This window comes from Pseudopodoces humilis, chromosome 8 (genome assembly GCF_049639895.1).
Source record: "Pseudopodoces humilis isolate 2021_Gansu_Grassland_sample_001 chromosome 8, ASM4963989v1, whole genome shotgun sequence".
In the NCBI taxonomy this organism is placed as follows: Eukaryota; Metazoa; Chordata; class Aves; order Passeriformes; family Paridae; genus Pseudopodoces; species Pseudopodoces humilis.
Genome location: NC_142207.1, coordinates 15,695,893 through 15,760,006, shown reverse-complemented (window position 1 = coordinate 15,760,006; position 64,114 = coordinate 15,695,893). Strand labels below are relative to the sequence as shown.

Genomic DNA, 64,114 nt, shown 5'->3' with positions numbered 1-64,114 from the left:
CCACACGTAGCAGTTACGTTCCCAGCTGGAGTCTCCTTTCCCCTCACTGACAAGTCTCTCTTTCTGTCCCCTTCAGCCCCTTCCCCTGTCCCAGCAGTGCCAAGCAGCCAGGGGCTTGAGGGGCTGGAGGTGATGGCAAGCTCTCTGATGGAAACAGCCCTGCCATGGGACAGTGAGTGAGGGAATCCTCACTCTCTGCTGGTAGCACTCCCAAAGTGTTGGGGCTCATGAGGTGCTGGGGGAAGCTCGTGGATAAGGGGCTCACGATGGCACAGCTCACCCTGGTGTCAGGCCAGCCAAGCTGCCCCATAAGAAAAACACAAAATCCATGAGACTACTCAGACCTCTCAGTGGGTGTGATGAACAAAGCACAGTGATTCAGGGGCCAAGCAGAGAGATCTATGTTTGTGCGGCATCAGCAGATTTCCTCACAGCCCCCACTTTTGGGGCAACAGAGGAAGCTATTAAATGAGGCGCATCCACAGTGGTCCCAGCAGGATCCTCTCTCCTGCATGCTATCTCCTCTCTCCCTGCAGCCTGGCTTCTTCCCACACCAGCCCCTTTCCAGCTCCTTGCACTGGTGCTAATCCCCTAATCTGTGCAAAGCAATAATTTTCTGCATGGCACAGTGGCTGCTTTTAGATCTGCATCCCTCCTCCTCCAGCAGCCAGCTCTCTTATCAGCAGCAGGTATCAGGTGAGCCAGGCACCATCTACTTCTGATAAACCCGTGTTTTATTTTGCCCTATTTCCATTTATCTCCAAGCTTGTAATTATCCCTCATCTCGCAACGCATTGTGCTGCCTTGCGTGCCGAGGTGGAGGAGACGCGTGCTTTGCAGGGCAGCCCTGACCCAGAGCCTCCTGCCAGCAGGGTGCAAGAACCCGGTGGGACGATACAGAGTGATGGCTCCTGCCCACCACGCTGGCTGCAGAGCCCTGCTTCCCTTTCTCCACACCCGAGCCGCGTTCCCTTTAATCTCGCACAGCGGTGGAGATGGATTTTCTCCCTGTGAGCCAGATGTGTTGCACGGAGCATAAACACCCGCGACAGTTGTTGTGCTCCTCGGTGCGAAGGCATCAGATGTCTGCATTAAAACAAAGCTCTCCACTTAATTACTCAGGCTGATAATTCAGCGCGTGGAGGCGGCTCTGGCTGAGAGCAGAGGGCTGGATCACAGCTGGGACTGGAGAGCCTTGGAGTGCACATTAATCCTGGCTCTTGCAGCCCTGATTAACGGTGCTGGAAACCTGCCCGCCCCATTCATTCCCAGGGGAAGGGTCTCTTACTGCCCCACCAGAGGGGGCCCAGAGTGGTGCCCAGGAGGCCCTGCTGACCCCTCGCTGGGCCAAGACACCGCCTTCCCGGTGTCTTCAGGGTGGGGTGCTTGAGGATATGAGGCACCATTTGCTCTGAGGGTGCTGTGCTGCCCTGGGAACACCCATGCACTGCATCTGAAGGCCACAGGAGCTGCGTCCAGTACAGTGAAGTTCAGACAGGACCCAAGGATCACCTCGTGCAGGGACCTATTGCCAGAGCAAAGCTGGAGAGAGCTGGAGACAGATCATGACTGGGCTTAGAGAAAGACCAGGCAGACCACCCAAGGCTTTCTCTTTGGGGCCAAGGCTGCTTGCTCCTGCTAACTTAAATTTCTCCTTCCAGGACCAGCAAACATCTTCTGCAAATTATCTTTGTTCCCTTCAAGGATCACCAGGGCCTAGGGGAACTCCTGGGGGAGTGCCTTTGGCCATGTGCCTTTGGCCCTTGGACCTTTGCCAGTCTGTCTGGATGTGATGCTCCCTTGGACCTCTCTTCCCTGCTCTCTCCCACCTGTCTGTTCCCCAACCCAGCCCCACCCTCCTTCCCTCTCATCATCTCTCTCTTTCAGTGCCCGGGCATCCCTGGATCTGGGGCATCCCTCTCCCAGCAGAGCCCCAACCCCAGAGCACCCCGCAGATCTGCCTGTGGGGTCCTGTCTGTCCAGGGAGACTGATTTCTTCCAGCTCAGCTCCAGCCCTCTTATCTCTCCTCCCTGGTCTGCACACTTTGCTCTGTGGCTGGGGTGAGTGGGAGTGACAGACCGCATCCTGCCTGGGCTGAGCACCCACGCTGGTGCTGGGCAAGCAGGGCAGAGGGGCCCAAAGCAGGCAGCAGGCAGCTGCAGGCAGCATATCCCAGCGGGGCCCCAAGAGTTAAATTATCATGTATTCAGGGCCACGCGCTGGCCAGGAATTACACTTTTATCGGCATGCGGTGCTGCTGCCACTTGAATTGGGACTGGGAACTCTATTTCCGAGCTCACCCAAATTATTCTCGAAGAGATAAAGCGCGGTGCAGAGCAGCACCGGCGCTTCATTAACATTCCCCAGCCCATTCAGCTTTAAACGAAGATTGCCTGCCTCGGAAAATGATAAAATTGAACATGTGAAGCAGGGCATTATGTTCCATCAGCCGATATTATTTCCCACGCAGGGGCCGAGTGGAGACACAAACAGCTATTTATGCAGTACCTGGCCAAGCCAGGGTGGCTTGGGAGAGGGGAGCAGGCAGCGGCAGGGACACAGGATTGGTGGCAAGTGCCCCCACCCATCCCTGGGCACAGGAGGGGCTGCCTGCGTGTTGCCCAGGCCACTCTGCCCTCCTGGGAGTTCCCAGGCTTGTGCCCAGGGTGCAAGGTGGGTCCAGGACCGCAGATCTGCGCCATGCACTGGGTATGGAAAGGAACTCAGGGCTATGTGTGTCCCCATGGGCAGCACTGGCGAGGCTGGGGCATCTCCATCTGCTGCCCTGCTCCAGGAATGCATGTCCCTTGCTAGGACTGAGCAAGTGGGATGCTGGCTCCATATGCAGGATGGGGTCTCACCTGCAGTGGATGGTGATTGAGGAGCATCCACAGAGAGGGAGCATGTGCCTCCCCAGAGGCAGGCGGGGAGGGCTGAGCAGGCAGGCCCCCAGGGCTGCAATTGGATTTTGCTTGGCCGTGCTGAGCCTATCGATCCAGTAGTAATTAAAGTCGCTCCAAAACCTGACTCATATTCAACCTTGGGAGGAAGGAGCTTCACTGAGAAACACCCTCTGTTCCCCACGGTCTGGCACAGAATGGAGCAAAGCCTTGCCAGGGTGCTTCCAGCCTGTCCCAGCCCTCGATGGTCTCTGTCTCACAGGGGGACTGTGCCTTGGCACTGCCTGGGGCCCAGGAAGCAGCACCCATCAGGCAGTGTCCTAGCCAGTGTCCCCTGTACCACACAACCTCGGGCACAAATGCTGATTAGGTTCAGCCCTTGGAGTGACACGACCTCTATAGCTATTTTACAGATCCTGGCTATTTTCTTACCAAGCGCCTGAGATGCATCCCTGGCACGTAGCAGGACTCTCTCATACCCCTTTCTTGTCGCTGTCTAGGCTCTGATTGAGTGACTGGCACATGTAGAGGAGCCTGTTGAGCCCCCCACAGCTACTCCCAAGAGTCACCGAGGTGTTGGGATGGACCTGGTGCTGTGTGTCCACAGGGTGCAAGACCTCCTCTCCAGGTCATTGTCAGCCGGGGAGGTGTGAAGGCCCGTGAGGATTCCGCGAGCTGTTCGTGTGTATTTGTACATGTGTGTGTGTGTGTGTGTGTGTGTGTGTGTGTGTGTGTGTGCAGGGACCTGCACGCCCAGCCCTGCCGCCAGCTCCGCTGCTATTCCCGGTATTTGTAGCAGGTCGGGACAGGCACCGGGGAGGGGGAGCTGCATTTCACCGGCGCTCCCCGCACCCTGCCCGGACCCTCCCGCAGGAAAGCAGGGTCGCCAGGGCCCGGGAGCAGCGGCAGGGAGGGGGCACGGGGCCGCGGGCAGCCCAGGGGACCCCCCGGGCAAGGGACCCGGGGGCAGAGTACGGACAACGCTGGCAGCGACGGGGCTTTGCGGCGGGGAGGTGGCTCCATCTGCAGGACACGTTCCAGGCCGGGAGACCGGGTGCGGGGGATCCCCGCCGCCCCCGCCCGCCGCTCGGTATGCGGGACACAGCGCTGGGGGACAGCGGACAAGGACATCGGCTCCTCCGGCTCCAGCCGCGCTGTTCCCGGGATGCGGGCGTGGGAAAGCGGTGCTCCCTCCAGCATCCCTGCACTCCCAGCGCCTCCCACGCCCGGTGGTCCCCCCGATGGCTCTGCACGCCCCGAGCACCCCGCGCCCACTGCCCCTGCACCCCTTAAGTGCTCTCATCAGGTACACCCAGTGCCTGGGCATCCCCCGCCCCCAAAGGCAGCTCTCACCCTGCTCCGCAACCCTGCAGCCAGCGCTGCCACCCGCACCCCGGGGCATCCTACGCCCTAAGATCCCGGGAATGCTGCACAGCGCCGGCAGCCGCTGGGGCGGCGGGTCGGACCCCGGTGGCGGCGGGAGGCGGAGGCGGGGCCGGGACGGGCTCCACCCCGGCCCCCGGCCCACATAGGCCGGCCGGGAGGGCCCCTCGCCCCCGAGCCTGCGCCGTCCCGAGGCCCCACGGAGCATCCCGGCGGTCGGAGGAAAGCGTGGGGCAGGAGCTGAGGGTGGATAAGCGGAAAGGGGGTGCCTGGCTGCGGGGGCCCGGCCCCGTCCCGTCCCGGGCGGCGGGATGCTGCGGCAGCGCTGCGGGCGGCTCCTGGCCCGGCTGGAGCAGGGGCTGCAGCTCCTGGAGCTCAGCGGCAGCGTGGAGGAAGGTGGGTGTGTGTAACCCTTCGGCCCTGGGCACACCGGCACTCTCGTGTCTGCCGTCGGCGTGGTTCGGGGGAGCTGGGGGCTGCCCCCCGTCCCGGCTGGCCACCCACCGCTGTCCCCAGATTACATCCGGATCGCTCGGTGCTTTGAGGCGACGCGCCAGAGATGCTGCCGGCTGGAGCAGGACGGGCGTCGTGCCCGCGAGCAGCTGGCCCGTGTGGAGGCCGAGCGGGCAGCGCTGGAAGTGAAGCTCAAGCACGCCCGAAACCAGGTGGAGGTGGAGATGAAGAAGCGGCACCGGGCAGAGGCTGAGCTGGAGAAGCAGGTCAGGGGGCTGGCCGCACGGGTACCCTGTGGGGCCGGCTGCGGGGCCCTCAGCCTGCCCACTACCACCCTGTTTCACTCGCAGGAGCGCAAACTTCAGCTGGTCCTTGAGTTGCTGATGCAGGAGCCATGGGGCAACGAGGCACTGAGCAGGGAGCAGTGCTCTGTTCTCAGCGCCCTGGCTGGCCGGCGCCTTGGGGCAGCCTTGGCACCCGTCAGGAGGTGAGCAGGGGTGGCGGTCCTCACCACAACCCCTCGGGCAGCCCTGGGGTCGGCTGTGCCCCTCTCCTCCTTATCACTGCTGGGTTTGAGGTGCTGGCTGTGCAAGGAGGTGCTTGGGCTCTGCAGAGGCATCAGTTGTGGGCTCCCAGGAGTACCTACACAAGTAGGTGCTGGCTGACGGGGGAATTGCTCCAGCTGAGCTCACTCTGCAGGTCATCTGCAGCGGATGAGTCGTGCCAGTCCCTCCTGTCCCACTCGGATATCAGCTATGACCGCACTGAGGATGATGTGGTAAGTGTTCGGCTGTGAGTCTCAGGGCCCACCTCAGTAGTGAGGGGCTAGTTTTTCCCCACTTCTGCAGTGCCACAGCCCCTTTGTATATCTGTGGTTAGGGGTGGGCTGTTATCAGAGCTGGAGATGAATGTTGGGGATGCCCCTGGCTTGATGCAGCCCCAGCCTCCCTGCTGCTTTTCAGGATGTTGACATGACGGTGGTGCGGACCCTGAAGCGCAAAGTTCCAGGCAGGCAGGTATGAGGAAATGCTGGGATGTGGCAGTTTTGGAAGCTGGTGTTGAGGTGGTGTCTGTGCCCCTGTGTGAGTGAGGATCCCTCAACTCTGATCACACTCCTTCAATGTGCCCTTTGGGTCCCTCTGGCCACCCAGGTCTCAGTGTGCATCCCAGGCTGGGGTGCTAGTCCTGTGCCATGCAAGGTGAGGACACCCATATACTTCTCCACCCCAGCACAGGAGGCTTCAAGGAGCCTGGCAGGGAATTTAATTTATTGATGCTGGGCTGGGAGCGTCGTCTCTCGGCAAAGCTCCCACAATCAATAGAAACTCCATTACGCTCCACCGTGGCCCAGCTGGGCTCCTCAATAATTCATTGCCATGTGCGGGCATCCTGCACCCCACTCTGCTTGCACCTCTGCATTGCAGGCCTGACCTGGCTTCCCCCAGCCCCAGGGCTGGCTCTGACCCGGTGGGGAAGCCTGGTCCCTGGTGTGGGGCAGGGAGTGCTGAGGAAGTAGGGCAAGATTGGGACTTTTTGTTGGGTTGAGGCCACTTGTCTTGGGTGCTCTGGGGTGTGGGGAAAAGTCAGGGAGGGGGGTCTCTGCCGGCTCTTCATGCTATCTTCTGTTTCCAGCGTGTGTCCCTGGCACCTCAGGTTGGCCCTGTGGTGATGGCAAAGCGGCACCGTTCTTCTGCAGTACCCCATAACGTTGTGAGTAGAGACCCCAGTGTGCCCTGGGCAGGGACGGGGTGCATGGGCTTTCCCAGTGCCAGAAGGCAATGCTGCAGCCCTCAGTCCTGTGGATGCTGTGGGGACAGTGCTCAGCTGTTTCCTCTGGGTGCCTGTGTCCTTCAGGCTGTATCACCTTCTCCCAGTGGGGACAGCATCCCTGGCTGTGCTAGACCACTGCCCTGAAGCCTGCATCCCCCCTGTACCCAAGGTGGGAGCATCCCTGGCTGTGCAGGACCACAAGGATGGAGATTAGGTGGAACAGAGATCATGTGGGAGGTATTGGAGAACTGTGGAACTGCAGTCACATATTTTATTGGTCTCACACTTTGACAGGTGAGTGTCCCCTCTGTGTCTCCTCCTGCTGAGGTTCCAGGCCCTGCAGACAGCCTCCTGCCTGCTGTTCTGGTGCCTCGACGCCACTCTCGCCAGGGACACCGTGTCTCCACATGTGCAGGTCACAGAAAGGGCTGAGAAAGGGGGTTGATGGGTGGTATGGGACCAGCCTGAAGGTGCTGGTGTCACAGAGGTGGGAGAGGATCTGTTGGGGGTTACTTGTCCTCACCATGGAGGTACTGGGGCCCTCTGGACATGCCAAATGCCACTGTTTCATGCAGACACTCCCTGGGAGGTGAGTGGGAGGTGAGAAGCCTCCCCACATCCTACCTGATAGATGGAGTGGCTTGCCTTTTAGGTCTCCCTCCACTGCCTCCTCCCTCTGCAGAGCTGACCACGGTGTGCGGCACCAGTGAAGATCTGGGCTGCCATGCTGTGGGGCAGGAGAGCCACACTGAGGGCAGCTCAGTGGGACAGCCAGCACCAGCCCACTTCCCCTCACCTCCACAGAGTCTCCCACCAGTCCAGCACAAGTTCACCTCCAAAACGGTGCGTGACCCAGCATCTCTCTTCTCTGGGGAGGTGGGCAGGGGAGAGAGTTATGGGGTCGGGGGCAAGGCTGTCCTTCATTCCCCAGTCCCTTAGCTCTGCCTGCAAGGGGAACGCATGGAGACAGTGGGACCTGGCTGGGAGAAGATTGAGTGGTACTGGGTATCTGCAAGAAGGGGGGCCCCTGAATCCGGTTCCCCCTCTCCAGGTGATTCGCCCTGAGCCATGTCACGTTTGTGGTTCCCGCATCCGCTTTGGGAAGACTGCCATCAAGTGCTGCCAGTGCCAGCTGCTGCTACACACCAAGTGTCGGGAGCAGTGTCCCAGCCTCTGCTCACCCAGGCCTCACCACCACACCTGGCCCCGTGAGGTGAGGGGGGCACAGCAGTGTCCCAGTGAGGCTTCAGGGATGCTGGGCCCCTGCCCACCCTGGCTGCAGGGCTGGGCAGCGGGCTCAGCATAGGTTGGCATTGTTCTCCCCAGGGTGTGCTGGCTGACTTCGCTCCCTCCACGCCGCCCCTGGTGCCCACACTGGTGGTGCAGTGTGTGACCGAGGTGGAGACACGAGGCTTGACAGAGGTAGGGGCCAGGATGGTGAAGGTGGCAATGCTGTGGTTCTCACAGGGCTGAGCCCCTTTCCCTGTGCCCCAGACAGGGCTGTACCGGGTGCCAGGCTCAGAGCAGCTGGTGCGGGAGTGGAAGCGGAAGCTGCTGCGGGCTGGGGGTGCGCTGCCCGCCCTCAGCAGCGTGGCTGACATCCATGTGGTGTGTGGGGTGCTCAAGGACTTTCTGCGGGGGCTCAAGGAACCACTGGTCACCTTCAGCCTCCACCCTGCCTTCCTGAGGGCTGCCGGTGAGCAGGGGGTGCTAAGGTGAGGGAGGGGGAAGGGGCTGCTTCTCCCCTAACATGGCTCCTTGGCACTGCCACAGACATCCCCGATGATGCTGCCAGTGACACAGCCCTACGCCATGTGGTGAGCAAGCTGCCCCCAGCCAACAGGGATACCCTGGCCTTTCTCATGCTGCACCTGCTCAAGTGAGTGGCTCATCCTGGCACAGGTCTGTCCCCATCTCCTGGTTCTCTACCCCTTACCCAAGCTTTGTGCCCTAGAATGGGGAAGCTGTGGATGAGGAGCCCCTGGGCTGGGCAGCATGCTCATGCCCTCTGTCCTCCCTTGCAGGGTGTCACACAGCCCTGACTGTAAGATGGATGTGCTCAACCTGTCCCGTGTGTTTGGCCCTACGCTGGTGGGACACAGCTCAACCAACCCCACACCGCTCGTCATCATGGAGGACACGCCTCGGCAGTCCAAGGTGAGGGGTCCCTGAGGCGCGGGGTGTACCCTGGGCACTGCCAGTGTCCCCATCCTACACCTCTCTCTGCCCAGGTGGTGGCACGTCTCCTTTCGCTGGCACCCAGCTTCTGGAGAGGCTTTGTGGAGACAGAGCAGGAGAACCTGGTGCCAGTGCCAACCCCGAGCCATGAATGTGGTGAGCACAGGAGCCCCAGCCCCCACCCACCCTGGCCTTCAGTTCCTTTGAAGGGTCCCGGTTGTCCACAGCTGGGTTGAGATAGCTGTCCCCACTCTGCCCTACAGAACCATTCTTCCAGCCCATTGCCTCTCCGGAGCCCAAGCCAGGCCAGCTGAGCCCAGCTGGTACCTGCTGCCTCCCCAGCACCCTGCGGAGCTGCGTGGGCACCGTCACCCGGCCCCCGTGAGTGCTGTGGGGCGTGGGTGGGAGCCCAGGGGAGCTCGCTTTGTACCCCTGACTCATCTCTCCCCACGCAGGCAGGGGCCGGCCCCGAGGAAGGTGGGCCGGTTCTTCCCTTCTCCTGTGTAGCCTGCAGCAGTGGCTCCCTCGGGACATAAAGCTGGCACTGGAGGAGGAGCAAAGACTGCGGGACCAGGCAGCTGGCTGTGGGGTGACAGTGCAGAGCTCCAAGCTCTGCTCTGCTTCCGTGGGGATTGGAGAGCAGAGCTGGCTCTGTCCAGCTATGGTGGCAGGGACACTACCCTAGTGCTGTACTTTGAATCAGGTTTGTATTAAATGTTTGCAGCAAAACGCACCTGGCTGCGGCTGCTGTCTGTCCTGCTCTGCTGCTGCCAGGGGTTGGGGCTCACTGGAGCCTGGTTGGGCAGCAGACAAGGGCTGAGCAATGCTCTGCAGAACCTCAGCTTTGGGAGGGCAGGCAGAGCCCCGTCCCACCCAAACTGAAGCCCTATTCTTCTGTTCTGCAGCCTGGGATGTGGGAGGGCCCCTCTTTGAGCCCAGATGTTGGCCTCAAGTAATTGGAGCTGTTGCTGCTCAGGGCAGGACAACCTTAAAGTGTTTCCAGACTTCCTGGCACCTCAGTGGAGGCCTCTTTAACTCCTTCCTCCCCTCCAGCCTGGGCAGTGCTAGAGGTGCACAAAGCCCAAGCAGGGCTGAGAGGTACAGCTCTTTCCCTCCAAGAGGGGGAAGCAGGATCATGCTGTAATGGAGCAATGTCCCAGGAAGGGCTTGTCCGCCAGATAACTCTGCAGAAGGGGCAACCAGCACAGAGGGAGTTTAGGGAAAAGAAGCATTACACAACAGGGATAAGAACTGCCCCTGTGCCACATCAAGCAGCCAATAAACCTTTGTCCCTACTAAAACCCAGACCAGATGGGACACATGAGAGAAAATGCATGTGCAATCCTGGAAGTGAGGACTTTGGCTCAGTTTTCCTCAGTGCAGGAGTGTACACCAGAGGGCAAGGAAATTAACACATCCAAGGCAGAGGCAAAACTGAAGGAGTTTAATGTGCTTAAAGCCAGGGAACAGCTAATCCCTGCCCAGGACCACAGGAGAACTGGCACAGGAAGGCACAGGGCTGGGAGCAAGGATTTACTCCAAATCCATCGAACTGGGATGGTACTGGATGGATGGAGAATACCTAATACAGTGCCTTGCTGAAAATGAGAGGCATGATGGGGCCCTTGGTGAAGCGCAGGGCTTTAGCACAGAGTTCAAACCAGGGAAGTAAAAGGATAAAGGGCAGCATTGGTTACTGTAGACAATCTATGACAGGCTAAGGAGGAAACTGCCTTCCATAGTCAGGTTTTTGAGGCAAAGTGAGGTGCTGAATCTCCGACACTCGCACACACGTAAGTTGATTGCTCTGGTGCCCAGTGGATGTGGCTGGTAACAGGGGGAAATATGCAGTAAGCCCACCCCCTCAAGCTCCAGCCATGCTGGTGTAAAAGAGGCTGTTGGCCCACCAGGGTAGCAGGGGCTTGCTGCCCTCACTCTGAGCCCTGCCTAGGCAGCAGGCACAGGTCTCAACCTGACAGGAGCAGGCTTGGTAGGGCTGCCAACTCTCCTGGCTTGCACTGAGCCCAGGGGACAAGTGGTACTGGGGCAAGGGCTGTTCTTGCAGCTCCCTCCAGGACCAGCAGGCTGCTAGTCCGACCCAGCCCTCATGTGTGTGCCAGTGCCCTTAGGACAGCCTAGCACTGCTGTTTTCCCAGCAGTAGGCAAGAGCCCAGCTCACGCTCTTGCAATCATGATGAAATAAAGAGCCTCAATCTGCTTCTGTGGGGTAAGCTGCCTACACATGACAGGCACATTCAAAGCTCCCAGGTCTTGGAGGTGGGCCAAGACCTTCCAGGGAGTTGCAGACAGCAAATGGAGCAGGGAGAGCCTGGTGAGGAGTAGCAAGTTGGTGCTGGTAGTGCCCTTTGGTGGAGAAACACTCGAAGTTGGACCCAAGACACTGCAGGCAGCAAGTGTTCCCTGCATATGCACGAAGGCTGTTACCAGGGCCAAGTACTGTCCCCAAAGCCTTCACCCTGGCTCGGGGCTGGTCCCTGGGCTGCAAGAGAAGCAGCATGCAAGGCTGATGCTAATCAGCTTTAATGTCTGTCTGGAGCAGTAGTCAGGCACTTGCAGGGCTCTTGGCCTGCACCCACCCTCTGGGGGTGCTGAGGGCTTCCCAGGATGTGAAGTTTCAGTGCAGGCTCTTGTTGTGGGGCACAGCAGGGAGCAGGTGGCTGGTGCTGCCCGTGACTCACAGGATAATCTGGTTTTTGTAGCTTCGACTCAGCTCCTTGTGAGGAAGGACAATGGAGTTGAGAATAACGACCTCAGCAGGAATGGTGACACTGCAGCCTGGTGGGAGAATGCAGAGGGCTTAGCTGGAGGGGAGAAGTTGCTTCAGTGAGCAGGGCCAGGGTTTCCATACAGCAGTGACGTACCCAGGATTGTGATGGATGGTGTGAGGCGCCCATCCCGGAAAAGGGTCTCGCTGTCGATCTTGGCATAGGGATCGTTTGGGTTGGGGTCGCTGGGCGTTCCTTCCACCCGGGCCCAGCGCCCAATCGTGCTGTCCCAGCCCACAATGGTATTGAGGACACAGGTGTGGTCCTGGGGTGAAGGAGGTGGGAATGCAGGGTGCTGCTGCCTCCCTGCAAGGGGTGGGGGTTGACACCTACTCCCTCAGGCAAATCCCACTTACATGGAGTGAGGCGCCGTGCAGGACAATGGACTCTCGCACACGTACACCAGCTCCCACTGTCACACCCTCTCCAATGGAGACATTGGGGCCCAGCTGTGAGGACAGAGGGAGATGATGAGGACAAGGACAGTGATGCCCTGATGCCCTCGGCACCCCTGAGCACGTCCCTGCCCCAGGGCCCCCCCAGCCTGCACTCACCACTGCAGTGCTGTTGATGGAGGCTGTCGGGTGGATGTACACATTCCCTGCAACATAAGGCAGTGGATTCAGGGGAGGCAACTCACAGGAACACCTGCCTCTAAGATAAGGGGAGGTCCCACTCGTGGGTCCCACTGCCTCCCTAGGCAGCCCCAAAAGCACTAGGGTGTCAGAATGGTACCTCGGATGACAGGGCCTCCAGGTTTGTTCTGGGCCAGTCTCTCTGGGTGGCTTTTGCTGTACTGGTTCAGGTAAAGGCGGCTGGCATAGATAGCAGAGCTGGAGGAGGAAAAGCAGATTGTTATTGTCACTCTGGTACTACCAGGGCAGAGGAGGATCCAAAATCAGCATTGCCCACACACCCCCAAGGCCCTGCCTGAGCACCCTCCACTCCCAGCCATGACACAGATCACTTGATTCTCCAGCTACACCAACTCTAGCTCCAGCACTCACCCAGCTGACTTGATCTGGCTCCAGAAGCCATCAGTTTTGTAGACATACAGTTTGCCACTCCCAGCCAGGGCTGTGAAAACATCCTGCTCTAGCCGGATCACTTCTGCACGCTGCCAGCCATTGGAGCTTTCCTCTCTGCAAGCAAGAGACCTGTTAGACACCCACCCCAGTCATGGCCTCAGCTGAGGATGCCAGCAGACCTACCCTCCCCAAATTCAGGGACTCTGACAATTCCAGATTCCTACCTAGCCATGCACTTCTCCCCAAAAGTGGGGACAGCGCCAGCTGTCAGGCTAGGTTGGGACAGCCCCACTGAGCCCCAGAGCAGCAGAGAAACAGCCAAAATAAGCTCTGAGACAGAAACTGATGGTGCAAGAGCCCCACCTAGTCCAGGTGGGTGTATGATCCTGTCCCCAGTCCAGAGCCTGCACAGCTGGATTTTAGCTTGGGTGGTGGCAGAGATGTGAGGTGACAGGCTGGCTGGTGCAAAGAGCTGGAGAGGGGAGGAGAGCATTCCCAGCTGAAAGGTTTGCTCAGCCTCTTGTCCAGAGCTGAATGAGAATGGGGTGGGAAGAGAGGAAGGGAGAGGAAAAGTCTCAAGCTGACCAGGAGCAGAGCAGAGGAAACAGCAGCCTGGAGAAGGGAGGGAAAGCATGCATTATTACTAGGATCAATCCAGCCCAGAGAGCAGCAAGTGCAGACACAGAGGGAGACTTACCCAAGGTAAGGACAGCTGGTGCAGGACCAGGAAACAAGTGAGTGATGGCAGAGGAGAAGAAAAGATAGAGAAAGAATGGAGGATGAGCGTGCTGCTGCAGCCCCAGGAAGCAGGGGGGTGGGAGGGACACAGAGCAGAGTGAGGCACTCACAGTGCTAATTCCTGTTGGTTCCTCTGGAAGACCTCGCCAATGTGCTGGAAGATGGCAGGTGTGAAGAGGTAGATGCCACAGTTAATGATCTCACTGACAAACGTGCTGGGCTTCTCCACGTAGTGCTGAACCTGGAGGTGAGGGAAAAGGCATGAATTCCAGGGTGCAGCCCCTCCACCCAGAGCTGCACCCTCTGTGGCACACTGGGACCACAGACCCACACAGGAAACATAGCACTTGCTGCCTACACTGTGCTCGACTCCCCAAGGCCCTCCAGTACCTCCTGTGTGTCCGCATTTGCCACGATACAGCCATAATTCAGTGCCTGCGTCCTGTTGGCCTAAGAAACAAGGACGGTATTAGCAGTGGGGGAGCAGTAGGAGCAAGGAGGCAGAGCAGATGAAACACAGACCTCACAGTCTGGGACCCACCCACCACAGCAGCTGCTGGCTTCTAAGCCCACGGCAGAGCACTGCAGCTCTTCTGCTCCCCAGCACTGCCACTCACTGTGGTACCCAGAATGACAAAGCTGTGCATGTCCCCATGCTGCTGCCGAAACTCCAGCATCTCCTGTAAGGGAAACTCTGAGCACACATCTGCGTTGAGGACAAAGAAGGCCTCAGCACCACCTGACAGGATCTGGTCTCGGAAGTGATAGATGCCACCACCCGTGCCCAGGGCTGCGTACTCCTGAAGATACCTAGAAGACAAGCAGGAAAAAGGGAGGACTTAGGAAAGCAGGTGTCTAGTAGCACCAACTGGCAACAGGACTGGGAAGAACTGGAAAGACATAATCCTGCCTTTCAGTTATGGGTTTCATGCAGGCATTGCACAGGAGGTTGTGATAGCTTAGAGCTATTCTAGACAGGCATCTCTGGAGCAAGAACCATCGAGGGCAGGGCCCAAGGCAAAGGAAAGGTGGTGGGACTAATGGGGGAACCAGGCTGTGCCCTCCCACCGTGGGACAGAGCCCACCTGCCCAGTGTCAGAGTGCTGACGGGGGGCTGCTAGCCTGGGGCAGGCAGGTGAGGGGCTGAGCCAGGCTGTGCCACTTTGTGTGCCCCAGGAGTGAGAGAGCTCCTGCCCACCTGATGGGAACCTTGAACTCCTGCTGCGCCGATACCAGAAAGCGGCTGAGGGCCTCGTTGGGCTGGTAGAAACCCATCAGCAGGATCTCCTTCATGCCCGGCACCTGGGGAGGGACGGAGGAAGGGATCAGAAAGGAAAGGAATGGCTCCCTTGGCTCCACGGCCCCAGCCCCCCGGCCTCCCGTACCTTGGCGCAGGCCTCGATGTGGTGCTGCACCATGGGCACGCCGGCCACGGGGAAGAGCGGCTTAGGCACCTCGAAGGACAGCGGCCGGAACCGGGTCCCTGTAGAGCAGAGCGGGGTCGGCGGGGTACTGCGCCGGCAGGACACCCAGCGGGCCCGGCGCACTTACCCTTCTGCGGGCCCCCGATGAGGATGACGGCCTTGAGCGGCATCGCGGCTCGGCTCCGCTCCGTCGGTTCCGCACCCGAGCCCCGCAGCCCAGCCCAGCCCAGCCCGGCCCGGCCCGGCCCGGCCCCGCCGCCACTTCCGCGCACGTGGCTGGGACACGTCAGCGCCGCGCAGGGCCCGCTGCCGGCCGCGCCCGCCCGCCGCCAGGGGGCGCCCGCGGGAGCCGTGAGGCCCTAGGGGCCTGCGGGGTGAGGTGGGCAGTGGTGGGGTGAGGTGGGCAGTGGTGGGGTGAGGTGGGCAGTGGTGGGGTGAGGTGGGCAGTGCGGGGTGAGGTGGGCAGTGGTGGGGTGAGGTGGGCAGGGGTGAGGTGGGCAGTGCGGGGTGAGGTGGGCAGTACGGGGGTGAGGTGGGCAGTGTGGAGGTGCGATTGTCCATTCGGGTGTGCGGAAAGCGGCTGTGGCCGTGTGTGACTGCGCAGGGGAGTTGCTGTTGCTGTGTGTGTGCCCCAGCGCTGCGGTGCGCCGTGCGGGGACACCATGGGCTCTGACACGCCCTTGGACACACGGGGGTGCGGCAGGCACAGGTCTGTGACCACGTGTGTGTCGGGAAGCGTGTGACTGCCCGCAGGCACCAGGCTGAACGCGTGTGCCCCTCCCTGCCCACAGCGGCGGGCACAGCACCGAGGGCTGGGGGGGCCGCGGGCTGAAACCGGAGCAGTCCCTGCCGGCACGGCCTGGCCTCATATGGGTAGCGGATATTTATAGCCAGGCATCAGGTCCCTCACCGGCACCTGCCGGTGCCCACAGCAGAAGCCCTACCCTGCTGTCCCGCTGTCCTAGCCGCCATCGGGCCCTTTGGCACTCATTATTTTCACTCCATGACGTGAGGGCCATGTGAGTCAGCCCCGTTGTGCTCGCCCCAGTGCTTCACAGCTTCTCTGACGTTTTCACCAGGTTTCCAGCATGGAAGCTCAGCCTCATACGGAATCCTTTCTGGACTCGGGTCCCTAGGTTTTGGGGCAAGGACTCTCCCATGATACCAGAGGCTGCACTTCACACTCGCACAACCCCCTCCCAGCAAGGCACTGAAACTGGAGAGGCTGCTCAGGGTCTTTATTGCTGCTCTGGCATGTTGCTTGCTCCAAACCATGGGGACATTGGCAACTCCAGAGCCCGGCAGAGAGGAGGGGACAGGATTGGGGACCGGAATGAGCATACGCCTTCTTCCCAAAGTCAATAAATAAAGCCCTATCACTACAGCAGCATGAGGAAGGTGAGTGCCCAGCCGCTGCTCCTGTCCCCCTGCTCAGGGCACCCCCGCATCGTGCCACCCACTGGGGAGGGCTGAGGAGGGGGCACAGGGCAGGGCAAGGCACCTCGGGGTCAGGTGGGAGGCGTTAGGAGTCTGGGACAGGCGGGCAGGCTGGTTGTGGGGTACAGGGGAAGGTCTGGAGCTAGGTGGGCAGAGCATGAGCAGCATTGGCCTGAGCAGACACAGGAGGTGTGCATGGCACCTGGGTGCCCCCCTGCAAAGAGGGGGTGCCTGCCAGTCCCCCACCTTGGTACAGGGTGCAGCGAACAACCCCAGGAAAGGCACCGGCATCGGTCCTGGAGCCACAAACCCACTTGCCAGGACCAGGGCTGGGAGGAGCGGAAGGTGGGAGGCTGGCAGCCCCCCCCTCCCAGCTGTAAGGACTGGGGCTGTGCTGGCTGGCAGGGGATTGTGAGCAAGCCCCTCTCTGCTGGAACCACTGGAGCAACCTCAGTCTTCTGGTGCTGGTGTGCAAACCAGGGGGAGCACAAGGACTGCCACACCGTGGCCAGCGGCAGCTGCAGGCTGCAGTGTAAGGCACACGGCTGATGGGACTCATGTGGCCAGGGCTGGCTGGGAAACTGGCAGCTCTTCTCCTCCCACCTGGGGTTTCCCTTGCCTCTGTCTGCATCCCATTCTTCCCCCAACCCTCTGCTACATTCTCTGTTCCTTGCAGCAAGGCTTCCCACCACCCTCCCACTGCTGGACCCCACTGCTGGTCTGGCTGCTGCAGCACCTCCTCTTCATCGGCACTGCCAAAATGATGCTGCTGGCATCACCATCATCCCTGCCAGCAGCACATGAGGTCCATGGACTCATCCTGGCATGTCCCGGCTCCTCCTCAGCCGCCCCGTACCGCGGCCCATGGAATGTTCCTCTGGCTCCCCGGCCCCTCATGGCCGTGGCCAAGGCACCAGTTACTGTGGCCCTGGTGGCTGGCCGCCCTGGTAGGAGCGGAGTAAGACCTTGTGCTTTGTGACGGCCTCGCCACGGCGCCTCTGGTGATCCACCAGGAATTCCTTGAGGCGGTTGGTAGTGAAAGTCAGGGTTTGGCGGCGCAGCTTCATCAGGTAGGCATCCTGGAGCCAGGCATTGGCAAAGCAGTCCTTCACCGTGGGGCGGCTCCTGGGGCAGAGCCAGCTCTGCATCAGGGACTGCTGGGGGTGCCCACCGCTGCTCCACCCCCCAACCCAGCCACCACCCGTGCCCTGCAAGACCCAGGGAGTCTCAGCCCCCTTTAAGAGCAGTGATGGACTCCAGGCTCCCACCAATGATATCTGGAGGGGTCCCATGTGGCAGGGAGCTGGCTCAGTCACATGCACAGTCTGGGGCCATGTGTCCTCCTTGGCTGGGCTGGGTACTCACCAGGGGTGGACAGTGAGGACCTTGCGGATGAAGAGGGCAGCAGTCTGTGAGACGTTGGGGTACAGCTTGAAGGCATCAAAGCGCCCTGCCAGGATGCGGTTCTCCGTCTCAATGGGGTCCAGTTCAAAGAATGGTGACCGCCCGCTGAGCCTATGGTGGTGGAGGGGGTGGATGGGCTGGGGGGTGAGCAGTCGGAGGGTACTTGCTGTCCCCCTTCCCCCCCATCCCTGATGGTTTGAAAAGCCACAGCTGCCCAGGGTGTCTTCATCTCCCCATGTCCAGCTGGGAAGGGTCTGCCAGACTACAGCATCCCTCAGCCCACCATCAGCTTTGTGTCCTCCATGGCACTGAGCCCTGGGTGGGGCTGACTACACTTCTAGGTTGTCATCCCCCTGACCCCTTCTCTTACATGATGTAGGTGAGGACGCCAACGCCCCAGACATCTGCTGCAGAGCCCACTGGGTCCCCCTTCACCACCTCTGGCGCTGTGGGCAGGGGAGCAGGTCTGTCATATACACAGAGACACCAGCCCCAGCACCTACAGAAGTCACAGATCCCCAGGATCCCCAACACCCACAGCATTTCCAACACCCATAGCAGCTAAGCACCCACAGCAGCCACAGCACTCCACTGCTGCACCCTCCAACACCCCTCCCTGACACTGTAGCACCCTGCCAGAGCCCAACCAGCCCCCAAGGATACCGCAAATGCCCCATAGCACCCCGACTCTCCCACTGACCCCAGCGATGCTACAGAAATTTGCAGACACCCCCAGCACCCTAAAGGCCTCCCACCTTCCCCAAGGACACAGTTCCTCCCCATTCCCAAATCCCCCAGAGCACAGGCATACGTGCATACCTTTGGGAATAAGCATGCCCCAGTTCTGTCCCTGTCCCCTTCCCCATGCCACTGCACCCCTGGTGCCCCACTCACACATGTACTCCAGGGTGCCAGCACGCCGCCCCAGCTGCCGCAGCACAAGTGGGTTGTAGGTCTGGGCACTGCCAAAATCGATGATCTTGAGGGCATTTGTGCCTGAGACGATGATGTTGTCTGGCTTGATGTCAAGGTGCACAATGCGGCGGCCATGCAGGTACTCAAGGCCCTGCAGGAGCTGCAGTACGTAGGTCACCACATCATCCTCCGAGTAGCGAAACCTGGGGGCAAGTGGCATCAGCAGGTAGCCCCATAGCAGCAACCGTCCCTGGCGGCCCTGTGCCCACTGTACCTGTCCACGATGCTGTAGAGGATCTCCTTGCCAGTACAGTTCTCGCAGATGAGCACCAGGTAGCGGGGGGTGATGTACGCCTCATGCAGGGCCATGATGCGCTCATGGTGCAGCGCCTTAAGGATCTCGTACTCCTGCAGCACACTCTGCTTCCGCTCTGCCTCGTAGGGCACAATCTTAGCCATGAAGTGCTTCCCTGTGGCATTCTCCTTGCACAGCCGGATCACCCCAAAACGGCCTCTGTGGCATGGGGCAGGATTCAGCATCCTGGGTGTGGGGTGCTGCAATACCCCTGGCAGAGCATTTTGTCCCACTGCTACTCACCTTGCTTTCTCATCCAAGAAGGTATATGGCTTCTGGGGGACACCCTGCCTCAGTGCTGTGCTGTCTTTTGCCCCTGGGACCCCACTAGCAGCTGGGGGCTCCTTGGAGGATGGGGGAGTGGTCGTGGGCTCCAGCGCAGGGGGTGAGGTGGGGGGCATGGAGATGAAGGAGGTTACCATGTAGGGAGGCATCTTCCGTGCAGGTGTGGTGTTGGGGGTGGGAGATGGTGTGGGGGCTGAGCTGGGTGTGGTTGACACTGGGGAAATGTTGGGGGACTTGGAAGGAGACAGAGCCTGGGGCAGGGGGGAAGTGTCCGTGGAGGGTGCCGGGGAGACCTGAGCAGAGGAGTCTGTTTGAGGAGAGGCAGCAGTCCGAGGGGGGGTGAACATCAGCTCAGGTGGCACGTAGACAGTGATGTTGGGTGGAAGCTCAGGATCTGATGGCATGCCCTCTTCTTGGGGTGCAGGGGATGGAAGGACCCCTGTGGGGACACTCTCCTGTTCTGCTCCGGCTGCCTTCTGTACCGCTCCCTTGTGCTTGCGTGGCGGTGTGGTGGGAGGGGTCCGTGCAGCCACCGACTCTAGCTGCTCCTTGGGTGTCTGGGTTGACTGGCTGGAAGCCATCTTCTCAGGAATAGGGACAGCAACATCCTTGGCTGGGGCAGCTCGGGCATCTGCAGGGAGCAAAGGGAGATGTGAGCCAGAAGGGGGTAAGCTAGGAGTGGACTGTAGGTGGCAACTCATTTTCCAAAGCTCTGGGTGGAAGATGCTGTGAGACTCAAGGATCCCCAAAGCACCCCAGAGGCCACGGGTGGCCCCATGGCCATCCCACGCCCACAGGACAGGGCTTGCTCACCTGCTGCCTCAAGATGCACCTTTACTGAGGGGTTGCTGTAGGGTCCCTGCCCAGCCTTGTTGACACAAGCCACACGAAACTTGGCAGTGCTCCCAGGAGGCAGCTCAGTCACGTTGAAGTAGCAGTCAGTGATACCAGTGCTGACAATCTTCCACTCATGCTCCCCTGCCAAAGCAGAATTAAGGTAAGGCGAGGGCAGACCCGGGACAGGGACAGTCTGCTGTCCCCTGTCCTTGATTCTGCCAAGCCACAGGGGACAGCCACTTTTGTCCACTTTTTGTTTTGGGCACTTTTGTCCTGGCTAGGCACCCGCCCCTCTGTGAGTCCATACTCCTGGCTGTGGCTTGCAGGGGATGGGAGGCAGTACCACATACCATCCAGTCTGCGCTCCAGTGTGTAGGTGCAGGGAGCTTTGCTCTCAGCAGGCTTCCACAGCACCAGCACCGTGTTCTTGTACTTCTGTGGGATCTCTGGGGTGCCTGGCCGCCCAGGAAGTCCTGCAAGAGTACAGACAGGGTGGGCTGGGTGTCCAGCCAGGAGCGGAGCAGAGCAGAGTAGAGCTGCTGCAGTGAGAAGGCGTAACAACACATGGGTTCAGAGATGCTGGAAATCCTCATGCAAAGCCAGCCTGTCCTCTTTCAAAAGTCACAGTCTCTTGCACATATGGAGCACTAAAGTGACCTGCACCAGCTGGTCCCCAGCCATGTGCCCAACTTATGCCCTTCTTGTCTCCTGAGGTCCCCCCAGCCTCCTTACGTGCCACAGCCAGCGTGCAGGAGCTGATGGCTGTGCCCAGGATGTTGGCGGCTGCACACTCATACAGCCCTGCATCCTTCCTGGAGACCTTGGCAATGGTGAGCATCTGACGTCCATCCTTGCAGGAGACGACATTCAGCCCACTGTCTGGCTGCAGGGACCTCTTGTCTGTAGGGGGAGAAGAGGAGAGGGATGATATGGTGTCCTGTCAGAGCCCACCCACTGAGGCAGTGCAGGCAGCTCCCCACCTTTCATCCAGAGGATCCGTGGGGTTGGGCTGCCAGCAGGAAGGCAGCAGAGGGTCAGCGCCTCGCCCTCCAGCAGCACCTGGTCCTTCAGCTTGATGTGGAAAATAGGGGGGAAATCTGGAAAGCAGAGTGGAGGGTTAGGCTGGGGTGGGGATGCACACCCACCATCCTGTCTTGGGGCTGCACCTACCCGATTCACTGGGTGTGTGTGGCCGGCCGGTGGCGAGTCCCTCCTCCCGCAGAAGGCTGGAGGGGATGCTGGGCTGTGAGGCCGTCTTCTCCTTCTTGCCCCGGGAGAGCCCCCAGCGCTCCCAGCGGGACCTCTTCTGACTGTCACCCCCACCTGTGAGCACCCAGGGCAGGTGAGAACGGGGCCAGGCCATGGAGGCCACACCTGCCGTGCCCACAGTGACTGGGCCACGGGTTGCCAGCAGGAGTTCGCTGCGAGATCCCCCCTCATGGCTCACCTTTGGCAGAGGCAGAGGAGCCAGTGCTGGCCTCGGAGCGCAGGGACTCAGAGGAGGGCGCGGGGGCGGGGACGGGCCCTGGTCGCAAGCTCTCGCCCTCGGAGCTGGTGCGGCGGAGTTCCCGGGGTCCCTCGCCCTCCGGCCGTTCATCCGACACGCTGCGCAGCCGCGCCGATACCCGCTCCATCGTGGCACTGATCTTCCTCCGCACAGCCACCGCCGGTGACTCGCTCTCCCCACCACCCCCCGGCTCTGACTTGAGACTCTCCGAGTCCCTCCGCTCCCTGGAGCTGGCCAGAGCCATGCTCCAGGAGAAGCGGCGCCCACCAAATGGGGTCTCACTGCCTCCGGCCTCCCCCATGCTCTTCTTCCTCTCAGCAGGCGGGGTCCGCTTGAGGAGTATAGACATCCTCCGGAAGAAGCCCCCATCTTTCTCCACCTCGTGCAGGTCCTGCACCGACTTGGACTTGGCTGCCAGCCCGGTGGGCCGGTCCCTGCGCAGCTCCAGGGGCACACCGGCTGGTGTAGGACGGTAGATGCCCTCGTCAGAGACTGGGGGTCCGGCCAGGTGCCGGTCCTCGGAGCGGGAGCGGGTGAGGAGCTTCAGCCCCCGGGTGAGAGATGATTCACGGCCTCGCTTGAACTTGGCCTCAAAGACCTCCTCTGAATCGATGTCCTGGATAACCAGAGAGCTGGAGGAGCCAGTGGGCTTCACCTCCCTCCTTGATGCTGGTGCTGGCATAGGGGGCTTTGCAGGGCTGGCTGGTGGGGTCTCCGTGATGTTTGGTGGGGGCTCATTGGTGGCTGGTGGGGGCTCCTCAGTGGCTGGCTCCTCACCTTGAATGGCTCCCATGGCTTGCATCATCTTGGCATAGGAAGATTTAATGTGGGTTTGGGGAACTGAGGTTGTGGGCTTAGGTGGGGTAGGAGCTCCTGTCCTGACAGCCCCCTCCCCACTGGCTCCAGCAGCCTTGGTGGATGTCTTTTCTTCCTGTCCTTTGTCCATGGGCTTCTTCCCTGTGGTAGTGGCAGCCTTGCTGGCTCCAGGTGGGCCATGTTCCTCAGGGATGCGCCTTCTCCCTGAGGCAGCCTTTGCAGGGGAGGCCTGGGGAGCAGTGATCTCTACCGGAGGGGGTGTTGGTGTGCTTGGGGTGTCTGGTGACACTGTGGGCCGAGTATCAGAGAGTGCAGAGAGAGAGGGAGATTCTTTGAGCCGTTGGGCCTCCAGGCAGGCCACTGGGATCTCCAGGGGTGCGCCAGAGCGTCGGTGCCGGACAACAGGCTCAGCGTCCCCATGGCTGAAGGAGCTGCTCTTCTGCAGCCGGCACTCAGTGGAGAGGAGGCGTGGTGAGGTGGCTTCACTGGAGGCTGCCCGCACCAGCCGTGGCACTCCTGGTGCCTCCAGCCGGGCTGACCGTGAGGCTTTCTTGTCAGGGCTGACACCCAGGGTTTCCAGGAGGGGACCCCGCAGGCCACTGACCTTGCTGTCTCCAGAGCTGCCCCGCAGCAGCCGCTGGCGCATCAGCTCCAGGCGCTGGGCATGATCGTCCTCCCCCCAGACCACCTTCCGCCTTGGCAGCTCCATGGAGGCTGCCTTGGCCAGGGCCCGGCGGGGGTCCCGGGCTGCCTCGGCCCCCTCCTCGGTCCCCGAGAGCTGTTGGAGCAGCAGGGCGCTGTCAGCAGAGCTGCCCCTCTTCAGTTCTCCCCGACGGGCACTCCCTGGGGACTCCAGGCTGGAACCCTTCCTCATGGCTTTGCGAGGATACTCCGGCCGCTTCTGAGATTCAGGGGCTTCCTCGTCAGAAGAGCCAGGTGCCTCTACCTCTGCACATGGTCGTCGTGGCCCAGCACCTCTTGGTCGCTTCCCCAGGGCCACCCCAGGCTTTCCTGTGCCCTGGCTCTGCCACTCCATGGCGGATGCGTTCCCTTCCGTCTGCAGCCCCTCGGATGTCCCAACGGTCTCGTCATCTGTGGGGATCTCATTGAGTGACATGCGGGAGCCAGAGAACTCCACCTGGTGTGGCATGGGGATGAAGGGCAGCTCATCCAGGTCGTCTGAGTCTGAGGAAGATGACAGTGCTGGTGACTCCTTGAGATGTCGGGGCACAGCAATGGAAAGGTGGTTGGACGTGTCCTCCAGCAGCTCTGGGATCGGCCGTAGCACCATGTTGCACTTGTAGCTGATCTGTGAGCGCTGCAGCCAGCAGAGAGGGCTGGATCAGGCCCACGTGCGTGGCATGGCATGGCATGATCCTGCCATTATACATCCCCCCATGCTGTGCAAGACACTATCCCACCTGCCCCCTCCCTCCCTCCCCAGCTCCTGCCTTCACCTGCCATTTCCGACGGGAGATGAAGAGCTTGAGGTGGTCGGTGCTGATGACCTTCCCCTTGGCCAGTGTCTGTGGGGTGAAGGAGCAACAGTGTCCCTTGGAGTCTGAAGCAGGCTCAGGGAACCCTATGGCCTCTTGGCATTGGGTCTGAGCCCAGGCTCACCTTGAACCAGGGATGCTCCAGGGTCTGTTCTGCATTGGGTCTCCTGTGAACCAACACCATTGGGTGAGAACTGCCCAGGCTCAGGGGCTTTGGCCAGGGGAAAAAGGGCAGGAGAGTCTGTCTGCCCATGGTGCAGCCCAGCAGAGCCGTGCAGCCAGCCTTGCCCTTGGGCACACCAATGCATGGGGGTCCCCACCCTCCCTTGAGCACAAAGCTCATGGTGAAGGGGCAGGGGATGGGGAAGAGGACCCTGCAGTACTCACAGCTTGTCATTGACCAACACTTTGATGACAAAGCCCTTGGCTTCCCGGGTGAGCCCCTGGAACATCCTCTCCTCAAAGGCTACATTGTAGTTGCGGATGTTCATCAGCGTGGTCTTGTCATTCTCCCCCACGAAGGGGGAGATCCCTGTCAGGCTGTCAAGGAGGAGACACTGTCACTGGACCACGGGGCCATAAAAAACAGAATGTCAAATACAGAGAACTGAGAACAGGACCCCAGACCCCATCTCTGGGGTCATGGGGACACGGGAAACAGCATGGCAAGTACAGGAGACTGAGGACAAGACCTCAGACCTCAGCCCTGGTGCCATGGGGAGGGCAGAGATAAGAGCAGCTGGGGAGGAGGCTGAGTCTGTCAGGAGTCATGTGCATGGTCACAGCCTCAGCTCTGGAACTGGTGAGGGGGTGGAAAGGGTGTCCCTCCTGTGAAGACACAGCAAGGCACTTACCAGAGGTATGCAATAACTCCCACAGGCCTGCAGAGAGGAGAGCACAGTTACTGCACATCAAAAGCCCTCCAGGATGCCCAGTCTCTCCTGGTATAGCAGGGAGCCCACGGATCACCCAAGGGCCACCCTTACCAGATGTCAGTGACGCTGGAGACAGGGGTCTGGTTGACAATCTCAGGGCCCACAAACTCAGGGGTGCCATACTTGCAGTACTGTGGCTCCTCAGATGTCAGCTCCTGTGCATTGCCAAAGTCACAGATCCGGATCTGTTCGCTGCTCAAATCTGCCATCAGGAGGTTTTCTGGCTACAGGACAGTGCAGAGCAGAGGGGAGCTTGGCAAGAGGCAGGGGCTTTCCCCAGTGAGCAAATGTTTCCTGTCAGCAGGACCACTCCCCACCCAGTGCACCAGGAGCCCTTCACTGGAGGCACCAGGCAGGAGGAGTAAAGACCCGCACTCACTTTGATGTCCAGGTGCAGGACACTGTGCTGGTGCAGGTAGCAGATCCCTTCCAGGACCTGCCGCATGTATGACCGGACCTGAAAGAGATGGAGTGAGGAGAGTGGGTAGCCCGAGCATGAGTCAGCTGTACACTGGCCCTGTGCAGAGGAGAATGTGGGCTGTGACCCCTTTAGCCTGATACAATGAGCACTGCACATCTCTAGGCTGGGATAGACCCCACTCTCCCCAGGATCCCTCCTTTCCACATCACTTTGCTCCCACAGCATTCACTCACCTCCGACTCACACACTGAGGGCTTCCTCACCATCCTGTCCAGCAGCTCTTCTTCAGAGCAGCTGGCCCTCAGTCAAGGAGCATAGAAATTCCATGCTCCATTGTACCCCACACCCAGCTCCTCTGCACCCACTCTGCCCACCTGTTCCTCCCAAAAGCCTCCCCTCCTCCCCTGTGCTGTGTGCCCATGGAGCAGTGCCCAGAGGATACAGCTCCATGACCATGATGACAGCGTTCTTCTTCTCAAAGGCATCATGGAAGAAGACAATGCGCTCGTGGTCCAGCTGAGAGAGAATGTGCAGCTCCCGCCGCGCCGACTGCTTGGCCTTGGTCCTCCCAGGGATGAACTTGGCAGCGAAGTCCAGACGGGTGCTCTTCTCCGTCACCCTCCGCAGATAGGAGAAAGCCCCCCTGCAATTCAGCAGTAGGGGTAAGGGAGGATGAGAAGGTGAATGAGCAGGAGGCACAGGCACCCCCTCTGCAGGGAGCTGCTTGCAGCCTCAGCAGCTCTCTGTCTTCATCCACTGGCCACAGAGACCCCAAGCCTGGCTTTTCTCTGGCCATGCCAGGTCCCTACCCTAAGTTTCCATTGACAGCTGAGAGGAGCCCCAGCACAAGAGGATCTAATCCCCTATGTCAGAGCCCCAGAGTGCAGCCTGTCTCCAGTACCCCAGTCCCTGCAGTGCCAAGGATGCCCCATCATGCCAGTGACCACCTACCTCCCGATCTCCTCGTGCACATCGTAGTAGTCGGTCAGGCGTCGTGCCTTGTGCAGTGCATCCTCCTCCATGGTGGCATCAGCAGTGGGCTGGGCTGGGAGAAGGAAAGGCGTTGGCAAGGGGCAAGCCAGACACTCAGGCTCGACCCTCAGAGGTTGGGGAGCCAGTCAGCCATACCTGCCCGCACCAGCAGCTCTGCTTTGCAGGAGACCTCCCCAGCCAGGTTCTTGGCTGTGCAGGTGTAGACACCACTGTCAGGCTCGGCAGCACCCAGCACCACCAGCGAGCACTCATTGTCCTCATATACGAAGCTCAGGTGGCTGCTCTCCTCCAGCAGCTCCCCATCCTGGGGGTGGCAGGGGTATTGGGGGTGTCCTGTCCCATCCCTGACCAACTCCCACCACCCTTTCCCCATGGGTAGGGCATGGGACACATCCTTGATCACCGGAGCAGCAGCCCAGGTGAGGCAATGAAGTGTGGCAGATCTGGTGGGAATATGATTCAGGAAGGGGTTGGGGGCTTCCAGCCCACCTTGTACCACATGATGTCTGGCAGCGGTTTCCCCTCCACCACCACAGCGAATCGTGGTGTCTCCCCTTCCTGGGCATCGATGTCCTCCATGATGGACTCAAAACGCGGTGCCTCTGCCAAGAGATGGGGCATGGGGCACCGTGGGGCAGTGTCAGCCCCCTGCCACTGGCACGGAGCATACAGCTGTGAGGCACTGCAAGTAGGGGTAGGGGCATGGAGAGACATGGGGCAGTGCCACTCCAATGCACATGGAAGTGGGCCACCTCTACAGGGCAAACCACCAATGGCATGTGTCTGCAGCAGCATTCAGCAGTTCCCCACTGGAGTGGGGCACTGTGAGGCAGTGGCACTCACAGCACACAGGCATGGGGCACTGTGGTAATGCATCTGGTATTACATACAGATGTGGGGTACTGTGGGGCATTGTGGAAGCATCCGCTATAGTTCTTGGCTACAGGGCACTGGGAGCAGTGCCTCCCGATTATACTCAGGGATGGGACACCCTGCAGCAGTGCCACCCATGGCATATTCCTAAGGGACACCATGAGGCACTGCCTCCCCATGTGTACAGTCATGGGACACATGGGACACCTCTGCCCAGGTCAGACATGGGTATGGGACACCAGGCAGCGGTGCCAACTCATGGTTCATGGTTTTTCATTCCCGTGATTACCACCCTATAGAGTGGCATCCCTACAACATATGAGTGTGAAGAACTGAGGAGCAGTGTCCTGCTATGGGGCAGTGCCCCCGTGGCACATGGGCATGGGGCACCATGGGGCAATGCCACCCTCCAGGGCAATCCCGTCCCCCCCCAGCATATGGAGCACCATAAGGTGATGCCACCCCCCAGCAGAGGGACGTGGGCCCCCCGTGCAGGGGCACCTACCTGCAAGGCGGAGGCGGAGGGTGCACTGGGCAGTGCCGTGGCGGTTGCTCACCTCACAGGCCAGCAGCCCCCCGGCCCCCCGGCCAACACGCAGCAGCCGCAGGCAGTGCTGGTCATCGTCTGGCATCATCATCTCACACGTGCCCTCCAGTTCCCCCAGCACCTGCCCACCCCTGCAGGCACACCAGCTGTCACATCACAGCTCCACAGGCAGACCCACTGCCCCATTGACAGATCCTGCCCCACAGCTCCATGACCACCTCCTTACCCACAGTCAGCCCCAGTTCCCATCCCACAGCCCCCACAAAGCACTCGCATCCCATTGCTAGCTCTGCCTCCTCCATGGCTCTTGCCCCTTAATACCCCACAGTTAGCATCCCACAACCCACCCCACAGCTCTTCAGGGCCCTGGACATCCTTGTGTGCATACCCAGACCAGCCCCAGGGAAGGAGCCCCCCCCCACACACAGTTGGCTGCATGGAGAGGTGGAAGTCCTTCCGCATGCATCCTGTGGGGTGATGCTAGGCACGGGGCAGGCAACAAGGCACAGTGCCATGTCCTACCTCTTCCAGGTGACGGTGGCCTCCACATGGTTGATGGTGATGGTGATGGAGGCTGGCTGGCCTTCTACCACATATACCACATCTGGCTTGTCCAGGATGACTGGGGCCTCCTCCAGGTAAGGACCTGCCAAATGCATTTTCACCAACCCCTGCCCACTCCATGCCACCCAGCCCTGGGCAGCTTACCACCCAACAAGGGACAGAGACCTCTACCCCAGCTACCCATACCCTCCCCACTGCCCTTCTCACCCCGGTCCAGGAGCTGCACGGGCCCCACAGGTGGGGAGGGCTTGCTGTTGGTCTTGGGAGTAGCAGTGATGACACGGAAGAGGTACTGGGCACCCTTGGTCAGCCTGTGCACTGTGTAGGTGGTGTCCTGCACACCAGTCACCAGCACCACCCACTGTATCGTGCCCAGCACTTGCATTTGCACCACGTAGGTCACTGAATTGGGGTCTGCAAGGGGAGAGGGTCAGTGCAGGGCCCCTGGCATGGAGCTACCCCATGCGCCCCATCATGGCATTCCCCACCCCCTGCCATCTTCCTGCCCATACCCTGCCTCCTCACCTATGGCAGCGTCCAGCCACTTGGGCTTGTTCCAGGTCAGTGTGATGGCTCTGCCAGTCACTGAGGCCACAGTGGGGGGCCCGTCTGGGGGGGTTGGCACCACATCTGCATGGGGAGGTGGGCAGAGATACAAGCATAGCTACTGTGCCAGCTCACCAGGGCATCTGCCTCATGCTCTGGGAGATGCTGGCTGAGGGGATGGATGAGACCAGCAATTCTTTCTGGTTTCCTGGTAGGGGCTCAACCTGCTAGCCCCTGTGGGACTGGTGCTGCCAGCAAGCTCCATGCAGGACCTAGTGATGACCCAGGGATGGGTCCTGATCACACAAGATGAGAGTTGTGCTGCTGTCCCCACTTTTAGGTTGGATTAGAGACCTCCTGAGGTCCCCTCCAACCTAAACTATTCCCCTAGGACCTCATGACAATCCTGGGGCACAGCCTAGTGGTGTCTGTGAATGGCCACACATCCCAAGTGGTGTCTGCTGCTGCTTACCGGTGACATAGAGGTGTGCATAGCACGTGGCCTTCCCCACTTTGTTGGCAATGACACTTTTGTAGACACCGGCATGCGCGTGGCTGACAGCCATGAATACCAGACGATGGATGTCCTTATCTGGTGGAGAACGGGGGGACACAGGTAAGACCCTACCAGTTAAGCAGCACAGAGCTCCCCTTCCTACCTCATGGAGTGTAAAGGTCTGGGGGATAATGCCTCCTCCAAGGGTGTTCCCCCTTCTCCCACCCCATGTAGAGGGACCCCAGGGGGTGGGAAAGGCAACGAGGAGTCCTACATTGCATCATCTTGCGGTCATCAGTGCTGTCAATTCGGGAGCCATTGTGGTACCAGGTGATGGAGGGGTAGGGCATCCCGGCCACCTGGCACTCCAGCACAGCCTCCTTTGACTCCACCACGTCCAGGTTGTGCAGTGGTTTCAGGAAATCGGGCATGGTGAAGCACTCTGCCTCTGTCTCCACCTGCTCTGGCTCCTCTGGGATGGATGGCATCTTCTCCAGCTTAGAGCTGCAAGAGCCCGCACATGCTCATGATGGGAGCATGGTGTGGTGCCCCCAGCCCAGCCCCGGCTCTAGGCTTTGTATAAGCCTGTTGTATACCAAGTCCCAGAGGGGAGCAAGCAGGGGGAAGCAGATTCCAGTGACCATCCAACTCTTACATCTGGGAGGCTGCAGATGGCCGTGGCTCCTCCACATAGAGCTCAGCAGAGCACTCCACATGGCCATGGGTGTTCCTGGCGGTTGCTTTGTACTGCCCTTCATCTTCACTGCCCACATGCACGATGACCAGTGAGTGCAGCCCTCCATCCTGCTGAATCTTCACGTTCTCCCCCTCCTGCACTGGCAGGCCTGTGCAGAGACACACACCAGCATCAGCAGCAGCATCCTCTCCAGTCCCAGCCAGGTGCAGCCCCCAAGGAGATGAAGAGAGGTCTCCCTGTAGGGCCCTTGGCAAGCTCTCTGAGCTCAGGGGTTACCAAAGTGAGTCCAGGTAACTGTCGGAGGAGGAGTCCCACTGATCATGCAGACAAAACGCGCTGTTCGCCCTTCCACCACGTCCACATCCTCCAGCTTGCGGGTGAAGAGCGGCTGCACAGAGGGCTGCACCGTCAGCCGGGCACTGCAGGTCAGCTCATCTGCGAGGAGAGCAGGCACTGGTGAGTCCCCACAGCACATGCCTGTGCAGGGCAGGAGGCAGCCTGTGATCCCCCCGGCTGCAACCCAGCAACCAGTGTGGCTGTGGGTGAGCGTACCCCATCCATGGTGGGGGCTGAGCCCAGGGGGTCCAGGCTCTGTCCCTGTGCAGGGCAGGGGGACACAAATGCATGCAGGGTCCCCATGCCCAGACCTGGGGCTCTGATGGCTGCAAGCACCTCTTTCCTCTCTGCACAGCAGTACAGGTGCCAGCAGGAAGGTTGGCTGGGAGGATGCCCTGTTCTCCCTATAGGGCAGGAGATCACAGCTGGCCTATCCCCTTGGGGATAGGGCAGCGATGCTTAAGCAGGTAGTGCCAGCATATGCAGCATCCAAGGAGCTGCATGGGGACATGAGCAGACTGTATGCTCCAGGTGAGGAGATTTCCAGCAGGGACCACTTTGCAATGACAGTGTTGTTACCCACCCTGGGTAAGGATGGGCAACACCATTCTGAGGCACACCCTCACCTCCCTGAGCCCCAAACTGCTTCTACCTTCAAAGCCCCACAGGCATAAAGCCTCCTTCATGGAGGATTGCACAGGAACAGCCGCAAGGTGCAGGGAATGCTGCTTCTCCCTGCAAAGCCCCCCCAGCCCTGCTGCCTAGGTGGGCAGGAGAGTGGATTCCGTGTGGGACAGAGCTGTGGGCAGCATGCCCAGGTACAGGTGTGTCAGAGCCATGGGACAGAGTCCCATGCAACTCTTGCTGTGCTGCCACCAGTGATGGTTTGGTGGGAGAGGCTGGGAAGCCTTCCTGTCCATTTCCCCACCACCTCCCAAGCCAGCAGAGACACATCAGTACTGGAGCAGGTTGCCCAGAAGCTCTGAAGCCAGGGGACAGGGACAGCTGGACTCCAGGCCTGCATCCACCTGGTGCAGCCATGGAGCAAATGCATCTTCCTATGTTTCAGGGAGCCGCATGCTGGCAGAGGAGCTGAGTGGAGTGGGGTGGGACAGTTCTGCAAGGCTTAGGGTGCTGGAGCCCAAGAACTGATGCACACCAGGTTTCCTTGAGAAATCTTCCCTGTGCCTGGGGCACCAAACACTCTCTATCCCCCTGTCTCACTGAACCCCACCTCCAGCACTCACAGCTACATTCTTGGGGACAAGAGCCCTGAGCCCAGAATAGGGGGGTCTATCCACCACATCTAGGGCCAAGACCTGAGTGAGAACCCCCCTTGGGAAAGCTGCATTCCCCCCGCTTACCTTTGGCAGTGCTGAGCTTGCAGGTGTAGATTCCGCTGTCATCTTCATGCACAGAGGTGAGCAGCAGCTTGCACTTGCGCCCATCAAAATGCATCTTGCATTTGAGCAGGGCAGGCTGGAGCAGCCGGCCCCGGGACAGCCAGTCTACGTCCATGTCTGGCGGGCCGGCCACCATGCACTCAAAGACCGCCAGCTCCCCCGCCCCGACCACCAAGTCCTGCAGGGGAACCACGATGGCCAGGGACTGGCACTCGGGGCGAGCTGCCCGGGGAGGGTGGAGAGAGAGAGAGAAAGAGAGAGATGCATCTCAGCAACTGAAAAGCAACCATGAGAGGTAGCAGGGATGGAGCGGGAGTACATGCAGGGCAGTGGTTCATGCAGGGAGGGGGCCTGGTGCAGCGGGCAAGGAGTGCAGCAGGGAAGGGTGGGATGGGAGGCGAGATGTGGAAAGCAGAGCTGAGCCAGGGAGGGGGCTGGGGGTGAGGGGAGGTGTCCGTGCCAGGAACACACCACACAGCGCTTTACCAAACAGATTTTATTAGAGCTACAAAAAAAAATAGGGTCACGGCCTCGCAGCCCACCCCCCCCTCCCCATCAAGCCCCCTCCCTGGGGAGAAGAGACCCACAGCCGGGGGATGCTCCTGAGGGACCCAAGCCCTGGGGCTACAAGGGATGTGTCTTGGTGGCCAAGCTGGCACCTGAGTGGCCACCGTGAAGCCAAAGGGGCCAGTGCTCTCCCTCCCCCCTGCATCTCACGCAGGGTGTTCCCCTGTGGGGTCCCTGGGGTCTCCTGTCTCCTGTGCTCCAAGGTGACTGTCACAGAGCTGCCACCGCACTGCAGCCCCTTCCCTACAGCCCTAGCCGGCACGGCGGCAACCGTGGGCTCAGCTCCCCGCTCCCTTTCCCTGGGCAGCAAGAGAGAGGCAGTAGAACACGCAGACAGGGACAAACGGATGGAGCAAGAGACAAGACAGCATCATATGGGCACCCTGGCCCGGCTGAGGGGGTGCCTGCTGCTCCCCTGCTGCTTCCCCCGCCCCGCCTCAGTTAGGCCTGCCCCGGCCATCTGGCGAACCCCTGCCCGCAGTCGAGGGCCCGCGCGTCCCCGCGGTGCGTCCAGGACGAGGCGGCGGATGGAGAAGGAGGTAATAACACAAGGTGAGGTCCACTGCCTAAGAGGTGTCCAACTAAGAGCCCCGCAGCCGCGGCTCTGAGAGATGCACCCCCTTATCGTACTCCCCCTGCGTACAGACAAAAACCGCAGTCAGCAAGCAGAAGGGTTAGTGCAGCAGCGACGGGACCGGCACGGACACACATGCCAGCGCCGGCACGAGGGGTGCAAGTGGGCAACAAGGCACGGAGCCATCTGCTGAGACCCCCAAGAGGGGCTGGGGTTAGGCTATAACCCCTGCAGCCCAGCTCCTGCCAGTCATGGGACACTGGGACGGCTTCCGCTCCCACCCCCGTGCCGCCGCGCTTTGCTTTAGGCTGGGAGCATAATCCCGGCAGCGTACAAGCAGTGCAGCCAAGGCTGGGGTGGGATCGGCACAGCTTGGGGGGCTCAGGCAACCATCAGCAGGGAGGGCTGGGGGGAGCAGGGCACACACAGCAAAGGGCAAGAGGAGGGAGGCAGCATCAGTCATCCCCACAGGCCCCTTCCCTGGCATTGGGGAATTGACAGCCAGAGCCTGGCTATCAATCCCAACTCCCCTCTCAACTCCTCAAAACTACACACATATTTTGGGGTCCTAGGAGGACCACAGCAGGGCTGGGAAGCGATAGCAAGGAAACGGGACTGGACAGTGAAGTCCAATGCATATGGGACTTTGCTGGAAATGGGCAAGGAGGGACCCCTGCAAGTTGCCCTGTGCCTGGCACAGAGCTTGCTGACAGCTGGGGCAAGGAGGGAGCAAGTTGCAGTTGCAGGGCATGAGGACATGTTTCCTACGGAGCCTCCAAGGCCAAAAGCCCTCCCTGGTCAGCCAGAGGCAGCACCTTGCCCCATAAGTGGGTGTGGGGGGGGGGGGGGACGTGGGGTAAAGCTGGGCTGTGAGAAGCAGTTGGGTCTGGGTCAGATCAGTGGGGCTCTGGAACAGCAGGCAACAGGTGGGACCCAGGGCTGCACATCTGGGTGAGACAGCAAGGCAGCCTGCCTTCTGCTGCAGGGCCAAGCTTCTGCAGACAGCTCCAGGCACATAACTCCACCTTCCTGTTCCCTGCCTGTGCCACCACAGGATGGGCTGGCTTGTCCCCTTCTTATATCACACCACTAAGGGGCGGGTCTGCAGTGGCCCCTTCCCCACAGCTCATGCAGGGCACTAGAGCCAGCTGGCCTCTCAGGTTCTTGGGTGACATACTCAGGGAGTTTTACCTCTGACCTCCAGCTTGGCCTCACACTGTTTGGTGCCATACTCATTGACGGCCTTGCAGGTGTAGAAGCCGGTGTCAGTGTGCTCCGCCGCCAGGATGTGCAGTGTGAAGAGCCCCCGCACTCCCTCTGCCTCCTCCACATGGTGCCGGCGGCCATACTTCACCGGCTGCCTGTTTCTCAGCCTGCTCCAGACAGAGGCAGAGCATCATGGTCATACCTGGCCCTGCACACCCAGTTTGGCTGTCACCAATAAAACCTTCTCCAACACTCCCTGCTCAGAATGAGAGCTCCATGCTAACCATCCCCATGTCTGCCCCCTCCTTTTCTGCCCACCTGTGACCCCAGAGAGCAGCAGGACTCACCAGTAAATGATGGGCTTGGGCTCCCCACGGACGCGAACACTCATGCTAACATCCTGCCCCTCCAGCACCGACTGGTCCGACAAGGATACCTGGACAAAGAGGGGTCAGAGAGCAGCAAGCACCGTGTGCACACAGGACCCCCCACCCCTGCACCCAGGGTTGTCTGACCCCTATCACAATAGGAGTACCAAGGAAGATGGTGGGGTGGAGCCTGCCCAGGTGCTGGGAGGACCCCACATCAGATCAAGGGCTAGGAAGACCTGACCTAGCACCTCCTGGCACCGAGGACTACAGCACTGCAATCACATGGCATTGTACCCCCCTACCAGGTCCTGGGGGATTTGTTATCTTACCTCAAAGGTGGGTGAAGCCTTGAAGGTGGTCTCTGGGGAGCCACGGGCAGCCCCATGCTCGGCTCTTGGCTGCAACTTCATGGCCGGTCGGTGCTGGGGGGTGCCGGACTCGGGGAACTCTTCCAGGGGGCTCAGGTACTCCTCGTCCGATGTGATGGGGCTGGCCTGGCCGATGGTGGGGGACAAGTTCCCATGCCGCTCCACAGCGGGTGCTAGCACAGAAGACGCTGGATAAGGAGCTGGCAGCAACCGGAGCCGGGCAGGCGGGTTAGGGCATCCATTTCCACCAGCCTGCATTACAGGGGTGGACATCCACCCCACGGCACATCCCGGCTCGGCGGTGGCCGGCAGCGAAGGGGTGCGTGGCCGCGCTGGGGGAGGGGGCGAGTAGCACGCCGCGGGATGATAAGGGGACGCGATATTCCGCAAGGCGACAGCAGGGCTCAAGTGGCTCTTACGCAGCAGCCCGCGCTCCCATCCTTAAGCCGCCCGGATTCCCGGGATGGCTGTCCCTGCCGGGGCCGGCACGGCTGAAGGTGACATTGGCAGCTGCGCTCCCCCTGCAGCCCGCCCGCCCGCCGGTCCGCGCCATCGGGGGCCGGACTGGGGGACTCGCGGGGTACGGGGATACAGGGGCCGGCGGGGGACGGGATGAGGAGCGGCGAGCGGCACGGGGGACTGCCAGAGCCCAGTCGCCACCATGGGGGTGCCGGCCCCCTCAGCCCGGCCGCCGGAACGCTCTCGAGCTCCCTGCCCTGCGCCGGGGGAAGCGGCCGGCCTGCCCGGTACTGGACAAGGGCTGTGTCCCCGCGCCTCCGTCATGCCCACGGGCAGCTTCCAGCGGAGAGCTGGGAGCCTGAGCCCGACTTCCCCCTGTCCGTAACCCCCCGAAGCACCCTGCACTCACCGGGGCCACGGCAGCCCCGCGAGCCGACCCCCGCCACACCGCCGAACCGCCGCCGGTGCCGGTGGCACTGCCGGTGCCGGGCGCCTCCAGCTCGCAGCGCCGCCGGCCCGCTGAGCCCTCCCCGCCCCAACGCCGGCCGGCCCCCGGGGCTGGGCCAGCCGCACGGGGGAGGGCCCGCGGCGGGCCGGGGTCTGCCGGGGCCCTTCCCGCCCCCCCCCCCGCTGTGCCTGGCCGGCCCTGCCCGGCCGCGGCTGCTTCTGCGTGTACAGTCCCGCCTAACCACGGAGCGGGGAGGTTTTGGGTGCTTCCAGCCCTCGGGGCAGCTCTGAGCCTCTGCCTGCCGCCCAGAGACACTCTCTTGGAATGGGAAGGGCTTTGGGGCTGCAGTGGGCTGGGTGTCACCATGGCTGGGGTCAGGTGGGGTTCTCCCCGGCTAGCAGCTTGGTGGGCAGGCGGGGTAGCCCCACAGCTACTAGTTTGTGGGGCGGGGGTCTCCCCGCGGCTAGCAGAGTGGAGCGCAGGGATATATCCACAATTTGCGGCTTGGGGAGCAGGCTGGGATACCCCCACGGTTCACATGCAGGAGGTAGAAGTAACCACATGGTTTGCAGGCTGAGGGCAGGGGTACCCACATGGTCTGCGGGTTGTAGGGCAGGCTGGTGAAGCCCCGCGTCTAGCGGGACACAGGGCAGGTGTGGGGGCCGGACACTGGGCTGCTTGCTGGGCGCCAGGAGATGCTCATAGCCTGACCCCGCTCCCCCCACGGTAGGATCCTTCCACGGCTGCCGGGAGCACGTCAGCTGCTTTGGTTCAGACAGAGCCTTGTAGGGTAAGGAAGCCGGTTTCTTCCCAGTGACAGCAGCGGCAGAGCTGGCAGCCAGCCTACCGCGGCGCCAGCCCTCGCTCCCTCCCCGTCTGCCTCCCTCCTTGCTTCCCTTCTTCCCTCCCGGCCTCCCTCCATCCGCCGGCCGCGGCACTCACCGGGCCGCACGCTGAGGATGGCACTGCAGCAGGTGGCCCCCACCTCGTTGGCCGCGGTGACAGTGTACAGCCCGGCGTCGGCCACCCGGGCGCTGCGCACCAGCAGCGTGTGCCGCTCGCCCTCCGCCTTGATGGGGCGCGCCGTGCTGCTCCGCAGCGGGACCCCGTCCTTCCTCCAGGACACTGCCGGCAGAGGCGGGGGTCACGCGTGGGCAGGAGAGTCCGAGCTTTCCCGGGCACTGCGCAGGGTCCCGGGGAGGCCAGGCGCTCCTTTGCCTGGCCTGAGGACCCATTTGCTATGGGGAGCAGCCCCGGGATCCCTCGGCCCTCTGACAGAGAGACCGGGCCTGGCTCCTATCTGCTTCCGAACATCCTCCTGCCTTCCAGTGGAGGCTGGAAGAGGGAATTAAAGCTGCTTGGCTTCTGCCTGGCTTTGGACACTGGCACCGGCCCTGGATACCCGGCTGCCCCCGCGTACGTCTTGGAGTCCCGGAGTCCATCAGCCCTAAAACCACCTGAGCTGTCCCAACAGCAGCCCAGAGCATCAGAGAATCATAGAATGGTTTGGGTTGGAAGGCACCCTGATGATCGTCTAGTTCCAGCAACACCTCCTCCGCCATGGGCAGGGGCGTCACCCACTAGATCAGGTTGCATCACCCGTCCCTGCCCGCGTAGGGCTCAGTGGCCCTTCTCCCACTTTCCCAACAGCCCAGCCCAGCCCTGGGGGACAGCAGGCACCCTGCTTTCTGTACCATAACCTGGCACGCAGTGCTCAAGCACTTCGTTCCTTTCTGAAGGGAGGAAGGGCAGAAGGGGTGCTCCCAGGGTGGGCACATCACCTCCCCTGAGATACCCAACTCAGGGCTGGGTGTCCCACACCGCGCAGGTAGGACACGGACATGCGGAGAGCCCCTCTGCCATGCTCGTGCCCCTGACACCCAGCCCCACGGCGGCTCACCTTCTGGCTGGGGGTTGGCTGTGACAATGCACTTGAGCAGCACCTCTGCCCCCACGACCACTGTCATGTCCTGGATGGGGATCTCAAAGATGGGGGCTTCCAGGGGGTCTTCACCCGCTGACACATAGGAGTCATCTGAGGACTCTGCACAGGGAGAGATGGACCCCATGGCTGTCAGCAGGGTGACGTGAGTGGCTCCTGTGCCACGCTGGGCTGCATGCAGGCAGAGCACGGGTCTCCCAACCCACTGGTCAACCACACCCTCGCTGGGGCATCAGCAGGTACTTGGACCATGCAGTGGACAAAAAGGCCACATCAGGATCCACATGGCACAGAGCAGGCAGTGGGAACAAGACGGGGGACAGGTAGCATACAGCTTGTGGCACATCCCCATAGGGCATAAGAGATGAGGTGACAGGGGAGTGTGGAAGAAGGAGGGTTGTATAGCCTGCTGCACCCCCTGCCCTGAACTTCCCTTAGTCCCTCATGGGATGCTAGCTGCTGCACCCCAATACATCAGCAAGCATCTCCCAGGTCCCTCCCCTCTCATGGCCCCAGCACCTGATCAAAAGTCCTGGGGCTGTGCCAGGAGCCTCAGACACACGGGCCTGGCACTTCTCTGGCTAGAGCAGAGCCTAGAAGAAGCTCCCAGCCCAGGTATAGTCTGGAATACCATGCTCCATGCTGGAATGGGCAGGACACCTCTCCCCCAGCCAAGCCACCTTCCCCTGGGGAAGCTTGGGCTGCATGTCCTGCCTGGACCACCAAGCATGGCCCAGACAGGACAAGTTGCAGTGGATGCCCTTTGCCCCAGGCCAGGGGTCTATGCTAGAAGTCAGCCCGCTGTATCTTTTCTGTGCCAGGCGAGAGCAGCGAGAAGATGGAGAAGATAGCAAGCGTTGTAACCTCAAGGCCCAGCAAACTGGCAGCCAGGCTGGTCTGTCTTATGGCACTTTTTGGTGCCAGCTACCCCAGCCTCCTGAGTCACATCCCTCCACTCCACCCCTGAGCTCCCCACGCCTCCCAGGGGCAGGCTGGAGGTCCCCCAACCCACCCAGGGGCTGGCCAGGCCAGCTCTGTGCCTGCAGGAGGGCAGAAAGCCATGGCCCTACCTAGCTCTGGAGAGGTGGGCCTGGCTCGGCGTCCCTTCCCCTTGCTCCGTGTGCTCCTGCCTTCTTGAGCCATCCGGCCACTCTCTTTCTTCTCTGACACTTTCATCTGCCTTCTCTCCACCTCCCTGCCCACACCATGCTGTCCTGCCCAGCTTCGTTCCAGACGAGCTTCCTGCTCCATCCCTGGCTTTGCCCAAGGCAGGAACCGCACTTCTGTGGGCGTCTCTGGCCGCCGGTACAGTCCGTGGGGCACAGCCAGTCGGGCAGCCAGGGCTTCACTCACTGCCCCAGGGCCACGGGCAGGGCCTCCATCTGGGTACGGGCTGCCTTCGGCGGGACCCGCCTGCGAGAGGGCCACCCTTCCCTGCGGGCTGGCTTGTGCCAACGGCCACTGCTCCTTCTTCTTCACTTCCCCAATGCCTTCTTGCTGCAGACTCTTCCTGGCACCTGCATCCTCCACTGAGCTGGGCAGTCCAGCCACACCACCCCCCCCCACTGGGGCTCTCTTCCCACGCTGCCCCCCTGGCAGTGGCTCCCCATCAGGTCCCACCAACACCACACTGGAAAGTGCCAGGTGCTGGATGACGTGTGTGCTCTCTGCTGGCGGGCAGGTCTTGGGTGGCAGTGCCTTGCGTCCGCCGGCGCCCTGAGAGGAAGAGGTGCGGGGGGCACGGGGTGCAGGAGGCTCGCTGGTCGCTGGGGGTGAGGGTGCCGGAGGCAACCCGGCTTTGCACAGCTCCTGGGAGCGCCGCAGCTGCTGCTTGGAGACTGTCCGCTTGATGCGGGTCAGCTCCTCTGCAAACTTGTGCTCGATGGCATAGATGCGGTTGGCGAACTTGCCCCGCTCATCAAAGGATGCGGCTTTCTGCCGGAAGGCCAAACGCCGGCACGCTGCCGTGCTGCCCAGCTCCCAGCGGCCACCTTCCCGCAGGTCCTCCCGCGAGCCACCCGGAGTGCTGGCACGGCGCGAGCCAGTGCCAGGCTGGTCAAAGGAGCGCGTCTTGCGCAGGGGCAGGTTGGAGCGTGCAGGAAAGGGACTGTCCTGCTCCAGGCTCCTCTGCCGCTCCTCAAAGTACTGCAGCCTCTCAAAGATCCTGGAGCCAGCACGCACCAGCTTGGGGGATGCCCGGACGGAGATGCGGCCAGAGGTGTCACTCATGGGTGTCTGCGGACGGGACTCTTGTGTGCTGCCCTGTGAGTACCCAGAGGACTTGGGCTTCTTGATCTTCTCCTCGTACTCCTCAGGAACGACGTCCTGATACTCTACCGGCACCGAGGACTTCTTGCGAGGGGTCACGGGTGTGAAGGAGGGGACGCCAGGGCCACGGGCAGCAGGCTGGGACACGATGCCCGTGGGTGGCTGCAGGCATGTGCCAGCACGAGGAGATGGCGAGCGGACGATGGGTGGCTTGGCGGTCAGCGGCAGGGCTGCGGGGGATCTTGGGGGCTCTGCACCAGGCTTTGGAGAGACAGGGCCTCTGTGAAGGTCATCTCTCCGGTAGCCTCCCTGGGGGATGCTGCTGCAAGGGCAGAGACAGAGGAGCATGGCTTAGAGACCACCCTTGTACCTGCTTGGCTGCACCCCAGCTTCCAGCCTGCACCACAGTGCCCAATGGGCCATAGCAAGGGGGTCAAATAGTCAGGGCAGCCTTGTGACTGGGGAGACTCAAGGGGTCCCAGCAAGGGTATCTGGTCACCCCAAGACCATTGGGAGCTGGCTGGGTTAGGTGAGAGTCCTGGGCTGCTGGGACCCCTTGTCCAGGGGTACTCATGGAGCAGAAGGGTGATGCTGGAATACTCAGTGAGTCCCCTCCCCAGGCCACCATGCAGACAGGACTAGGGGCTGGGGGGTGCCCCAGTTTGCTGGGGTGTCCTGGTGTGCTGAGGCAGTGCAGCCTTGCCAGAGGGTATCCCCAAGGCTGCAAGCCCTGCCTGTACACATGCTGTACATCTTCCTATCCCACTGCCCCCAGAGGGGCTCAGCAAACGCAGAGCAGAAATCATAAGGTGGAGATGAGGTTCTGGTGGAACAAGCAGCCTTAAACAAAAATAGAGCAAGATGGAGGTCAAAGGAAAGGCCTTCAGGAACCAAAGGTGGCAGGGAGGGATGGGGGCTCTGAGCACATCAGCAGGATCTGAGGAGGCAGCATGTCCCTGGACCCTGCTGCCACCCCTGCACCGTGGGCAGACACTTGTCAGTGTGTGTCCCAGGCTACTGTGCACCTCCGGTTCCCCACACTGCGGGATGTGCAGAGCACCATGGAGGGGTGGAACGGGAAAATACCCACGGCATAATCTGCGGGTGAGGTACTGCAGTTCAAGCAGTGGCACAGGGGATACCCCCAGCCTCAACCTGGCCACAGCAGAAAGGGACCCCACTACATAACCCCCAGGCTGTGTTGCTCCCACCTTCTCACCAAGAACAGGCTGCCTACTGCTCAGAGTCCCCACTCCTCATCTAGGAAGGTGAAGGCAAAAAAAGCCCAGGTGGAGGGAAGGAGATGGCTGCAGGAGTTGGAAGGAGATGGCCCCAGCGCGATGTCCCCTCCGTGTGCTTCCCCTGGCTACTTACACATGGAGTGAGAGCGCCCGTCCTCGGTACAGGCTGAAGGCGCTGCCGTACGGGTCGCTGGCCACCGAAAGGCTATCCTCTGACCCCCAGCTCGTGCCCACCAGATTAGCCCGTGATGCCCGCACCAACGGCTCCACGCCCAGGTGCCGCACCTCGGCGCCACGTGGGGCCGGCGTGTTTGCTTGCCTTGGGGTTCCCTGCGGCTGCGGCCAGGCAGCAGGACGGAGGTAAGGTCCCCGTGCAGAGAGGCTGGCATCCGTCTCCTTCTCCACCACGGTCTGCTGGCTGCCTGACCAGCTGGAGCGCTCCTCTGCCTGTGACAGGGCCAGCACCGAGGTTGGTGTTGTGTTCATGGAGGCATCCACAAGGGTGTCAGACCCACCTGAGAGAAGAGGGATGAGCCAAGACTGGGTGCCTGAGGGGACAAGTTCAGGCACCCAAAGCCTGGCCAGCAGAGGCCTTGTGGGGAGGCATGGCCAGCAGCCAGTGTCAGGGCTCAGTGCCAGCCAGGTGTCCCTGCTCACCCGTGGGGGTGCTGAAGGCTGTCTCATCCTGGAGATCACTGCGCTGTGTCACCTGGGGGTCGCTGGATTCATCTTCACCTGTCTCCGAGTCTGAGTGGGAGGGAAGAGTAGGGAGTGAGTGTACAGAGACAGCAGACCACACTGGTACTGCCTGTTGCAGACCCATTGGCTCCAGAAGCACAAGAGCAGTTCCCAAGCAGCTCCAGGGTAGGAAGCATGACTGTGACCTGCAGGGACAAGCTGCCAGTAGGGAAAGGCAGGACTGAGAGTGGGAAAGTCCAGCAGGGCAAGGGCAGGCAGGAACAGTGTTAGATGATGGGAGGAAGGGAGGCAGTGCCAGCAGTGGGAATGCAGCTGGCAGAGACGGCATGGGGACAAAAAAGCAGGGCAAGGAGACAGTGGAAGTGACAGAGCAGGGTGGCAGGCTGGGAAACGGTCGACTATGGGGACAGAGGTGGCATTGGGGAAGAGGTCTTCCTACCGTAGCTTTGTTTCCTGCAGGAGCGGAAAACTTCGCTTCCATAGGGGCAGCAAGAGAGAGAGAGACATCAACACCCGGTTATCGGCCCGGCCTGCGGAGACGCGGGGGGCAGCAGGGGGGTTCCTTGTCCCCAGCACTTCCCCACCATGTCTCCACTCTGCACCACATTCATTGCACACCGCTCCAGTGCTGCACACAGACCCTCTCCTCACACACACGGTCCCACCTGTGCAGTGCACAGCACCATTCCCTCTCTTTGCCACAGCCACATCTTGCCCAGCAGGACAGCCACCCCCTATCCCTGGAGCTGCTGACCTCACCGCTGCAGTATCCACACATCCCTCTGTGCTCCACAGTGCATCTCAGCCTGGGGCTGGACCGCCCCAGTCTGTGTCCCAGCTGGGTGCTCCTGGGGGTGCTGGAGCACACGGACACGTGTCCATGTGCACGCAGCCTCCCCCTGGCACGTACAAGTCCATTCTCTGCCCCACCATTGCAAGTGCTGTACAATACAGCTGTGCTCCACAGCACAGCTGAGGTTGATAAAGCCAACATTCTCAGGACAGGGCATCACTAAGAGCTGCCCCGCACTGGGCAGGATGTGGCAAGGCCATTTCAGCATCACCCTAATGTCCCATTCCAGGAAAGCTAGTGCCATGCTGCCAGGGAAGGACTGACTTTCCTCCTTGCCACTGCCCAAGCCCTCACAAGCTGCAGCAGCAACCCCTGCAGTGAGGAACATGTCCCCAGCCCCACCGCTGCTCCTCTCCATTGCACTCTTAAGGTGTGTGGGGGGCTACCCCTCTGCAGCCCAGCACACAACCAGCTGCTCCATGCACTGCTTGTGCATCAGATTCCCAATCCTGGCCACAACAGTCCGGTAGCCCTTGAGCGAGTAGAGCTGCAAGGCCGGGAGCAGGCCAGCTGCATGGGGGATGCTGTGAGCTCCTGGCGGACTGGGACCCTGTTTTGTGGCTGGCAAGATGCAATCCAGCCCTGCCCAGCCTCTGCTCGCTGCCCCTTGCAGCACGGTGGTGGAGCCCATCCCGGCACACTTGGGGCGGCGGGGGGGAGTCGGGTCCTGGTAACTCAACGCACCATGCGTGAAGCGCCCGAAGCGCCGCGAGTGGCCGGTCTTCTGCAAAGGAAAAGAGAACAGAGCGTTACCCATGGCACAGCATGGACCCGTCCTGCCACAGACACGCGCCGCTGCCGCGCCTCGCACGCACACACACTGCACACGCAGCACCGCTCACACCCACAACTGCTCACACGCACTCTGGCACGACACACTTTGTACCACTCATGCCCTCCCACTGGCAGGGCACACCTGCCACCGCTCACAAGCACCCTCGCTGCACGCCCACGGGTACCCACAGGCACACTCCCCCGCGCACACAGAGATGGATGGGTGTAGGTGGGCACATGTAGCGCATGCCCAGCCACGCACACTCACACACATCTGTGCGCACGCGCACACACAGAGTCCCCTTGGTGATGGCACTGTGAACCCCAGCCCTGTGCTGCAGCCCAAGCCCATGAGTGACAGTCCTGAGCATCCCAGATGCCTCAGAACTGTTGCCTGTAGCTGGCATAGCCTGCAGCAAAGTCTTTGCCTGGGCTGCTGCCCAAGTGCTCTGCAGCCCCTTCAATGCCACCCAGCCAGCATGGGGATTTGGCCAGCAAAATGTCTTCCAGGCACTGGCCCAGACTCCACCATGGCTGCCGTCCCAGCATGGGGACAGCATCCTCCATCCCCTGTAGAGGCCATGCCAGTTGAGAGAGAGGCTGCCTGGCAGCACGGGACTGGCCTGTTGGTGTGGGGTTGGAGACATCAGGGCTGCACTCACTCGTGCCGTCTGGGCAGGCAGGTGGGACCCGAGCATGGGATGGAGGCACCAGGAGGTCCCTGCCAACTTGGCTGCCCTCTGTGCTGCAGCCCAGGGCCGGGCACTTGTGTGCCAGGGAAGGGACCAGCTGAGGGCAGCCTGTCTGCCAGACCCAGTGTGCACTGACGCCATATCCCAGGAAAGCAGAGGGACGGGGTGATCTCCAAGGCAGGCAGAATTGGGAATGTGGAGTGCAGACAGGCAGGGCTGGGCTGCCAGGACTCAGCATCCTTCCCAGCCAGTCTGGGTGACAGGGTCTCCCCAGGACACTGATGGCCCATGCCCTGTCTCCCCAGTGTGGAGCCCAGGGATGGACACACATCTGTCCTGAAGCCCTTCACTCCACCAGCCCCTCCTGCCCTGCCACCCCTCCGGCTCCCAAGCAGGTCACGGAGAGCCAGACCCCAGGGACAGCCAGCCACCAGGGATGGACAGCCAAGCATGGCGAGCAGTTAGTTGCCCTTGAAGGGCAGCAGGCTCATTTCACAAAGCCCGAAGCTGCTGCCACTGCAGGTGTGCTGCCTGCACATGGGCAGCGCTCAGGGGTTCCCACAACCCCCTGCCTGCATGCAGTGCTGGCCAGAGGGCAGCGGCTGCACGAGATACATTTGTATTCAGGCTGAGCCAGGCTTCACCTCCCCTTCTCGGCTGACTGTGCTGGCTCTGGCTGGAAGCCCGTCTTCCAGGACAGGGAAAGATGAGTGATTAACTGCACCATCGGCGGATAATTCCCCCATTAAAAAATGAAAATGCAATTGAGTGCCATTATCGGGTACTCTTGTGGCTTCCCCGGGGACAGGCGCCATCGGCTCCCCATCAGATATGGTGACTGCACCCAGTGGGCCTGGGCTCCACTGCCCAGAGCTACAGAGGGGCTGAGCCCCCTCCCCTTCACCTCTCAACAGGTCCCTACAGGATCAGGGCACACCGAGGGGTCAGGGCACCTTGTAGGATCAGGGCACCCTGCAGACTGGACCTGCCTCAAGCACAGCACCCACCTGCAGCCCACTAGGGAACAAGCGCTGGGGGATGCAGAGTCAGCCCCAGGACAGGAGATGGAAAGGGGGCAGGAGCAGCTTAGGGCTTGGTGTGGGGTCGGAGTCTGCATGAAGGGGATAGACAGAGAGTGGGGGTAATTCTCCTGTGTGGAATTTCATTTGCATCTTGGGAAAAGGGGTGGAGTACCCCAGGAGCACACTCTGTGCCTACCCAGCCTGGAGTAGAGAGAAGAGCTGGCTGGGACCCACACCCAGCTTCAACCCTGCACTGCAATGTAGCTGGGTGACACCTGGAGTTGTTTCCTTCCTTCCCCTGTGCCAGGCATGGATCCACCTGCCCAGGCTGGGGTCCTGCACTGGCCCAAGCATGGGGCATCCCTCACCGTGGCCATGGGGCCTAGGGGAAGTGAAGGATCACCCGGGACCACGGAGCTTGCCACCACCTAGCACGTGGAGCCCAGCACCACATGGCACTGCTGCCTATTGTGTGAGACAGGCAGACAGGGAGCAGTGATGGAATGAGGTGGGGAGGGTGCAAGTGACTTGCCTGGTGCAGACAGACAACTGCTGTGGCTGTTCTGATACCCCTCCCATGCTCAGCCAGCGGTGAAGGACCCTGCTCTGCCACACAGACAAGCTCCTGGACTTGTTGTTCCCAAATGCAGATGGGGCAGCTGGGCTGTGCGTACCATCCTGCCCCAGAGGGACCCTCTGCACCTTCTCTCGCTGGGGACCTGTCCCGTCGCGCATCTTCCACCCCTGGGAAGGTGCTGCACGCGACAGCCTCTTCCCAGTCCCTTCTGGGCCACCAGGCAGGGCGACAGCGGGGAGGCTGTGCATCGGGCTTGTGTGCCCGGGGGAATTGGGGGCGGGGGGCTTCCTGGAAGTATGTTCCCCATCCTCCATCCCCCGCCGAGGCCAAGTGACGTCCTTGTTCCTTGCTCGGCAGCGGAGCGTGCGGCGGGCCCGCGAAGGAGCCTTGCCTGTGCCAGGCATGCTCCTGACGCGGAGGGGATGACGCATGCAAAGCCTCGTCTCCAGCTCCGTGACCACCGCCAGTGGGGCTGGGGGGAGCCGTGGAGCAGCCTCCATTTGCTGCCCCGACTCCAGAGGGCAGAGAGGGAAGAGAGGGGCGTGGGGAAGGCCCCGGCGGGGGTCCTAGCCCGGGTGTTGGCACAGGAGGTGCTGAGCCCCTGCCCTCTGCCCCTCCTGCCCGGGCTGGTGAGCCCAGGCAAGCAGCTGGCACCTAGTTCTGCAAGAGGGGCTGAAGCTGGTGCTGTGCAAAGCCCTGGGGAGCCCCAGGAGGCAACGGAAGGGCTGGAGGGACACTCCCATCCCCATCCTTATTCACATCCCCATTCCCGTCTCCATCAGCATCCATTCCCATCCCCAGCCGCTCTCGGCACTGCCCCCTTCTCCCGGCACCCGCCAGCACGGCAGCCTGGAGCCCTTACCTGGAAACGCTTCTTCACCCAGATCTTCTTCATGCTTCTGCAGAGCCCTGCTGGCCCGGCGACACAGACTCAGGCCCGGCAGGACGGCAGCCCGCTCCCGGCGGGGTCCCCGCTGTCAGCACGTCGCGGAAGCAAGCGATGCTCCGAGCATCCTTCACCACCGACAGCCGGGAACGGTGGAGGCAGAGGAAAGGGCTCGCCAGGTTGGGCTCTCGGGAGGGCTGGAGCTGTGAGCATGAAGCATCACTGGAGTGCTCCTCCCTCCATCCTTCCCCCGCCTGCCTCCGCCTCCGCCTCCCCGCCAGCCCTGGCACACAGTGACAGCGGTGGGGGACAGGCAGGGCACAGGTGGTGGGGGGCGACGGCCACTGTCGTAGAGGGGAGGGAGGGGCATGTCTGAGGCGGGTACATGGTCTCTCCACCTCTGGCTTTGTCTACACGGCAGTCGGAGGTCCGAGTCCCCTGCCAGGCAGCGCAGCTCTACCACTGCTCCCTCTCACCTGTCCATACTGCCACACTGCCCAGGAGAGGGGTTGTGCTTCTCTCTTAGGACACGGCCCCCCACTGCAGCCCCCACACGCAGACCAGCTGGGATAGCAACAACAAAACACAGCAGGGCTCTGTGTGCTGTCCCCAGAGTGCTCCCACACAGGACAGCTCCACTGCCACAGCTGCCACAAGTCTGCACCCAGCAGCACATCTGCAGTGTGCCATGGCACTGCCCTGCTAAGACACAGGCTCACCATCACTCTGCCAGCCTCTGCTCAGCCCCCCACATCCTCCAGTCATCGGTAATGCAGAAAGGTCCCCTTGCCGAGGCACGAGTGTGGGTCACAGCACAGCCGTACATTGACAGGAGCTAATATTGGCACAGCGCTTCACACAAATTCCCCTGGCAAACCACACAGCCTCCAGTCCCAGACACGGTGCCAAGGCAAACCTCTTAGCCTGCCCCACAGGTGCTTCAGGACCCACATAGGTTTGCAGGCCGGGACTGCTCAGCCCTGGCGTAGTGTCACTGCTCTGTGGCTGGTGGGGAGACAAGCTTAACCTGGGAAGTTAGGCTGCTGTCCCTGTCCATGGGACATGACACACACAAGAGCTCCCTTCTTGCTGGGGTGAGGACCCACGGCACAGCAGGACTCTGTGCCCAGGACTGAGCTGTCATGGGGCTCCTGCAATGTGGACAGAAGCTGTGGGTGGGAGTCCCCAGTGAGGCTGGTCAGGGACATTAAGACCTACAAGTGTTCCTGGGGTGCTGGCACAACCCTGGCACACCTTCCCCAGCTGACCATCCCAAGCCCTGCTGGCCTGTCCCAGTTTTCTGGGTGATGCTACAAATAAGCCAGAGGGGTAATCCCAGTCCCACAGCTTCAGCAGGTCCTGTCTTGCATGCCATGCCCCTCACAGCTCTTGGTGCCCCATAGCTCTCGATACCTTGCCTCATCAACTCACCAAGCCCTGCAGCATTCATCAGCCCCCTTTCCAGGCCCTTGGAGAGGCTGCCACGGTCCTGGCCTCACCATCTGTTTGAGCTGTCCCTTCCCACTGCAGAGCATTCATGGGGACACTGCTGGAGGCCTCCCCTCCCAGTGCTTGTCCCCATGCTGCTCACCTATCCCCTGGGGAGCCAGCTGCTCCACAAGGAGCTGCTCACAGGCATCACGCTCCCCATGATGCTTGGCAGCTCTGGTAGCTTTTCTCTGCTTCCCCTCCCAGCTCATAACTCCAAACGTGAGGCTTTTCATGGCTCCATAATAACTTGCAAATTACCCAGTACAAAAGGAGCTGTTTATACAACATTTCTGTCAGTCCCACAATTCGAGTGATGCTGCGGAGTTTCCGTGGAGACCCTGCACGTCAGAGAAGTTCTACAAATGCTACAGCTGGCATTAAGGGAATCTCCTGTCAGAGACAGAGGTCTCTGCTGCCCCCAGTCCCCCAGCCCTGGGTGGGGACAGAAATGGTACCCTTGAGCCAGAGCTGGGTAAATGTGGCGTTCGTGTATGTCAGGGTACCTGCACCCAGGGCTTCCCTGCCAGGTACTCTCACCCTATCTGTGCATGCCTGTGGTCCTCCTGCAGATACACAGCCTGTGCCTTCTTTTCACACTCAAGTGGGATTAAAAGACTCATCAGAGATGCTGGGAAGAAGCACCAAGGCTTGGACTTGGACTCACACAGTGGTGCCAGGGCAAAGGTGCTGTCACCAAAGTACCCACAAGGACAGCCCCAGGGCTGGCGTCAGGGAGGACCACCTTTGTCCAGCCAAAACACAGTCACTTGTGTATCCAACTATCCTACATCTGCTGCCCATTGGTCACAGCTCCTGGCTTGCTGGGCGCACAGCTCTTCCCAGCAACTGTGACTCTGTAGCCATCCCTCAGCAAAAGCTTCAGGAGTGACTCTGGGTTGTGCCAGAGATGCTGAACCCCTGGGAATAGCCGGGTCACCTCCAAGAGGCTGTGCCTGTCGCAGGCAGCAAAACTCCTTTTCAGTGGCAGCGGCACCTGCAAATTCCCCCATCAGGGCAAAGCCGAAGTCATTGCAAATGTCCCACGGGAGGTGATGGCCACCTGCACCTAGGGCTGCCCCTCTGCCCTGCCCCAGCCCAGGGGCAGCCCTGACAATGTCCTGCTGCCCTGCAGGTCAGGGGCCTAGGACAGAGAACAGCAGCCAGCGCAGCTGTGGCATGGACAAGAAGCAGACCTGGAGCAGGTGGCCCCACTGCCACCCAGCTCCAGCTTTGCCTGCTGGACACACATCAGCCCCAAGCAAAGCAGACAGCAAACACTTGCTCAAAATGCAGCATTAATTCCACTGTTCCAAGAAGCACAGCCACACCTTGCTGAGTCTCCTGGCTGCTCTGCACAGATCCTGACCCGCTATGACAGCTCTGGCCTGGCACCAGCCCTCTGCCCCCGGTCCCAGCCAGCAGCCCCCTTGTCTCAGAGCTTGAATAATTGATGGTGGTGTGTGCATGCGGCGTCTCGAGTAGGAGGAGGTCTGGGCATGAATCTTTCATGCGTTTGCACCTCCTGGATCTGCCAGGGATGGGCGGCGGGAGGTGGGGATGTGCTAGGAGCCTGGGTAGGTGGGCACCTTCCGTAGCTCTATCCCCAGGGAAAATAAATACAGCAACGGAATGTCCCTTGCCACCGGGCAGGGCAGCACCACAGCATCTTTCTGATCCTGTGGAGGAGCAGTGCTGTGCTGTCCCCCCTCTCCCAAGGGCTGGGACAGCCCAGTGCCCTCTCCAGCTTCGCCTCCCTTGCTGCCACAAGAAGGATGCACACGGTGCTCACTGCAGGCAGTGAACACAGGGATGCAAAACAGTGATGTGACCTTGGCTCTGGGCACCTGGACATGGAGCAGGATGGCATGAGGCATTACATCCCTGCTCTGCCAGCCTCCGGCATAGCCCCTAGCTGGGAGTGAGGGAATGCCTGCTGTGGGGGAAAGCAGGCAAGAGTGCAGGCACCAGGGTGGACGCCCCTTCCCAGTGCTACCATGCCAGGGCACGAGCCAGCAACCTGGTGTCAGGAGGCAGGAAGGGCAATGGGAGTGATGGGCAGCCCTGGAAGGAGGAAGAGGCTGTCCTCCCCTCATGCAGTCCTGAATATTGGTGCTATATTTACCCAACTGCAGGCCTGGGTTTCGGCCTCTTGCCTGTAACACAAGCCCTGCAGCCTGCCAGAATCCGAGGGGATGGCACATTCCTCAGCAAAAATAACCCTCCAGCAGCAGGCGAGAGGGCAGGGGTGGAGGTGACTGACTGGACAGCTGCACTCACCACCCCGCTCGCTGGGAGCAGACGTCTTGCTCCGACAGCCCCTGGGATGGGAACCTGGCACACGTGGCCACCACACCAGCCCCCTGCCCAGGTGGATGGGGGCAGAGGTGGGAGCCACTCTGGGGCAGCTGGCATTAAACATGGACACGGTGCTGCAAATTATGAGACTAAAATTAGGCACTGAGATAAATGGCCAGGGATGCTGAGCCACCAGGGACGCTGTCAGCACAGCCATCCCCAGTGGGCTCCACTGCCATTGCCATGCACCATCAGCTGAAAATTTACATCAGCATTGCCCCACTGTAACTCCTCACACGGGAAGGGTACATGCAGGGCCACCACACACAGGAAGATTCTGCTCCCTTTCCTGCCCCCAAATGCAGGCAGGTGCAGGCTGTTTCCTGGGCAGAGGAATGGCTCCAAGATGGTTTGATTGCTGAGTGCAGGTGGAGGCTAATGGAGCAAGACCCTGCACAGGGAGCCCAAGATGGACACATCCAACCTTGAAATGAGAGGCAGCCTGGGTGGGGAGGATCAGGCAGTTCTGGCAGAGTGAACAAGGACTAGGCTCTAAAAGGAGATTAGCTCGGGTTCTTAAGAGGTGATTTAATCCAGTTTACAGGGAAAAAATTCAGGAGATGCAGCTGAGAGGTGATAAAGGCTTTAGCAAGTCCAGGAGCAATGGAGCTATGGTAGGGGCCAGGGCTGGCTGGAAGGATCTGAAGGTTCCCTGGGTGGACCTGGGAAGCCCCTGGACCAGCCTGGTGCTGCTGTGAGAAGGATCAATGCACTCCACCTGCACCCACGGAGCTGGGGCATTAGGGAGAGCCTGCAGCAGGAGAGGGGCAGTGCAGTGGGGCATGGGGGGGGATAAGGTGGGACAGTGGCAATGGTGTGCCCCTGGCAGCCCTGGCACTTGGCTGCCTGGCCAGCCCCACACATGCTCTCCCCGCTCCCTACAGTGAGCGCTGACGTGCTCAGGGAACCTGGGAGAAGAGCAGGAGAAAATCATTAGTGGGGTGGAGCGACAGATTCAGGGCAAGAGATTAGAGGAGCTAAATCGGGCTTGTGTGAGCAAGGGGGACTGCTGAGCTGGTACAGGAGGAGCTTCCCGGGCTGAGTACAGAGATGAGCAGCACGGAGCCCCCCCAGGCCACCAGCAGGGACCTGAGCCACCTTGGGGAGAGTCAGTGCTGTCCCCACAGAGATCTTCAGCCTGGCAGTGCACCAGGGAGAAAAGGGGCTCTGTGCCCACCAGAGACCACTACCTGTCAGTGGCAGATGGAGCAAGGACACAACAACACCTCCAGACACAGAGGACTGGGATCCTAAGCCCAGAGAAAGAGCTGATCTTACCAGTGGAGCAAGAGCATTCCAATACCTCCAGACACAGAGGCCTGGGATCCTAAGTCCAGAGAGAGCCTTTATCCTGCCTGGGGACCCTGCACACATCCCTCTTGCCCTATAAGTGGCTGATGACCTGGCTCACAGAGTGCCCCAGGGAACAAGGATGGGATGTCCCTTCCCAGTACAAGGATGGCAGAGCTAAGAGTGGAACTTCTGTGATCCCTGGAGACCTGTCCAGCACCTGGCAGGATGTGGCACTCTCTTGGCACTGCCACAGAACACCACAAAGACATTTCTGTGTTGCCACAATGACAAAGCCACACCGTGGGCTGCCCTGCTTCTTGCTCAACCCAGTGCCCCAAAGCCTGCACAGCTCCAGAGGTGTCTCTGGCCCAGGGATACCTTTTCGGGTGGCTGTTTGCTCAATGGTGGTGCATCCATGGCCAAGAGCCTGCTGGGAGGAGTGCCCAAGGCAGGGTGACATTCACAATGCACATTTGGCAATCCTGGCTGCTCCGTCCCTCCCTCAGCTGCCCCAGAAAGGCGGTGGTGAGGTGGAGGCTGGGAATTGGGAGCAGGGAAGAGTGCGTCAGCACAATGGGAACGGGCACCTGGGGAAATCAGACTGTGCTGTGCAGCACTGGGGCCCAGACTGGTGTGGCCATGGGGAGGTGCAGCTGCATGCATGAAGAGAGGGTGACCCCCCTGCTGTCCACCCTGGACAGGCTGCCCCTCCTCCAGGGCAGTGCATGTCTCCATTCTGCACACACCTCACATCCAGCTTCCCCAGGCCACGGTCCCCAAAGACGTGCTGCACAGCGACTCCACACAGACTCACTGCAGGACAGAACCCCTGCTGCACACTTCTCTGCTCCTCCTGCTACCCCACCAGGCTCCTGACCTGCACATAAACCTTCCTCCATCCTCCAAACACCACTTCTCCAGTCTCCTGGCTCAGTACTCCCCTCCAGCATTGTGAAGGCTCCTTCTGACCTGCCACAGTCATCCAGTCCCCTGCTCAAGGTGCAGCATCTCTGCAGAGTTCCAGGTGCAGCTCCTTCCCTGGAGCCTCAGGACTCAGTGTTGCTTCCCTCACTCCTCATCCTCGCTGTCCCCATGCAGACAGCATATCTCACATCTCAGAGCAATGCAGCCTGCCTCCACACTCCCCAACACTCAGGCCTTCAATGTCCTAGGGAGGTGGCATCCATCCTCCATGAGGAAGAATTTGTTACTGAAAGGGCTGTCAAGTACTGGAACAGGATGGCCAGAGAAGTGGCGGACACACTATCCTTGGAGGTATTCAGAAAACACGTAAATGTGGCACTTAGGGACATGGTTTAACCAGGACTTGCCAGTTAAGGGCTGGATTGATGATCTTAGAGGCCTTTTCCAACATAAATAATTCTATGACTCTATGATTGCATGATTCCATGATGATGGGGCAGAGGGGGCTGAGCCCCATACCCACAGGACGAAGCCCATGGGGCTGGGAGTGCAGCCCCCATGCACTCCCTCTCTGACTGCTGCACCCAGGGGTGATGGTGACGAGCAGAGGGGCTGCCACAGGGATAAGCAAATGCTTGTCAATTTGCCTTGACTAACTACCAGGTCTCGCCCACCGCAGGGCACAAGCTCCACCTCCTCGTCAGCCCCACCTCTCACATGTTAGGCTTCTCCTCCTAGCCCCATTGGCGTTCCAGTTCAGCCAGTGCATTTCCAATGCCTGGTAGAGCAATTATGGTGATCGTGCGGGAGTTCTGCCCGTGGGCAGCTGGTGGGGGGGTACTGAGGACCGTGTTGGTTGCTGTGGTGGGTGGTACCACTAGTACCATGTGCTCAATCCCCATCTCTCTCTCTCTCTCTTTCTCTCTCTTCTCCGTCTCTCCTCCTGCCCCGAGCAGGTTTGGCATCACATGCTCCCAACACCTCTGTGCCCAGTCCTGGCACCCAGCCTGGCCTGGCAGCGAGTACTGCAGCCACATGCTCGCTCCAGGCTGGAGAGCCATCCCAGTGCTGCCGGCACCGGGCACCCCAGCCTGCAGCAGGGTGGGCGCAGCAAAGCTCAGCAGCCCTGTCTGGCCCCAGGGCACTGCAGAAAGAGCCTGCAAAGCACTGCTGCCACCCTCAGCAAACACTTGCCGAGGTCTGTGCCAGCACGACCGTGCTGGTGGCCACGTCACTCTTACCTTCCATGTCAATGATGGCCAGCACAGCACTGGTCATGGCCTCTCCCTGCTCATTCTCAGCGACACATGTGTACACACCGGCATCCTCCTTCTTGCTGTCCCGGATCCAGAGGGTGCCATACTCCTCGCCACCCTGGGCCAGCTGCTCCTCGTTTCGGTACCAGCGGAGGCTGGGCCGGGGGCTGCCCGCCACCACCACTCGCAGCCGGATGTCACAGCCTGTGCCGATCGCTGCATTCTTCAGTTTCCTCACAAAATATGGTGCTGCCAGGCGAGCTGAGCCCTCCTGGGGCGGCCCCGGTTCTGCTGTGACCTTGGCGCGCTTCGGGGGGATGCCAGGGCTCGGCGGGGCTGCCCGAGGCTCGCCACCGGCCCTACTCGTGCCGCTGCGTCCCTGTGCTCGGTGCATAGCCTGCAGCTCCCCCACCACCACCCACCACCCGTGTCACCCCAAACCAGCACGTCGTGCCCTTCTTCTCCCCCTGCCTGCAGTCTGGGGGTGCCGGGTGCCTGACTGGGGCGCTGGGGCAGTGGCGACCCCCCAGTCCAAGCGCCCTCCGGTTCGGTGCCTACCCCCCACAGGCTGCAGCCCCAAAGGTCGCAGCCTGTGGGCAAGCAAGGGACTATATTTAGGCTGGGACTCGGGTTCCTGCTAGCCTAGCCGCCACTCACCAAGCGCCCGGTGCAGTGTGGCACTCACACCCCGTGCTCTGCTGCACCCCCAAGCCCGCCCAGCGCCTCGGCACCTGCTCGTCGCCGGCCGGGGTGCGAGTCCCGCGGGTGCTGCCCGCTCGCTGAGCCGTCCCCGTGCTGGGGCCGTGGCGTCCCCCCCCTCACCCGGCCCGGCCCGTCCCGCGCAGCCCCCGGCGAGCTGCGCTCCCTCTGCCCCCTCTCCTGAAGTGGCAGCTGCCTCTGATATGTCACATTCCTTGGCTGGGCTCCCCCTCTCTGCGCCTGCTGCCCCGTCCCTGCAGCCCAGCTCCACTTGCAAAGATAGAAAAGGGCCAGCACCTTTCCATATTAGCTGAGAGGCTCGGGGGGGACCCAGCCTTCCTCCCCCGCTTCCCCTTCTCCGGCAGTGTCATTGGATCAGGGCAGAGAGACCCTGACGGCATGTGGAGGGAAAGGACACCGTCGTGCTTCCTGCAACGTAAGACCCCGGGCGGGAGCCAGCCCTTCAGGGCCCCCTAGCTCCGTTCCCAGCAGACAGCAGAGGTGGGGATTCCAGCATCCCTGATCACCACAAATCCTCCCTGCTCGGGAGGCTGCAAACGCATCAAGACTCCGTTTCTCTCACTGGGCGGCTGCCTCTGCCCCGGGCAGTGTAGCTCCCGGCCAGCCCTGCTGGAGCTGTTCGGCTTTGGGGCGCCCTGTGGCAGCTGCCACACGCCGGGCTCCAGGCAGCGAGCAGCCAGGGATGGTGTGTGCCAGATGCTGCCTGGCCATCCTTGGGAAAAGCAGGGCTTCCCCATCTCCTGGAGCCATGGTGACGCCTCAGCTCCTGGCCCCAGCCGCCCTCGCCAGGGGCAGTAAATCTATGTGAGCAGGACGCCAGGGACATGCCACGGTGCTTCCCAGCTGCAGGCCAGCCCCGACGGCTTTGGCACAGCCCATTGCCACCAGCCTAAGGATGCCAGCATCACTGGAGCATCACTAGAAAGGAGAAAATCCCAGGATTTCCCAGCTTGCATGGCTGGGGCACAATGGAGTGGAATGCCTTGCTGGACCCACAGCCTGGCTGCAGAGTGGCTGAGCCAGCCCCAGAAGAGGCCTGGGGGCCTCTTCCCTGAAAGCAAAGGAATGTTTTGTCCCCAGCCTGCCCCCAGGGACTGAACTCTGGCACGGCCAGCCTGGGCTGGCGGGGAGGGAGGTGTCATCCCAAGCCAAGGCAACCTGGGGACTGTCCTCGATGTCACAGGGCCACCTGCTGGAGATATCCCTTGAGATCCAACACTTCCCAGCTGGGGTTTGTCGCGCTGGCCTCTCCATCAGGGACACCCCCGGCCCACTCCCCACTGCTGGCAGTAGCACAGGCCTTGTCCCTAAACCATCACCCCCCACCAAGCCCACTGCCCTCCCTGGCATCTGCTGCCTGGCAGAGTTTTGTGGACCCTCCAACATCTTCCAGAGCAAAGCAATCCTGAATTGCTCTCCCACATGGGATACTCAAATCTGGGTTCCACTGCAGCATCCCCCAGTGCTGGGATGAAGGAGCTGAAGCCAAGATGCCCACAACCTGACCACAGGGAGAGGGGCATGTGTCTTGGGAGGAAGAGAGCATATGGCATTGACAGGTTGAGGCTGGAGGTTGAGCCTGGGATGTAAGCATAGGATGGTGGGTCTGATGCTCTTGACCAGGAGGTCACTTAGTGATGAGGATAGCTTTGCTTGCAGGTTGGTGATACTTGGAGGGGCTTGGAAAAGTCCTAGGCAGATGTGGATTTGGGTAGGTCTCAAGTGGGGGTAAAAAGGAGGTGTCTGTGGAGGTGAGAGCCACCAGGAGATGGTATGTGACCCTGGGGGTGTGTGGGAGATACAGGATCATCATCCAGAGCCCCTTCGAACCTGCTCAGGGCTTAGCTATCACTATTCCCTGTCCCAACAGGACTTTCCCACCCAGTGCAACTGAGAAACACACCACCTCAGGCAGCAAAATGCTCGAGAACCTTCCATGTGAGAGTCATACACCTTTTGGGGGTCCCAGCAGCCTAGGGAGGAGACAGCCTAAAGAGTTGCTGGCTCATCCATCCACCTGGCCCTTGTGATGCCTCCCCCAGGTACTGCCTCCCCACCACTCCATCCCCTCTCTGCCCCAGCGATGCACCGAGACGACAGAGTGATGCTCCGCTGTTTATTTCAGCCGCCTGAAGAGTCTCATACACGTGGTGGGGTGGGGGTGCATTGGGGCGAGGGTTGGGGATGCCTGCCCTGGCCCCCCGGGCCTCTCTCCGGCTCCTCTCATTCTCTCCCCCCTCTCTGCCATTCACTCACTCCTCCTCTCTCCTGTGTCCACCTACGGGTACCCTCTCGGCTCCTGAGCCTGGCCCCGTGCAGCCTCCTGCTGCGGGGGCTCCCCGCCACGGGGAGGGGCGGGCACTGCCCTCCTCTGCCCCACGGGACTGCCTCTCGGGCCGGGGGCAGCGAAGGGCCCGAGCCCCCCGGGCCGGGGGGGGACAGGCAGGCTGGGGGTCCCCTCGCTCGGAGCTGGGCAGAGAACAGGGGGCTCAGCCCAGACCATGCCTAGCTTCTCCCCATCCCTAGCATCGCCGCCGTGCACCTGGAGAAGGGCCAGCTCCAGCGGGGACGGCGGTGCTGGTGGAGTGGGGTGAGCCCCAAGCCTGTGCCCAGCGTGGGAAGGGGCCTGTGGGGGGATCCAGAACCCGCTGCTGGGACCGTCCGGCTCTCCATGGAGCTGGCCCAGGCCACCACCTGCTCCCCCCAGCCCGTCCCACCTGTCCCGTCCCTCCCTCCTGCCGCCCCCCGGCCCTGGCCTGATCCTGACGCTGGCGTTGCCGCTGCGAAGCTGCAAAAGCAGAGCGAGCCTTTTGAAGCCGGAGGAGAGAGCCCGGGGGGTATGGGGGTCCCAGAGGCAGCTGCATGGGGGAGACTCCTCAGGCAGTGCCGGGGGAGCGCCGAGAGGCGAGGCGGGGAGCAGGAGGGGGGCACGGCGGAGGGACGGAGGCAGGGACAGAAGGTGCCAGTGGGCTGCTGGAGCAGCCTCCTCTACAGCACTTCATGCTGCTGCTGAGTCGCCTCACTCACCACCTGTGGGAGAGAAGCACCGTGAGACGCCGTGCCGTGCCACACCGGAGCCCCGGGCGCGGGAACAGGCGCCTTCCTCGGTCCCCTGCCTCCCAGCCACCCTCCGGTGCCACCCTGCGCTCACCTCCCCATCACGGGTTTCGATGGTTTTGATCATCACGGTCTTTTTGGTGTGCACCTCGGAGCCCCGCTGCTCTGGGCTGGTCTCTGTGGGGGGAGGACACAGGGGATGGGACCAGGGACGTGTGGAATGGGGACATAGCTGTGGGCTGGAGTCACTGAGGAGCTTCAGCAGCCTTGGTTTAACCCCACCTCAGCTCACAGCGACACCCAAACAAGTGCCCCCATACCAAGGGGTCTGTGTGGCACCTGTGTGTCCCCAGCCTGCCAGCCCGGCTACAACCCCCCAGGAGGGACATTTGCCCCAAAAGTGGGCACTTTTGGGGAACACTGGGAACTCATCCCAGGTCCCCCTCCACATGGAGTGAGGCTCACCTCGGAAATTGAGTGCAGAGGCGAAGGTCTGGTGCATGGGGATGCTGATCCTGTGGGAACACAGAAGGGAAAGCTTAGTGCCAGCCAGCCCTAGCCCTCAGGCGTGTCCTCAAAAAGTCGGACCCCAAAAAAACCGCTGACCCTGCTGGTCTCCCCAGCTTGTCCTGCCCCTCTTCCACTCACCGGCTCTCCTCGCCCTCCAGCAGCTTGCGGTATGTGGCAATCTCCACGTCCAGGGCCATCTTGACATTGAGCAGGTCCTGGTACTCTCGCAGGTGCCGGGCCATCTCATCCTTCAGGTGCCGGATCTCCTCCTCCAGGCGGGCAATGGTGTCCTGGTACCCACCAGCCTCACCCGCAAAGCGCTCTTCCATCTCCCGCATCTGGCGCATCAGCGAGTCATTCTGGAGAGATGGGGGTGCTCAGTGAGGGGGGAAACCCAGAGGAGCCAGGGGCCACCTGTGGTGGGCACTGGGGATGCCAGGGCATCTGGGGAGAGCCATGGTCAGCCCCGGGCTGGGTTCAGCTGATGTGGGACCATGGTGAGTGACTGTAACCCACCACCTGCCCAGTGCCAGGCAGCAGGGTCTCACAGGGACACGCTGGGCATGTACCAGGCAACCCCAGCACCCTGGTGCCCAGGTACCCCAGCAAAGCCATCCTACCCCAGCAAGAGGGCACAGAGAGCTGCAGAAGTACTGGATGGCTGCCTGGGGGTGGCACTGGTGGCTGCTGGCTGGCTCCTGTGATCATGACTGTGCCAGAATGGGACTGTTGTGCCCTGTTTGTTTGCAATCACCTTGCCAGCCTGCAACCAGACACCCCCAGCCCTGTGCCCGCCTGCCTGGAGCCTCCCAGGCTGGGTCACATTTTACAATCTGCACTTTGATTCCAGGACTCTGCCAAAACACTGTGTAGGAGCCCAGGCCACTGCTAGGGGAGGTGCAGCCCAAATGTGGTGTACAGTGCCCTCTTCAGCAACAACTCAGAGAGCTGGAGAGAGCCCCCCACCCCAGAGATGTCCCAGAAGTCCCTGAGCAGCCTTGGAGCAGCAGGTCCCTGCAGGGAAGCTGGGGATCTTCCCAATGCTGCCCTTAGCTCACCGTGCCCTTGAGGGCATCAATCTCACAGGTGTAGGACTGGATCTGGTGCCGGTACTCCAGCATCTCCTGTTTGGCCTGCCTTAGCGCGTCGTTGTTCTTGTTGGCTGCCTGTGTCAGGTCAGACACCTGTGGAGAGACCGCGGTCAGTGGGTACAGCCCCCGAGATGGAACCCGCTGTGCCGGGGCCAGCCCAGAGCCCACCACCTCCCGCACCTTGGACTTGTACCACTCCTCAGCCTCGGCGATGTTCTTGGCAGCAATGCTCTCATACTGAGCACGGATGTCCCGCAGAGCAGCTGTCAAATCAGGCTTGGAGATGTCCATCTCCACCTGGATGTGCTGCTCCTGCAGCTGTGCCTGCAGCTCCCGGATTTCCTGCGTGGACAAGGTGACATCTCAGGGCACCCGCTGCATTTTCCCTGCCCCGTGAATGCCATTGGAAAAGGGTGCCACTTCTGACCTACCTCTTCATGCACCTTCTTGAGGAAGGCAATCTCCTCCTGCAGGGACTCGATACGTCTTTCCAGGTCAATGCGTGCTAGTGTGGCTGCATCCACATCCTGGGAGGGACACAGAATGAGGGATAGTGGGGGGATTGCAGGGAGAGCACGAGGGCTGGAAGGTGCAAAGCTGTGTCCAGGACCATGCCCTGGTGCTGGGGCTAGACTGCCGGGGGAAGATGGGGGTGAGAAGAGGGTAGGGTTCCCACACAGCACGAAGGGGACAGGTACTCACAGCTCTGAATGCAGCGAGGTTGTTCTCAGCCTCCTCCTTCAGCTGGATCTCCTCTTGTAGCCTGTAGGCAGAGAAGGGAGGCTAGGGGGGTCTGGAGGAAGCTCTGTCCCTCTGTGGTGATGTCCCCCCAAGCTGTGCTTAAGCCCAGCATGGCCCGGTAGGAAGAAAACAGATTGTCCTGTGTTCCCGGCAGGCAGCAGAGGACTGGCGGGGGGCCAGGGGCTCTTCCTCCCATTCCCTATTATAGTCAACGCCGGAGAGATCACAAAGACATGAGGTCAGCTCAGTGCCACGCGCACTGCCCCAGCCCTTATAGGGGAGGGTGACCAGCAGCTGGGGGACAGGGTGCAGGATCTGACACAGGGGGTCTGAGAGATGGCCACCAGCTGAGCTTTCCCAGGGAGAGCAGAAGTACAGACAGGTTTCAGCGATGCTGTGGGATGGGATGTGCTGTGGGGACTGCTGTGGGAGAGGCTCAGGTCACAGCTGGAGATCCAGGCTTGTGTCAAGGAAGGGGACAGCACCACAGGCTGCATGTCAGTGGGAAGGCAGCAGGGAGGAGATGGAGGTGCCCAGGTGGTGCTGGCACATGGGGTGGCAGAAACCCAACACCCGTTTGTTCTGGGCCCTGCTCCTCCCCTGTCACTGAGAGTTCCTTCATACCACCACCCCCAGCTCCCCAGCATCAGGGAGGTAACCAGTGCTGGCCATCTGTGGTGGTGGCTGGGGTTACCAGGAGGCAGCAGGCTGTGTCATCCCAAGGGAATGGTGTCCCCCAGGGCACAGAGTCCAGGAGGGAAAGTGCAGACCATCATCAGAACATACAACTCCCCTTGAGTATCTGCCCCTACTGCCAGCTTCCCCACGCTCATCAGTCCCTGAGGGTTCCCTCAGCCTGGCCACCCTTGTGGATAATCACCACTCTCTTCCCCCCAGTACCAGCCAAGTCCACAGCATCTCTGGAGTCTCTCACTGGTCACAGGGCACCGTGGACACTCACAGTAGGCCTGGAGCATCCCTGGCCTGTGGAAGTGAAGCCGCTTCCTCCACTCCCTCCTTCACATCTGGAGCTGATGGAGCACCCTCCCTGGGTTACCCATCCCCTCACTTCCGCCTACCTGATTGCATCTGTCTGTCCATCTATCCCACAAAGCCCAGCTCACCCAGGGGCCCAGCAGCCCTTCCCAGTGTGAGCAGAGATGGGGACTCCGGGGTGAGGTGCATGTTGATATCCCAGCTCTGGGTGTCCTGTGGTGTTACAGCTGGGCCCCAGCCTCACTGCAAGGGAGGGCATAGTGGACACCCCTGCTACGGGAGCCACTCTACCCTCTGGGTGCTGCCTGGGCAACCAGAAAGTGGTCTAGGGGGACAGAGTATTGGGATCATGATGGACTCTGAGCACGAGGCACGAGGGTAGCAGCAAACACCTGAGGGGCTGCCAGGGTGAGCTCTGCCCCCACCCACCCCTAGGGATGGAGTTGGATGCCCACAGGGACTTTCCAGCCCCCCCCCCCCCCCCCACTCACTTCTGCTTGAGTTTCTGCAGGTCATCGAGCAGGTTGTCACGCTCAACCTCCACACGAGCCCGCTGGTTGGTGAGCAGGTCCACCTGGCGCCGGAGCTCCCGCAGCTCCTCCTCGTACATCTCGGCCACGCGGGTGGGCTCCTTGCCCCGCAGGCGGTTGACCTCGGCCACCATGAGGGCGTTCTGCTGCTCCAAGAAGCGCACCTTTTCGATGTAGTTGGCGAAACGGTCATTGAGTTCCTGCAGTTCCACCTTCTCGTTGGTGCGGGTCTGGAGGAACTCCTGGTTCATGGCATCGGCCAGGCTGAAGTCCAGCAGCTCTCCAGCACCCTGGTAGGCACTTTGGTAGGAGCGCAGGGGCGTCACACGGGTGGTGCGGAAGGTGGACAGGCTGGGGACGGCCGAGGTGCGGGACACCTGGTACACGCGGGAGGTGACGGAGCTGCCGCTGCTGCCCTTGCCCCCGAAGGAGGCACGAGAGAAGACCGGGGAGCCGCCAAAGGTGCGGCGGTAGGAAGAGACCCGCTGGCTGGAGGAGTAGGACTGGCTCATGGTGGCGGCGTGGGGAGGCGAGGCCGGAGCAGGGAGCAGGCAGAGGGCTGGCGAGCGGCCGGCACAGCTCGGAGAGGCGTCGGGAGGGGACCGCGAGCCGCTATTTGTATCCTGCTGACATCACCCGCCCCTCCTGCTGCCGGGCAGCTGGGGGATGCTGCCGCGGGGGAGATGGCCGCAGCCCCCGCCCACTGCCCCTCACCTGCCCACACCCCCCGGCTGACAAAGACCCCTGGGCACCCCAGAGCTCCCTGGTGAGGCCTTGACACCACTGCTCTGCCCTGTCCTTGGGGGTGCGAGGGGAGGAAGTGGGACAGACGGGTGGTGAACCCCCTGTCAGGATGTAGTGCCACCCACAGGGGGCCCGGACAGACAGACAGACGGCCTAGACTGACGCCACGAAGGGAAAGAAGGGAACCTTCACAACATCACTTGACCCCCTTGAGCCAAACCCCATGCCAGGTAGCCGTGGTCCCCAAATTGGTCTTGACCACCCCAAACGGGGTGATACCCTGACCCACCCCCTTGGCACCATGCTCAAGTCTCCATGTGGGGCCAGACTCCAGCTCCCCCCATCCAGAAAATGAGCAAGGAAGGGCCCTGGAGAGGGGTTGATGTGGGGGATCACCTGCCCTGAGGGTGCTTGCCCACCACCCAAACTGTTTCTGACATGGGGGCTGAGCACTGGGCAGGGTCTGGGTGCTTTTGGAGTGCTGCTGAGTGACCCCGAGCAGGTGCTGGGTCCGAGCCCCAGTGACGGTGACGTCAGCCCCTGTCCTCGCTCCGGCACATTCCCAAAGCAGCAGGCACTCAACCAAAATAGCCTTCCCAGCTCATACTCGTGGGGTGTGGGACATACATACGTGGTATTTATAGTGGGGGAGGCACTCTATTAACCCTTCTTGCTCCAGGCGTGTGGAGAGCACAGCTGGATGGCGACCCTGCCTGGAGCAGCCCTAGCGCCTCTCTGATCCCCATCACCCTAAGAGCAGAACAAGGTCCCCAGGTTATCCCGAGGCACAGCAGGCTCTGCCCTGTCTCCTTGGCCTCCTCCTTGGCCAGGAAGTACACTGGGGTTCAGAAAGCCCAGACCAGCTCCCCAAAAACTCCCACAATGGGGAATTTCTAAGTCTGTCTTAAAACACCCTCTACAGCTTCCTGGACAAGCGGTGGATCAGGTCAGGGACCCTCAGGGCCCTGCACAAACCCATGACAGCTGAAAAGGACATCCTGAGGGAGGGCATCTGTGCTGGGGGAATCCCTCATGAGGGTTGCCCTTGCCTGGGCAGCACCCCCTCCTCCCCAGACTCCCCAGAACACCTGGTGACCCCCGGCTCTGTCCAAGCTGGGCTATTTTGGCTGACATCAGCTGGCTCAGCCCCAGTGCTTTTGTCCCTGAGGGCCCTGGTGGAGGGGACCGCTGTGCCACTGGGCACAGGGTGACTCAGCAGCAGGACAGCAGTGCTCAGCCCTGCCTGGCCCCGCACTTCCCAGCCTTCTGTCCGAGCTGTAACACAGAAGCCAAGCAATGCCATGGCTCACCCATGGCAGCATCAGCATCAGGCAAAGGCTCAAGCTTGTTCATAGAGGCATTCTCAACTGCCCTCACTCTGGGAGGAACTCCTCCCTTCTGCCTCCCTGCTCCACGTCACTTGGGGAGCCAGCTAAAGTCTGGGTCCCACAAACATGCAGGTGGGCTCAATGCTCTGCATCCCTTTTGCTCCTCCAAGCCCCCCATCCCTGGAGCCTCTCACAGCCACCCAGTTGCAGAGTGATGTAGCGTCTTCCCAGAGAGTACAAGCTGCTTGGAGGAGCCTGCCTTTAAAAGGGAAGGTATTTCCAGATGAAGCTGCTTCATCCCAGCACAGGGAGAGAATGGAAGAAAGGGGGGCTTGTGGGGGGAGAGTAGATGGAAAAACAGACAGCATCCTTCCTCCTTCTGGCCTCATTCCGAGTATGCCCTGCACATCCCAGAGCCCCGCACGTGTGCCCTGCCTGTGCTGCAAGTGCCAGCAAGCTGGCCCTTAGCTGGTGTGCAGAGGGGCAGGTGAGGGGGTACTCAGGGTGTCTGGGACAGCACACCACCAGGAACAGAGCTCAGCCATCCCTTTCCATGACCCCACCCCACTGCTGTGCCAGCTGGGAATGTGGGGAGGATGGATTCCTC

General features: G+C 61.2%; 4 protein-coding genes and 1 long non-coding RNA gene across 10 annotated transcripts; 2 read left to right on the top strand and 3 right to left on the bottom strand.

Annotated features, from left to right (window-relative positions):
* The first annotated feature begins 4,473 nt into the window (after positions 1–4,473).
* Positions 4,474–9,418, top strand: LOC102104692 (rac GTPase-activating protein 1-like). 2 transcript variants are annotated; one of them, XM_088058958.1, is made up of 16 exons: positions 4,474–4,680; positions 4,801–5,003; positions 5,088–5,224; positions 5,437–5,515; positions 5,700–5,753; positions 6,370–6,447; positions 6,802–6,922; positions 7,160–7,350; positions 7,559–7,720; positions 7,834–7,929; positions 8,134–8,203; positions 8,281–8,386; positions 8,532–8,664; positions 8,739–8,841; positions 8,949–9,066; positions 9,141–9,418. In XM_088058958.1, the coding sequence occupies exons 1-16, from the start codon at positions 4,596–4,598 to the stop codon at positions 9,190–9,192; spliced, it is 1,788 nt and encodes a 595-aa protein (XP_087915084.1). In that variant the 5' UTR covers positions 4,474–4,595; the 3' UTR covers positions 9,193–9,418. The 2 variants fall into 2 exon arrangements, with proteins under 2 accessions (XP_087915084.1, XP_005519780.2); XM_005519723.2 differs by having other exon boundaries at positions 8,002–8,203.
* A 688-nt stretch (positions 9,419–10,106) lies between these two features.
* GMPPA (GDP-mannose pyrophosphorylase A) lies at positions 10,107–14,906 on the bottom strand. The gene is made up of 12 exons (XM_005519722.3): positions 14,789–14,906; positions 14,623–14,720; positions 14,436–14,539; positions 13,855–14,047; positions 13,628–13,687; positions 13,348–13,478; positions 12,479–12,613; positions 12,207–12,304; positions 12,026–12,072; positions 11,828–11,920; positions 11,568–11,736; positions 10,107–11,481 (listed from the first exon to the last, which is right to left on the bottom strand). Exons 1-12 carry the CDS (start codon positions 14,829–14,831, stop codon positions 11,381–11,383), a joined length of 1,272 nt encoding a protein of 423 aa, XP_005519779.1. The 5' UTR covers positions 14,832–14,906; the 3' UTR covers positions 10,107–11,380.
* A 72-nt stretch (positions 14,907–14,978) lies between these two features.
* LOC148183843 (uncharacterized) lies at positions 14,979–16,048 on the top strand. Its single transcript, XR_015773157.1, has 2 exons — positions 14,979–15,040; positions 15,741–16,048. It is a non-coding gene; the product is annotated as an uncharacterized LOC148183843 (long non-coding RNA).
* SPEG (striated muscle enriched protein kinase) lies at positions 15,878–54,629 on the bottom strand. Of its 5 annotated transcripts, none has more exons than XM_088059224.1 (43): positions 53,776–54,629; positions 43,205–43,244; positions 42,107–42,141; positions 41,626–41,715; positions 41,102–41,483; positions 38,530–40,049; positions 37,418–37,561; positions 36,460–36,642; positions 34,572–34,783; positions 34,219–34,307; positions 33,857–34,038; positions 31,486–31,746; positions 30,062–30,220; positions 29,744–29,933; positions 29,363–29,592; positions 29,065–29,184; positions 28,572–28,676; positions 28,254–28,460; positions 28,005–28,128; positions 27,441–27,613; positions 26,552–26,664; positions 26,198–26,366; positions 26,021–26,114; positions 25,512–25,712; positions 25,303–25,363; positions 25,028–25,105; positions 24,700–24,872; positions 24,568–24,594; positions 24,101–24,253; positions 23,838–23,880; positions 23,675–23,743; positions 21,342–23,535; positions 21,065–21,217; positions 20,875–20,991; positions 20,627–20,794; positions 20,245–20,367; positions 19,871–20,035; positions 19,016–19,688; positions 18,692–18,931; positions 18,397–18,620; positions 17,873–17,948; positions 17,464–17,613; positions 15,878–17,223 (listed from the first exon to the last, which is right to left on the bottom strand). In XM_088059224.1, the coding sequence occupies exons 1-43, from the start codon at positions 54,182–54,184 to the stop codon at positions 17,016–17,018; spliced, it is 10,527 nt and encodes a 3,508-aa protein (XP_087915350.1). In that variant the 5' UTR covers positions 54,185–54,629; the 3' UTR covers positions 15,878–17,015. The 5 variants fall into 5 exon arrangements, with proteins under 5 accessions (XP_087915350.1, XP_087915349.1, XP_087915347.1 ...); XM_088059223.1 differs by lacking the exon at positions 53,776–54,629 and adding an exon at positions 46,448–46,672 and having other exon boundaries at positions 15,879–17,223; positions 42,107–42,136; XM_088059221.1 differs by lacking the exons at positions 42,107–42,141; positions 43,205–43,244 and having other exon boundaries at positions 15,879–17,223; positions 53,776–54,628.
* A 1,983-nt stretch (positions 54,630–56,612) lies between these two features.
* Positions 56,613–62,034, bottom strand: DES (desmin). The gene is made up of 9 exons (XM_005519721.3): positions 61,397–62,034; positions 59,871–59,931; positions 59,600–59,695; positions 59,349–59,510; positions 59,136–59,261; positions 58,216–58,436; positions 58,033–58,082; positions 57,662–57,744; positions 56,613–57,540 (listed from the first exon to the last, which is right to left on the bottom strand). The coding sequence occupies exons 1-9, from the start codon at positions 61,945–61,947 to the stop codon at positions 57,499–57,501; spliced, it is 1,392 nt and encodes a 463-aa protein (XP_005519778.1). The 5' UTR covers positions 61,948–62,034; the 3' UTR covers positions 56,613–57,498.
* Positions 62,035–64,114: the final 2,080 nt, after the last annotated feature.

Bases quoted from the DNA above. Each gene is read 5' to 3' on its own strand.
- DES (XM_005519721.3), bottom strand. From the start codon at position 61,947: ATGAGCCAGTCCTACTCCTCCAGCCAGCGGGTCTCTTCCTACCGCCGC. The intron at 58,437-59,135 runs GTGAGCTAAGGG...CCATCTCTCCAG, and splicing joins TTGATGCCCTCAAGGGCACG to AATGACTCGCTGATGCGCCA. The intron at 57,745-58,032 runs GTGAGCCTCACT...CTCCCCCCACAG, and splicing joins CTCTGCACTCAATTTCCGAG to AGACCAGCCCAGAGCAGCGG.
- LOC102104692 (XM_005519723.2), top strand. From the start codon at position 4,596: ATGCTGCGGCAGCGCTGCGGGCGGCTCCTGGCCCGGCTGGAGCAGGGG. The intron at 5,225-5,436 runs GTGAGCAGGGGT...CTCACTCTGCAG, and splicing joins GCCTTGGCACCCGTCAGGAG to GTCATCTGCAGCGGATGAGT. The intron at 7,351-7,558 runs GTGCGTGACCCA...CCCCCTCTCCAG, and splicing joins ACAAGTTCACCTCCAAAACG to GTGATTCGCCCTGAGCCATG.
- SPEG (XM_088059224.1), bottom strand. From the start codon at position 54,184: ATGCACCGAGCACAGGGACGCAGCGGCACGAGTAGGGCCGGTGGCGAG. The intron at 29,934-30,061 runs GTAACCCCTGAG...GTCTCTGCACAG, and splicing joins AGTTACCTGGACTCACTTTG to GCCTGCCAGTGCAGGAGGGG. The intron at 24,873-25,027 runs GTGAGTGCGGGT...ACTGTCCTGTAG, and splicing joins TCCTGCACCTGGACATCAAA to CCAGAAAACCTCCTGATGGC.
- GMPPA (XM_005519722.3), bottom strand. From the start codon at position 14,831: ATGCCGCTCAAGGCCGTCATCCTCATCGGGGGCCCGCAGAAGG. The intron at 12,614-13,347 runs GTGAGTGCCTCA...TCTTGCTTGCAG, and splicing joins AACCAACAGGAATTAGCACT to AGAGGAAAGCTCCAATGGCT. The intron at 11,482-11,567 runs GTACGTCACTGC...TTCTCCCACCAG, and splicing joins ACCATCCATCACAATCCTGG to GCTGCAGTGTCACCATTCCT.